The sequence below is a fragment of the Cuculus canorus genome, chromosome 22, assembly GCF_017976375.1.
Source record: "Cuculus canorus isolate bCucCan1 chromosome 22, bCucCan1.pri, whole genome shotgun sequence".
In the NCBI taxonomy this organism is placed as follows: domain Eukaryota; kingdom Metazoa; phylum Chordata; class Aves; order Cuculiformes; family Cuculidae; genus Cuculus; species Cuculus canorus.
This window is the reverse complement of record NC_071422.1, coordinates 7,423,810-7,479,208: the sequence shown is the minus strand read 5'-3', so window position 1 is coordinate 7,479,208 and position 55,399 is coordinate 7,423,810. Positions and strand designations below refer to the sequence as shown.

General features: G+C 55.7%; 3 protein-coding genes and 1 long non-coding RNA gene across 15 annotated transcripts; all 4 read left to right on the top strand.

Moving 5' to 3' along the window:
* The first annotated feature begins 4,514 nt into the window (after positions 1-4,514).
* LOC128854306 (uncharacterized) lies at positions 4,515-29,426 on the top strand. Of its 3 annotated transcripts, XR_008453334.1 has the most exons (5): positions 4,515-4,586; positions 17,978-18,094; positions 20,940-22,005; positions 23,482-23,627; positions 25,930-29,426. It is a non-coding gene; the product is annotated as an uncharacterized LOC128854306 (long non-coding RNA). The 3 variants fall into 3 exon arrangements; XR_008453332.1 differs by having other exon boundaries at positions 23,482-29,426; XR_008453333.1 differs by lacking the exon at positions 20,940-22,005 and having other exon boundaries at positions 23,482-29,426.
* Positions 29,427-34,787: 5,361 nt separating this feature from the next.
* On the top strand, positions 34,788-39,999 carry LOC104056167 (gap junction beta-5 protein). 4 transcript variants are annotated; one of them, XM_054086569.1, is made up of 4 exons: positions 34,789-35,126; positions 35,620-36,993; positions 38,521-38,592; positions 38,761-39,998. In XM_054086569.1, exon 4 carries the CDS (start codon positions 38,785-38,787, stop codon positions 39,613-39,615), a length of 831 nt encoding a protein of 276 aa, XP_053942544.1. In that variant the 5' UTR covers positions 34,789-35,126; positions 35,620-36,993; positions 38,521-38,592; positions 38,761-38,784; the 3' UTR covers positions 39,616-39,998. The 4 variants fall into 4 exon arrangements, with proteins under 4 accessions (XP_053942545.1, XP_053942544.1, XP_053942546.1 ...); XM_054086570.1 differs by lacking the exon at positions 38,521-38,592 and having other exon boundaries at positions 34,788-35,126; positions 38,761-39,999; XM_054086571.1 differs by lacking the exons at positions 34,789-35,126; positions 35,620-36,993 and adding an exon at positions 37,812-38,343.
* Positions 40,000-43,572: 3,573 nt separating this feature from the next.
* On the top strand, positions 43,573-49,054 carry GJB3 (gap junction protein beta 3). Of its 6 annotated transcripts, XM_054086708.1 has the most exons (5): positions 43,573-43,709; positions 44,067-44,476; positions 45,656-45,799; positions 46,588-47,375; positions 47,638-49,054. In XM_054086708.1, the coding sequence occupies exons 4-5, from the start codon at positions 46,618-46,620 to the stop codon at positions 47,651-47,653; spliced, it is 774 nt and encodes a 257-aa protein (XP_053942683.1). In that variant the 5' UTR covers positions 43,573-43,709; positions 44,067-44,476; positions 45,656-45,799; positions 46,588-46,617; the 3' UTR covers positions 47,654-49,054. The 6 variants fall into 6 exon arrangements, with proteins under 6 accessions (XP_053942683.1, XP_053942681.1, XP_053942677.1 ...); XM_054086706.1 differs by lacking the exon at positions 47,638-49,054 and having other exon boundaries at positions 46,613-47,424; XM_054086702.1 differs by lacking the exon at positions 47,638-49,054 and having other exon boundaries at positions 46,588-47,424.
* Positions 49,055-51,824: 2,770 nt separating this feature from the next.
* GJA4 (gap junction protein alpha 4) lies at positions 51,825-54,791 on the top strand. 2 transcript variants are annotated; one of them, XM_054086361.1, is made up of 2 exons: positions 51,825-51,886; positions 52,708-54,791. In XM_054086361.1, the coding sequence occupies exon 2, from the start codon at positions 52,729-52,731 to the stop codon at positions 53,758-53,760; it is 1,032 nt and encodes a 343-aa protein (XP_053942336.1). In that variant the 5' UTR covers positions 51,825-51,886; positions 52,708-52,728; the 3' UTR covers positions 53,761-54,791. The 2 variants fall into 2 exon arrangements, with proteins under 2 accessions (XP_053942336.1, XP_053942335.1); XM_054086360.1 differs by lacking the exon at positions 51,825-51,886 and adding an exon at positions 51,893-52,150.
* Positions 54,792-55,399: the final 608 nt, after the last annotated feature.

Below are 55,399 nucleotides of genomic sequence, written 5' to 3'. Positions count from 1 at the left end.
GAACAGCCCCTCTCCAGCTTTCCTGTAGCCCCTTCAGGTACTGGAAGGTCGCTATAAGCTCTCCTCGGAGCCCTCTCTTCTCCAGGCTGAATAACCCCAACTCTCAGCCTGTCCTCCTATGGAAGGTGCTCCAGCCCTCGGATCAGCTTTGTAGCCTCCTCTGGACCTGTTCCAACAGCTCCATTTCCTTCTTATGTTGAGGATTCCAGAACTGGACACAGTATTCCAGATGATGTCTCTCAAGAGAGGAACAGAGGGGCAGAATCCCCTCCCTCCCTGCTGCCCACGCTGCTTTGGATGCAGCCCTGGACACAGTTGGCTTTCCGGGCTGCGAGCACACGTTGCCGGCTCATGTTGAGCTTCTCATTGTTTGTGGGGAGGTAACCTTGGACCTCAGAGATCTCCTGCTGCTGCATCCCAGCTGTTGCATCCCATTTCTGCCCCTGTGTTGGATTGAGTTGCTCACGTCTGTCTGTGCCGGTCCTGCCTGCCACCCGCTGCCGGCCACATCCCGTGGGAAGGGCTCCTGGAGCCCTTGGGAGCTTTCACCCTTCGTGCTGTCCTGGGGAGAGGATGGCAGGTGCCCGGGAGAGGAAGGAGGAATCATTTAGGGAGTAGCAGCAGAACAAAGAAGGAAAAGAAAATCTCTTTTTCTCTGCTTAAAAAGAAATCTCAGCCTTCTCGGAGAGAAGAAAAGAAGGGGAGGGAGGTAGATGGACCACACAAAGAGAAGAAAATGGGCTGAGAAGCCACAAGGCGTTTTAAAAGCTCACACAGGAAACCAAACGCACTTTGATATCCCCTCTCATTGGAAACGTTTGAGGGTAGAATAATGCTGCCATGATTTATCACACAAAAGAATGAGAAAGTGAGTGGATCCGAGAGCTCCTTTCTGGTTCTTAGGACAAAAAAAAAAATCCTTTGTATCAAATTACAATGTATGCCCAAAAAAAACCCTTAATAAAGTGTCTATTTGCAGGCAAGTATTTGTTGAGCGGCGACACGTGTGCCCTTCTAGGAACAGGCAACTGTGAAAGCAGCGGCCGTCGTGCAGCAGAGGAGCCGCCTTCCTGGGCGTGCGAGAACATTTCTGCTCTGCTTGACCCTGTTCCTCACACCCAAGCCGAGAGCTGCTGAGTGTCGCAGAATCGCACAGTCGGTTAGGCTGGAAAACATCTAATTTAAGATCATTGAGTCCAACCATCATCAGCCTTTCAGGCTCAGGTTGGCAGTCAGTGATCTCGTGGCCAAGGGGAAACTGAGGCACACTAAGAAATCTGTGAGCACCCATCTTCCAGGCCAGAAACGCGTGCCCCAAAGTATTGGCTGTCTTAATTTCATCTGTCCTATTTGACCAGCAGTTCAGCCTCATAGCCTTCATTTTATGCTTCTTTAAGTTAATTAGCAGCCCGAAGAGGCGATTGGGCTGGCTGCTTGCTTGTAGCTGGGTACGATGAGCTGTGACCCGTGCCTGGTGACGCAGTGGTGTCGAGCCGCTCATGGCTGTTCGAAGGACAACGTTCCCTGCCAAAGGAGACATTTGCATAGAGGCAAATCACCCTGCTTCTTCCCTAAATCCTGAGTGGGTGATACCTGAGTCCTTCACAAGAGCAGAAAGTCTTAGCAAACTCTTTTTCCTTCCGTGTTCATCCAAACAGATGGCAGAGCAGGGACTGCTGAACAAATGAAATATGGAGCTGCATCACCATCAACTTCTTCAACAGAGAAATGTTTCTTAGGTGCTGCGGATTTTTTTTCCCTGCTGGGGAAAAAAAAAAAAAAGGCGTTTGAAACGAATATTTTTTAAAATGATGAAAAAATCAATAGTACGAAAATAAATGCTTAATTTTTTATTTAACATGCCCCCATTTTTTAACTTTCAGATTACATTTGCAGTAATTTGGCTTTTCTGCCTGTCATAAATGAGCTGTAGCGGAGCATCTCTCTGGCTGGGAAGCTGTGTTGGTATCTCAGTCTCTCACTGTGCTTTGCTTTTAAAAAGTTTGCTTTTCAAAGTCAGTGGAGTTGGGCTTCTAGAGGACGAGCTGCTGGTGCTTGAATGGGTGAGCGCATCACTTCAAAGCCACCATCCGCCGTCCGCGCCGTGGCCGCGGGTCTTTGTGGCACCTCTAGTTTGAGATCTAATGGTGGGGCGAGCGGGTTTGTGTCCTGGCGGGCAGTGGTTTGGGGAGGAACGCTGCCTCGGGCACAGCCAGGAATGGTCTCTTCCAGGAAGCAACGTGGAGCTGAGAGGCTGTGCACCAGCTCCGCTTGCCCCGTGACCTGAGTCTCGGCATCATTTATGCCACCACTAGAGAGACAGGACAGGCGAGTGGTCCCCTGTCGCCCACCAAAGGGCCAAAACCCTTGCTGAGGTCGCTCGGATGCTTGGGGCTGGCCAGGTCCACGTTGATGTTCTTCTAGGTCTAAGGTGCCTCCAGAGCGAATCCTCTCCTTGTAAAGAGCAGATCCTGCCTCTTCTCAGTCCCCCGCTCTGTGTGATGATCCAGTGTTGGCTGAACACATACACCGTGATCTCTTTTAAATGGATGCACTAATCCTGCCCTGGCAGCTTTGGCCAAGGCAGAGCCTAATTCTGCTCCCGGCTCCTGTGATTTATCTTTATTCTCTGCATATGCAATGAGGTGTAAAGCAGCCCCTGCCACCCTCAGCATCACCTGGGCTTGATTTGTTTCAGCAAGAGTGTGCTATTTTTTCTTTTATCCTGAGCAAAACGTGCATTTGAATGGGATTAAATCCAAACCCTTTCAAATGCTCCGTTCTGACCAGAATGCAAACAGTCCGTGTGGGTCCGGCGGTGGCTCCAGACGGTGGGATGAGGGTGGCAGCTGGGTTATGGCTCAAAAATATTTTCAATTGCAAAACAGAAGTGAGAAGAGAGGCCTTAAATGATGTGAAAATAATACTGTTTGAATTAATGTGTCAGCCCTGATGGATGCTTGTGCTACCCAGAGTTTTGAGAGGGCTGTGACGGCTGAGGTATTACCAGGTGAGATTTACCTACAGCCCATGACTTCTAGTCAGCAAAATCTTAGATGAAAACCCATCCTTCACTCTACACTGACTTCCAAAGAATATTGAATCAAGATAAAGACCTAGAGGGCCACATGCACAAAGGTGTTTTGGCATCTAAGTGCCATTAATTTCAATGCAAGTTTTGGCATTTTCAGCTATTATCTTTGATTTAGTCAGGTAAAGGAGGGTCAGTCCTTACCCCCAGCTCGCTCCGTGCTTGAATGCAGCCACGGTGAATGTCTGGGCTGTGCACAAAGCTGCTCTGCCCTTGGCCCCGGGGCTGGTGGGGAGCAGAGCCCCCTCCTGGGGCTGGCGGCTGCAGGGGCTCAGTGAACTAGAGACTGATCCAGGGAAGAAGAGTAGGTCTCGTCATACCACCAGCCCAAGGTCACACCACCCATCCTCTTAGTCCAGTCACTGCAGACTCACGGGGAGCACCGAGACCTGCGGTGGTTACATGGAGCAGTTGTGAGTGGCCAACAAATGAAGTTGCTCTCGCTTTTGTTTCTCCAGGTCTGAGGGATCACAGATTCTGGCCACGCTGCCCAGCGTTCTGCCTCATCACGGCCCGGCCGACTCTGCCGCAGGGCTTCCCCAGCCCCAGATGGCTCCGAAAGGTCAAAGCCTTGGCTCTGGCACAGCTGCAGAAGGGAGGGAAAGAGGAAAACATGTGCACATTAAAGAAAGAAAACCCTAAAAGAGTATTAGTATTGATGGAGGATGCTTTTTATTGCCGGGGAGGAAAAACACCCGAAGAAAAAATGAGGCTGTGTTCTGTGTAAAGCTCTTCAGAGGCCAGACGAATATTTTGTGTTTGAACATGTAGCATTTAAAAGCCAGCGCTTTCTCCCCAGCAAGATAAGTAAGGTTTTTATTTGAGACTGGCAGTATCTCGGCTCGGGCAGCTGCGAGGAGCGGGGTCCCTCGGAGCCTGGGCGGTGGAGGGGAGCTCTGCGGCAGCCTCGCAGCTTCTCCTCTGCCTCTTCCCCCCTCGCCAGCTGCAAAAAAAAAAAAACCTAAGAAGCGAAGAAAATATGGGAAGGAGCACCCTGGGTTTTGGCTTGTTTGAGAGCGGGATGGATTTCAAAATCACTCCCGCTCTGCTTGCTTCTGCTGAGCGTTCGTGAGACGTGGAAGGCCGCGGGGTCACGATCTCTGCTCTGTCTCCGTGTCTCATCCCGCTGCCCATCCGCGGTGCATCAGAGCAGTTCTTCCATGTAAATCAATAGCAAGAGAGATCTTCGTAGTCTTTGTGGCATCGAGGTTAACACTCAGCTCTGTTCTTTGGGATTTGTCTTTATTTTTTCAGGATTTTTTTTTTTAGCAGGTTTTTGATCATTTATATTTAAGATTTGAGGATTTGGCTTTCTTATTGGCTAGATATTTTGCTGCTGATATCTTTAAAGGCCTTACTGAGTAAGTGCTATTTTCTTTTTACAGGAAAGAGGAGCAGGCATGGGCAGAAGCTGGTTGCACCAAGGAGCTGGTTGCACCAAGGAGCCGGTGCCGGCGGTGAAGCTGCAGCCCCGTGCCGTGTTTTACACCAAGGGGTAGGTCAGCTCAGACCTTTCTTTTTGCCAAGAGCTTGCGAGCCTGCAGGCTCCTTGTTGCTGTTTTTCTTTCTTAATTGGCTTCAAGTGCGGATGTGTGGATGTGCATGTGCCTGCCTCCCTCATCAGCAGCACCCCTGGTATTCAGCGGAGTAATTAGAACATCTAAATCTTCCCTATATGTCACGCAGACTTTGTAAAATGAACTGTGATTACTAGCACCAGCCTGCAGACGTGCCGGATCCCACCCCGGCTCCCGATAAGCATAATTGCTCCTCATTGTTCCTCTGGAAAGTCTTGTGCTCGCTGCCATGCGCGAGCTCCTTCCTGCTCGCTTTTATATTAGCGAGGAGTTAAATGACTTTGGCTTTTGTTGACTCTGGGAGGATTTATGAGGAGTTGCGCACAACTGAAATCAGAAGTGCTTCTTGATTGCTGAGCAAACAAAAGCCCTGGTTTCGGTGATGGCTCTTGAAATGAAGCCTTCGTTCTCTCCTCCTCCCCTGACCCCTGGCGGGATTCGGCAGCGGGTCGAGCTGGTTGGGGTGTGCGGTGGAGACCTGAGTGCAGCCCGTGGTGGAGCAGTGTCCTCTCACATGGAGCCTGGAGCCTCCCCAAGGCCATAAATATAGAATCATAGAATCGCTAAGGTTGGAAAAGACCTCTAAGCTCATCCAGTCCAATCATCAGCCCAACTCCAGGAGATGACTTGGGAGAGGCGGCTCCACTGTACCTGCGAAACCATGTCCCAAAGTGCCACGTCTACACAGTTTTTTAACCCCTCCAGGGGTGGAGACTCCACCACTGCCCTGGGCAGCCTCTGCCAGGGCTTCACCACTCTGTTAGAAATTTTTTCTAGTATCCAATCTAAACCTCTCCTGGCACAACTTGAGGCCATATATATATGTGTATATAAATATATCTATTTACTATAGTAAATATAAAAATAAAATACTATATATAAAAATGTAAGAGTCCAGGCTGTTTAGAGGAGCAGGTTTTATGCCCTGCCCCACGGGAGAGCATTATTTCTGCAGTCTGAATTTGCACGTTCGAGCACAAGTGGCCGTCGCTCCGGCTGGCCTTGCCGCGCCGTGTCGCCGAGCGGCCGTGGGATGGTGCCAATTCCAGTAACGAACTGAGGGTGAGGGAGGCCAAGGAGCGGGTATTGATCACTATTAGTTTCTTGTTAAATGAGGTGCGGTATTGACCACAGCCATTTCCTTACCGCATGGGTAAGCGGAGCAAAGAAATAGTGAATTTTTCTTTCTGAGGTTTCCTTGTTCTCCCTTTCCCTCTCCCAGCCCAGCTGGCATGCAGAGATTGACCCCGTATCTGATCTTGCCAGCTGTCTTTTACGTTCCTCCCTTTCCCTGAGGATTCTGGATCTCTTGCACCATTCCCAATTAAAACAAAAAAGCCAGGGAACTAACTTTGTTAATGACTGCTGACTGGAATCATTAAGGGCATCTCAGCCTCGTGGCTGCTCTTCTTTCCGCTTTCAGGAGCGATATTGATTGCTCTTTTAATTTAAATCTTGGACCACATCCTTCATTTCTCTTCCCAGCTCTCCATCGTGGCTGGCCGCGAGGAGGATTGCTGGGATTTAGGGATGTAGAGGGATGAGGAGCCGCGGGCAGCATCTGGGCACAGCCCCGGCCTCCGAGCAGGGAGGGTGATTCCCTCCCGGCTCCCAACAGAGGGTATCAAGGATCTGATCTGCCCTGGAAATCTGGTAATGGTGGGAAAAATGCTTCAAAATTCTCCCAAGAGGAGGCAAAGGTGGCATTTTCAGCAGGGAACTGTAGTGCTCTGGTGTCTCTTGGCTCTCATTATATATTTCCCGATTGCTCTTATATATGCTTCAAAGGTTAATGTATGTTTGTGATGAGTGCACTTTGTATAAATGTTAATTAGCTCGGGTGCAATTTAAGGGATTCTTCCCTCAATAATAAATGCCTTTTCTGTATTTTTAGCAACCATTTCTATCAGTGCTTGCTCCGCTCTTTCTCCAGGAGATGACTTGGGAGAGGCGGCTCGAGGGGGCTGCAGTTTGCCCTCCATCAGCCGCAGAGGCGCGGGGGCTCTGGGGAAGGTGCCCGGCTGGTGCCAGGGCAGCTGCACCCCCAAAAAGGGCCACCCCGAAACTGGGACCAGCCCGGGCAGCAGCTGGTGGTGGGATGGGACAGTTGAGTGTCACTGGGTGATTTGAGGACAGGGCATGGAAACCAGGGCACCTCACCCAGGGCTGGAGCAGCCGGTTCTTGTGCCGGCACTCTGCTCTGTTGGTGCAGGAGAGATGGACCTGTGCTCCCCAAAAGCACAAAATGAAGTTCTCAGGTTGCAGATCTGAGGTCCTTCGATCCTCAAGTGATACAACGACCAAAGTCCCTCTGGTTCCACTTTTGTGTGGTCTTATGATGCATCCAAAGTGCTCAGTGATGGGGAGACTCGAGACCTAATCTCTGATTTTCCTGGGTTACTAATGGATGCCCTTCCATTTTGCAACATAGGGGAACAAAGTGGGATTTCAATCAGTGGGAAGGGAGAGGCGATTTCCCAGCTCACATTAGCTGGTAATAATTGCTTTGAGAGCAGAGGTTTAATGTCGGGATTTCACGCAGAAGCATCCCTCTCCGAGTGCGATCCCAGTGATGTGCGTGGTGGCCGGCCCCTGCCTCAAGTGCTACATCTGAAGTCTCCTTAAAGACTCCTTAAATCCACAGTAGGGCTGCAGCTCCCGTGGTTGCAAGGAGCATCTCGTCTGTCCGGCCCCGCTGCCCGAGGGGGACTGCAGCACCCACAGGGATAAAACGCGTCTCAGAGCAGACTCCCCCTTTGCCTCCACCAGAGAGTCTTTGCAACAGAGGTCAACTGAAGTCATTACAGTGTAAAAATGAAGTTCTTTTGATTGATTGAAGGTTCCTCTTTAACGCTTCAAATAAATGTGTTGGTTTTACTTGATGGAATGCTTTAAGGGTCCATTATAGAATACCCTTTTATATGAGAAATCATTTCTTTACATCATTTTTCTTTTCCTTAATTTTTGTGGAACATAATTATCCTCTTCCCCCCTCACCTCCTTTTCTTTTTAATCGATTTTTTCTTCCTTCTTCTCCCTCACGAGTGGAAAGCAAGCAGCATCATTTAAAAGAATGCAGAGATAAAATACAATGGTATGATGGATACAAGGGATGGAAGATGAGATGGGTCCATCCATCTCAGACTGACAATGACTCCCATTACTCACTTGATTTCAACCTCCCATTTTCAGGATGAGCAAAGCAGGAGGACGTCAGGATGCTCAGATTCCTACAGGGCATGGGAGGTTCAACACCCCTTCCTCCTGCTTGTGCTGGGAAAGGGGGGTGTTGTGGAGGTCCCTGGGGCCACCAGATCCCCTTTCCCTGCCAGCGTGGTTGTGTCCTGCTAAAGGGCAATGGAATAACTCCTCAGGGCACGGTTGTGGCACCCACCCGAATGCTAAGTAATCATCCTTACAATTAATTCCTCTGCCCTGATTTCTTGCAGAAGACCCCAAGTGAACTGAAGAGGTGTTTGCTATTTGCACAGCACTGCCAAGAAGGGAAAATGGGGACAAAAGGGAGAATGATCCCATTTGAGACTGGGTGAGTAACGGCTCCCGGCTCCGGGGGAGGCTGCGGCAGTCATTATAACTCATGAGGAAGTCATGGTAATGAATGAGTACATCCAGCTAAATCGAGACTAAATAGGACTGAATTACTGATGCTTGAGGCACAGCCTAATGCAAACCCAGGACTAAGCAGGAGCTCGGTGCCGGGAGCGCTGCTCTTGCCTTTCAGAGCAGGTTATGGTGACGTTGTCCACATCTCGGAGTATCTTGCTGCTGATTCCCAGGTAGTGACCAGGATATGCCAGTTGTAGAATCACAGAATGGTTTGTGATGAAGGGACCTCAAAGCCCATCCAGTTCCACCCTGTGCCAGGGACACCTCCCACTGGATCAGGGGCTCCAAGCCCCATCCAACCTGGCCTGGAACCCCTCCAGGGATGGGGCAGCCACCACTGCTCTGGAAAACCTGTTCCAGGGCCTTCCCACCTGCACAGCAAAACATTTCCCCCTAAGATCTCATCTCAATCTCTCCTCTTCCACCTGAAAACCATTCCCCTTGTCCTATCCCAGTCTCCCCTGAACAGGAGCCCTTCCCCAGCTTTCCTGGACCTCCTTGCAGTACTGGAAGCTGCTCCCAGCAGCCTTCTCTTCTCCAGGCTGAACAACCCCGAGTCTCTCAGCCTGGCCTCGTACGGGGGAAGGAAACGCTCACCTGGGGAGACGGCAGCTCCTTCGGTTGGCTTTGGCTTGGGCGTTTCCATGGGGAGTTTCACACTAAAGCCCTGGGTTCCTCTTCTCCTCGCTCTGCAGTTCTTCCTCTCTGACATCTGGGTTGCAGTGACCTTTCAAGCCATAGTTTGGAGGGCCTGTCACTGCACAGGGCTGAAATGCACCCGAGACCGCCCCCCCCTTGTAAGCAATCAATGGTTTTAGTAGATGGCTTCGAGTAACCGCTAAATGGGGGGAAGCAGATGGACGGCAAACATTGGCTGCACAGGGAAAGCAGAAGTTGATGTGTGCGGGTGGCTCACGGGAAGCGATGGTCTTTAAAGCTGGGCTTAAGAGATCAAACTGGACAAGCTCAATTAGTTTATTAATTGACTATAACCTTAATCAACAAGAGCTGCACGGCTCCGCTCGGAAGGCAGCAGGGTGGTGGCAGCTGGGCAGAGGGTGCAGGATGTGCAGAACCCGCTGTGTCCAGACAGGCGATGCAGCAGGAGCACCGCATCCCTCCTGCTCAGCTCATACGTAGGGATGGGCATCGCTGGTTGGGGAGATGGATGCAGCCTCAGCTGCTTTGCGAGGGAGCCTTGTTGATGTGGCCGGGGACAACAGCGGGAGACGGGATCCTGAAGTTCATTGCATTGGCCCCAAAGTGTGGTCAGGCTGCCGTGGCAGGCGCTGCCCCCAACCTGGGCGCCGTAGTCAGGTGTGGGGGGTTACTCTGTGTTAGAAAAGCTCATCTGCTCTTTATGAAGGTCACTTGTGTCTCCTTCTGGAGCGGGGCTGGGTGTTTTCCTGCTGCGCAGCTCCTGCTCCCGAGCAGGAGGAGGTGGCCCCTTGTGCCACACAGTCTGAGCAGGGGACAGTGTGCCAGGGCCAGGCTCGCTGCTCAGCAGAGCCAAGAGAACTGAACCAGACAACGTGTTTAATTCCCATATTAAGAAAAAAACATCCCGGTGTCTGCTGGTGCCCCTGAGGATGGTCACCACGGACCTCTGTGTCTGACGATGTGCCAGTTCTCGTGCTGCACGAGTAATGCTCCTTGTCAGCTCCGATAAAACCTGAAATCTATCACCAGCTCTTTCCTCCAAAGGTTTTGTTACCAAGGAAAGTAATTACAATTTGTCCTTAATTCCAGGAGTGTGGCTAGAAAACCGGCTGGGAGGAGGCTGGGGAGGAGGGGGCTGGTGCTGGGCAGGGTGTAGCTCTGCCACCTCTCAGGGCCCTGAGCAGCCGCTTTGGTGGCTGTTGTAGCTGCAAATCCTGTAGGGAGGGTGACAGAAAGTAGGGAGGTGGCTGCCCTCGAGCAGGGTCTGCAGTGCTGCTGCTGCGGGCGCTGGTCTTTCAGCAGTTGCTGGTCCTTCAGCAGTTGCTGGTCCTTTGGCAGTTGCTGGTCCTTCAGCAGTTCTGGTCGTTCAGCAGTTCTGGTCCTTTGGCAGTTGCTGGTCCTTCAGCAGTTGCTGCTCCTTCAGCAGTTGCTGCTCCTTCGGCAGTTGCTGGTCCTTCGGCAGTTGCTGGTCCTTCAGCAGTTCCTGGTCCTTCAGCAGTTGCTGGTCCTTCAGCAGTTCCTGGTCCTTCAGCAGTTGCTGGTCCTTCAGCAGTTGCTGCTCCTTCGGCAGTTGCTGGTCCTTCAGCAGTTCCTGGTCCTTCAGCAGTTGGTGGTCCTTCAGCAGTTCCTGGTCCTTCAGCAGTTCCTGGTCCTTCGGCAGTTCCTGGTCCTTCAGCAGTTCCTGGTCCTTCAGCAGTTCCTGGTCCTTCAGCAGTTGGTGGTCCTTCAGCAGTTCCTGGTCCTTCAGCAGTTCCTGGTCCTTCGGCAGTTCCTGGTCCTTCAGCAGTTCCTGGTCATTCAGCAGTTCTGGTCCTTCAGCAGTTGGTGGTCCTTCGGCAGTTCCTGGTCCTTCAGCAGTTGGTGGTCCTTCAGCAGTTGCTGGTGCTTCGGCATTTGCTGGCCATGGTGGGAGGGTGAGTTTCCCCTGTGAGCATCTCCACAAAGTCCCTGCCCTGGGCTGGTCCTCTCAGTTGATGGAACATATTTTCAACCCCAGTTGTTGAGCAGAAGGGGAAAGGCCCTCCCTCTGCCTCTGGATCTGATGTGATGAGACACCTGACACAGAAGATGAATTGAGAGCTGCATCTGAAGTGCCAGATACATAATCCATCCTAAATAGGCTTCATTAGTGGTAACAATTAAAGTTACCATTGTGGATTGGATATGTTTTTTATTAACTTTGCCCTTGTCTGCATCTCGGACTCACCTCATAATAATGAGCTGTGTCACTTCTGATCTATTTCTCATAATAGCTCCTTTCTCCTCTAAACTGGGCAAAATATGATTTATAGGCAGGGTTATCATCTCGGTGTCAGCCACCCGGCTCTGCCAGCGGGAAGGGGGTAGGTGTTGACCAGAGTTTACAGCCTTTTCTGGCTCCCTGGGTGGGGCAAAAGCCATCCCGGGACTGCGATTTGGGGTGATGTCTGTGGGCTCGGGTGTTCACAGGACAGCTGTGAGCAAGAGGACAGTTGGAAACGTGCCCCTGCAAACCTGCTCCCATCCCCTCCGTGTCTGAATCTCCTCCGTCTCAGATGAGCTCCTACAGCAGTGGCCAAAGCCCTCTTGACAAATATGTGTGTGTCCCCCTCGCGAAGCTGGCTGTCATCTCATTATATCAATAGTGATTAAGAGAGGAAACTGGCAGTTAATCCCCTGGAAGGTATTTTGATGATTAAATTGAGAGTGCCTGGTATGAAGCTGTAGAGTGTTAAAGTTGGCTCTGGGCGGAATGAAAGGGAGGTGGCAGTGATGTGACCCTCCTCTCCAGGGCACCACGTTGCAGAGGAGCACTCAGCTCAGGCATCTTTGAGTTTCAATAATTCTTTTTTTTTAATATGAATCCTGTGTTTCTCCAGGCAGAGCCAGGAGAGGTTCCCACTTCATGTTTTTAAATCACCGAATCATAGAATCACTTGGGTGGAAAAGACCTTTGAGATCATTGAGGTCAACCATACCTGCCCACTACTAAACCATCCCTGAGCACCTTGTCTGCCTGGCTTTTAAATTCCTTCAGGGATGGGGACTCCACCGCCTCCCTGGGCAGCCGTTCCGGTGACTGAGAACCCTTTCAGTGAAGAAATTTTTCCTGAACCTCTTCTGGCACAACCTGAGGCCGTAATTTTGTCACGTTCCCCAGCACAGAGCCTGCCTGAGTCCCGGCTCGGCAGTGGGACACGATGGGCAGAGGTGCAGCCTGCCTACAGGTTATTTGTCCAGGATTAGCGTATCCTGTCCTCTTCCCCTCGGTCCCGTGTGGGTTCCTCTCTCCAGCTGGCTCCTTCTAAGCAAAAACAAACAGCAGGAAAAAAAAATAATGGAGCTGTGACAAATCTGTTTCCATCAGCCCAAGTTAAACAGGCTGTGATGCTTCAGGACCTTTCCTGATAATTAAAAGCAACGTGATGGCTCTTTGGTGGTGGGGCTTTATGCTCCCTCTTGGCCTCACAGAACCCTCCTTGCCAGGCTGGGTCACACGGTGGTGTCGCGGCTGTGCTCGCCAGAGCTCTGGCGTGGCTGGTTGTGATCCCCCGCTCTGCAGGACACCTGCGTGGGCAGTCAGGGCTCTCTCCTGTCCCTGCCACCACCTCTCCTCGTCCCCTGCCCCCCTGTGCTGGCCTTTTCCCCGAGCAGTGTCATGCTGCGCCGGCATCACGTTGGAGGGATTCGCAGCTGTCCCAAGAAAACACTTCCCATCAGAAGGTAACTTCAGTGCCGGCAAGCGGTTGCCGTGGCAACGCGGTTCCGTAACGGCCCGAGCAGGCGATTATTGTTATTTATTATTTTAATCTCGCCCTGGTCCCTGCTGCGGTGCCGCTGCTCCCTCGGAGCGTGGGAGCTGCCCGTGGGCGCCGGGTGGAGATGGGCAGAGAGGTGGGGATCTGGGAGCAGGAGGAGCAGAGCTGCCTTTGGGCAGGGCAGGTGGGGATTGATGTCTTCTGGTCAGTGAGGACCAGTGGTGGCAGAAGGCAGGATGGGACCAGCCTGTCCTTGGGATGTTCTACCACAGCAGAGAGGACGCTCGCCCCACGGGGGATGCCAGGGCCGTTTGAAGGCAGGTGCAACTCCCTCCATCTGGATTGTTGAAGTCATTTGTCTCTGTGCATGACACGAGTGTGGCTGCTGCTCGCTCTGTCAGCTCATGAGATGTTCACAGCTCATCATACACACTTCTCCTGTTGTTGTTCGTTGTCCCTCTGTTCCTCTCTTGTGAGACCTCATCTGGAGGATTGTGACCAGTTCTGGAATCCTCAACATAAGAAGGAGCTGCTGGAATGGGTCCAGAGGAAGCTACAAAGATGATCTGAGGGCTGGAGCACCTTCCCTATGAGGACAGGCTGAGAGAGTTGGGGTTGTTCAGCCTGGAGAAGAGAAGGCTCTGAGGAGAGCTTATAGTGACCTTCCAGTACCTGAAGGAGCTCCAGGAAAGCTGGAGAGGGGCTGTTTACAAAGGCTTGTGGGGATAGGATGAGGGGGAATGGGGATAAACTGGAGAGGGACAGATTTAGGCTGGACATAAGGAGGAATTTCTTCACCATGAGAGTGGTGAGACCCTGGCCCAGGTTGCCCAGGGAAGTTGTGGCTGCCCCATCCCTGGAGGGGTTCCAGGCCAGGTTGGATGGGCCTTGGGCAGCCTGATCCAGTGGGAGGTGTCCCTGCCCATGGCAGGGGGGGTTGGAACTGGATGATCTTTGAGGTCCCTTCCAACCCAAACTATTCTCTGATTCTCTGATTCTCTGATTCATTTGCTGATCCCGGCACAGCCGTGGGCAGCCCGGTGTGTCCAGAGGTGCAGGCAGAGGAGCTTGGGATGCTTAAGAGACGTTGTACGCATCGGTGCTGTTCGTGTTGCAAGCAAAGGGACAAATCGGTGCTGAATGCCATGAATGGCATTATAGGATCTTAGAGTTCATCGAGTCCAACCATACCTGAACAATACTGAACCAGATCCCTGAGCACCTCGTCTGCTTGGATTTTAAATCCCTCCAGGGACAGGGACTCTGCACCAACCTGGGCAGCCTCTGCCAGCATCCAGTAACCCTTTTGGTGGAGAAATTTTTCTTAATATCCAATCTAAACCTCCCCTGGCACAACTTGAGGCTGTTTTGTCTCTTTCTGTCTCTTGTTACTTGGGAGAAGGACCTCCTCATTCACAGGGGAACAGAGAGAAGGGACTTGCATTTTGCTTGGCTTGAACTGCATTTAAAGATCATCGTGTCACCTCTGTGCAGAGCAGCTCATCAGGTTGTGCTCCAATGCTCCGCGGGGCAGTGGTGGACATCACGTAGCTGAGCACATCACCCCCAGGTTTGTCGTTGCTCCGCAGAGATGGGGTCCTAAAGCCTTGCCAGGGTCTGTTCCCCTGCAGGGAGGTTTCAGCAATGCCATGGGACCGCTCTCCTGCTGAAAGCTCAGCACATCCTGCACTTCACGGAAACCCCGGGGGCCGCCCAAGGTCGCAGGGATGTCACAGCAGACTTGGAATTGAGATTTCATCTTCTTGAGCTGTTCAGTGCTTTGCACTCAAAGCCATCCTTCATCCTTCCTGAGGGAAGGGGCTGCCTCGCTCAGAGGCACACGGAGCTTTTCATATACGCGGTATCAATCTCCGTAAGGAAGCGCTTTTATATTGAAGATCTGATGGAGGAATAAATTCCAATAGAAATAGAAAGCAGAAGCTAATAGGCTTTTTCACAACGAAAGAATGGATCTGCTGACAAAGGCATTTCCAGGGCATCAAAATAAACCTTATTTTCTGCAAAGACCAAGGCTCCTTCACCTCTGCAGCCAGACCAGCCGTCCCGGGAGACCCAGACCTGACTTCTGGGTCTGATTGGGATTTATCAGGTCAAGGGAGGTGATTCTGCCCCTCTATTCCTCTCTTTTGGGACCTTATTGGAATCCTGTGTCCAGTTCTGGAATCCTCAACGTAAGAAGGAGATGGAGCTGCCTTGTCAGAGCCCATCTGCTCCTGGTCCTCTTCTTCACGGGATTCCTGAGCCTTGGTCTGGTTTTGTTTTGCTTTTTCATGCTGCTGTGTTCCTCCGATTCCCCTCGCTGGCTCTGACCATGCTCTTTTAGCGGGCTCGCCTCTGCCCTGGGTCCTGCTCTGTCTGGAGGCATCGTGCTGCAGTGGTGGTCCCAGCCTGTCTCCTGCTCTGTCACGGAGCCCCCCCTTGCTGGGCCATCTCCAGTAGGGTTGTCTGGACCATCTCTTGTCCAGGGAATGCTCCAGGTCCCAGCACTGCTGGATTTTGATGTTGTCTTTGGCAGTTCTAGGATGGGGAGGATCGTGCTGCCCAGATAATCCTGCCGTTTAAGCTTCTTATCTGCAAGTGTCTCTTTGGAAACCACCAGCAGAATTAGCCCCCTCACTGCCTCTCCCGGGCACTGCAGGCAGAGTTCCCAGCTGGGATAACCTTGCACATCAACGCGTGTTCTTCGTGCCTTTCTCCTGGAAAGCCCTCACCCACAGCCCTTCCTCTCCCTCTTCCCCATCGCTGCTCCAGGGCATCAGCAGGAATGCTCCAGGGCATCAGCAGGAATGCTCCAGCGTCGCAGCAGGAAGCCAAGACCCTCTCCAGCTCTCACCACCCTAGTCCCACCTGGCCTTCCCACCGCTGTGGCGCTCCAAAAATTCAGGGACAATTTTCCTGAGCGGCAGAGTGGTGGTTCCTGCACACACAGTAGAGGTTCCTGCACGCGGCGGTGCTGCCAAAACCAACGCAGCCGTCTCCCGCGGGCAGCAGGGAGGGCAGGCTCCGAGTGCCCAGCTCTCCCTTTCATTTCCCCTTTTGAAAAAATACGCCTTGATTTGTCTTTCCTATCAATTGATTTTCCAGTTAAAACTGCTCTCTGCCTGCCCTTGATTCCCACCCTGCAGGAAAATAAGCCCCATAAAAGAAATGGATCCCCCCGTAGCTTAAGAGACTAAAATTTACTGAAGACGTAAGCGCCGCAGTCCCCAAAGGGGGTGAGAGGAAATGATTTGTTCAATTAATTATAAATGTTTTAATTTTAATGGCTAATGTAGGAGATAGTCAGATATAAAACAGCAAACTACTGAAGTGTTTTATGGGTCCTTAAAGACCACTAAATGCTTGTTCTGATTCTGTTAAGATCACTCAAATGACTTTTCCTCTTGCGTTCGGGGTAGGGTGCAGTGGGAGGCGAGGGGAAGAGGTTTCCTCTTGTATTTTACATACCTCCAGGCAAGCAGTGCTAGAAATGTTTAGTGCTTCCTTTCTTTGGAGCTGGAATTTGCCTTTGAGAAACAGAAAAAGGAAAAACAAAGAAGAAGAAATCGTCTGGGTCAAGGTCACCTCTTGCTGTAGGGTTACTGCTACCGCATCGCTGACCTCCTCCGTGGGATGTCAGCCAGCCCCCATTGCACGGGACAATGCTGCCTTTAATTCCGACGCTGCCTTTAATTCCGCTGTGACAGATATTTCACATACGTTTGTCTGCAGTTTCCCGGCTGGAGGAAGGCAGCGGAGCCCCTCGTATCACGGCATTAATGAGCTGATTTACACAGGGAGCGTCCCCAGCCTGCCCTTTATCTTGTCAAAAAAAATACTGACTTCAGAAATGCAGAATTATGAGACGTTGTAGAAAGACATATTGCATGAAAAGAAGGAATCCCCAAATCAAAGTTTCCTGAGTGAATGACATGGAGAAGGAGCCTGTGTGTCCGTGTGGGGCTTGGAGCAGAGCAGGGCTCCCAAGCCAGGAACTCACTGCCACCAAGATTTTTCCATCCAATTTCTGCTCTCAACCCTTCTTTTTGCCCCTTCTTGCAGTTCAAACTCCCTGCTGCTGTTGCATTCTCCTGGTTTCACTTTTCCTCTCCCTACAATACCCCTGTGCATTGTCGATGCCACTGCTAATTCCTCTCCATGGCTCATATTTTGTTGCTGAAAAGGAGCATAAACCAGGAGGAGGTACATTGGCCGTTTAATAAATGCATTGTCTCCATTTCTTTTTCCTCTCAGACCATCCTGCCCTGAAAGGCATTTTCCTGCCTTCTCAGTTTGTTGACCCCTAAAGCTCCAGAGCTGCTACCTACACTAAATGGCTTCTCTTTTCATGCTTCAGCAAAATATCTCTTGCTTCCAGCACAACCCATCTCCTTCCAGGCCACACAGAAACAATTACAGCAGCAAAACGCTTCTATAGTCATAATTATAGTTCCTCGCAGTGCACTGTCAGGCTGCGCTCGGGAAGGCGGATGGGTTTGGGTGGTGGTTAGAAATCCCTGCGGAGGCTCAGCCCGGAGGAGCGGCTGCAGCCACTTCATGGGTCCAGGTGGGCCACCCAGCGTGTGCTCCATGGGCGCACAGAGCCGTGGGAAGCATGGAATCGTGCTCTGTGTGTCTCCTAAAGCAATATTTTGCATAGTAATAGCTATCGCACTGCTTGGAATAACATCAACCACTGCACTGAGGACCGTGATTCCGAGCTGGGGAACTGCAGCCGGCGCAGAGGCTCTGTCCTGTGCCACCAGGGGAGGGTCACACTGGACATCGGGAAGAAACGTTTCACAGAAGGATCATGGGGCTCTGGCAGAGGCTGCCCAGGGAGGGCGTGGAGTCACCATCCCCGGAGGTATTTCAAAGGCGAGTGGACGAGGTGCTCAGGGACATGGTTTAGTGGCAGATAGGAATGGTTGGACTGTGATCCAAGAGGTCTTTTCCAAGCTGGTGATTCTATGATCCACAGGAGAGCTGTGGAAATACAGGGCTGGGACCACCGGGGCAACACTGCATCGTTCTCCTCACGTGCAGGCACGGAGGGTTGGGAGCGAGAGCTTGTGGCTGCTGTGAACCGGGGAGAGCTGTGACCTGTCTTGTTAGAAAGCAGAAAGTCTCTCACAAATGGATTTCCAATTTCCCATCCACCTGCTTAGCCGAGACAGATTTCTTACTTTATAATTACTTTTTGGGTACTTACAGGATCTGGTATCCAGGCAACTTGATGCTTCTCAAATCCTCTTGCAAATCTGTTTTTTTCTGTTGTTTTTTAGGTGTTGGAGAAACATCAGCCGAGGTCTTAAGGCAGAGCCTGCCTCCTTCGTGGCTATTTCTCTTCCCCAAAGTCTTCTGGGTAGATGCGATGCCACCTTAGCGTTGCAGGCCTTCAGGTATGTGATGCGGCAGCTCCCGCAGCTGCTGCCTGCCTGACCTGGCAGGACACCGGCCCCTCACACGGTGTCTGTGGCTCTGGGCAGCAGCTCTTGGTCTTGTTTTAGAGGAGATGCTGCCCAAAGTCAGCTCCTCTTGGCAAGGCACCGTCTCCCAAAGGCAGTGACGTCCTCCCTTGGCTGTGGTCTGTCCCTGCCCCACGAGCCGTTAGGGCACACGTTCAGGACCTCTTGATTTCAGAGAGTTTGTGCTTCTCCAGGTCAAGGCCAGGGTGTAGATGCTTTAATTAAAGCAGAGTCACAGCTAATCATGCCGATGAGCTCTCTGTGGACCTGCTGGCACAGGGCTGGCACAGGAGTGGGGCTGAAGGTCACCCCCACACGGCTCCCAGCCATCACAGAGCTGCACAGGGACCAAGCTCTGACCTTCCCCTCCTCCTCTTTATTGACATTTTCACAACCCACCAAAGCCGGGAGGGAAGGAAGGACAGAACAGGCTGCTGTCAGTGGCCCCAACAGGCTCTTCGTTACCGTGCAAAGGGCACGGGCAGGTCATTGCGCCCTGCAAAGGTTACACATCAACACACCCTCAAAGGCTTTGACCTCTGTTGGGTCAAGTGTGATTTAATTAACATTTGTTTAATTGTTCGCATGCTGGAATAATTTGGAAAAGGCAGCCACCGCAGCGTTTTCCCATTCTTCCTCTCCCTCGGCAGCCTGGGTATCCTTCAGCACGGAGCACTTGGGCTTAAAGCTATCGCTTGTGGTCACAGTGGCAACAATTAGGCCATCAATCAATAAACTAATACTCTCATTTACAGTCATCAGGGACTGCAGATCTAAGCATCTGCTTTTGCTAATGAGTTTCAAACTTGGCTAACTATGGGAGCCCTGCTCTCGTGCAGAAGGAAGCAACAGGAGTTCAGCGCGGAATCGGACTCTGGTGAGCACAACATCAATTTTAATTAGCAAGTTTCTACGGTTTCCCAACTAAACCATAATAAACGAGGAAAGGGAGGGTGCTGCCAGGGCGGAGGCACCACCGCAGGTTGCTCGGGGCTTGTTCTGGGAGCTCGGCATCCTGGTCCTTCGCCGGGGCTTGCGGTCCTGGGTGGTTCTGAGGCACCAGCAGTCCACAGCCCAGCTTGAGCTCAGCGTTGCCTCGGGTGTGGCCCAGCTACAGCACTTCTTGGCTGCCACATCTGTCTTTTAGTCTGGTCAGGAGTCACTTTATTGACACCTCCAGGCCTAGCTGCCGTAGGGTTGCTGAAGTTTGAAAAGCCCTATCATAGATCCGTTGTAGCTTAGAGGGAGGGGAAAAAGCTTATCTTCTACCTGCCCCTAAATGACTATAAATGTTTCTTTGTCGGAGATCATGATTCACGGGGGGCTTGGCAACTGATGAGCCGGTGCTTGACCTGATTGATGGAGCCCCCTGCACCACACGGCACAGTTTGGAGGGGGAGCAGCAGCCTTCTCCCTCGCTGTGGTTGTGGCCATTGGCAGAGCCCAAAACCCACCCCTGGATAGAATCATGGAATCGTAAAATAGTTAGGGTTGGAAGGGACCTTAAAGATCATCCAGTTCCAACCCCTGCCATGGGCAGGGACACCTCCCACTGGCTCAGGCTGCCCAAGGGCCATCCAACCTGGCCTGGAACACCTCCAGGGATGGGGCAGCCACAACCTCCCTGGGCAACCTGGGCCAGGGCCTCCCCTACCTCATGGTGAAGAAATTCCTCTTTATATCCAGTCTAAATCTGCCCCTCTCCAGTTTATCCCCGTTCCCCCTCGTCCTATCCCCACAAGCCTTTGTGAACAGCCCCTCTCCAGCTTTCCTGTAGCCCCTTCAGGTACTGGAAGGTCACTATAAGATCTCCTCAGAGCCTTCTCTTCTCCAGGCTGAACAACCCCAACTCTCTCAGCCTGTCTTCCTATGGAAGGTGCTCCAGCCCTTGGATCATCTTTGTAGGCTCCTCTGGATGCCACACAGGACACCCCTGGGTACCAACCACCCATCGCACATCCTGGCAGCACCATCACAGAATCACAGCTCACAGGGTCAGGGCTGGGAACCCACTGCCAGCTGGAGAAATCCTGCCCCGACTCCGGCCCCGCAGCCCAACCAGTGCCCCGCGGGCAGTGCTGCTGCTCGGTGACAGTGGCTTTTTAAGGAAGACGGAGAAAAGACTGAAAAAGAGAAGCACAAAGCCATACATCTAAATCTTTTCACTGATGACTTATATTCCTAACTTTGACAAGTCCTTATATAACTGAAATTAAGCTCCAGATGCATTAAATCTTCCGCAAGTTAAGCCTGCAGTGTTCGTATTCCCTTGGAGGCGAAGGAGAGCCCAACGTGCACCCGAAGCGCGAGCATCCCAGACCCCCAGCAGACCCCCCCAGCACTGGTTTCACAACGAGTCAGGGCATGAAGTCCAACTGCAATTTTTCAGGTCAGCTCTGCTGAGAAGGCAGCAAAAAGCTAAGCTGAAATTCCCTCTACAGCCCAATTCCCAAAAAACACCTCCAAACCGGCACGGCCGCGCTCGGTTTGTACCTGTTGTGTAACACTTGCTGGCTGCTGAAATGTCCCCGGGCAGCACAGCTGGAATTTCACCACTGCCTGTTGCGAGATGCTTTCTGTTTTTCCCAAAGAGCGTTTTCAGGTGAGGAGAAGCCGATGGCCTCCCCGCGGCAGCAGGAGAGCCCTGGTGGCTCCGTGCCGAGCAGCACCTGGTCCTGGTGCAGCCAGGAGCCCCATCCTGGGCCGTGTGGATGTGTTCCGAGTCAAAACATCTCTGTTTAATTTGCCTAAATCAATATTCTTTTTTTTTCTTTTCTAGGCAGGCTAACGGAATCTGTAATGAAAGGAAAAATATCATTTGGGAAGGCAATTATGCAAAGACAAATGTATTTTTAAGGGAACGCAGAAGGGTTTGAGCAGCAGCCTGGCGGATCCGTGGTTTGCAGCCACGTGTCTCTCCGGGGTTGGATGATGGCAGTTACTCCGTGTCCTGCCACCAAAGCGCCCTGCCCAGCGCCCCACTTTAGACCTGTCCGTGTTCTCCGGAGTCTCGCTGAGCACGGGATGTAACCACACCTCGCGGAGCCCAGCCGTTGTCCTCTCAAAGCAGCACCGTTATTTTCCCAATAGATCTATTTCTGAGAATATCAGACATGGTGTTTTTTCAGGAATCTCAGCACAGGCTAAAACAGCAGATAAAAGGAACCGTGTGAAAAGCCCTTTCTCCTTTTCTTGTTTCTCTTGAGTGAGTCAGATTGAGGTATTACCGCCTGTCAGGGATGCTTTAAGGCACGGCCATCGCTGGATTAAAGCAAAGTCCAGAGACAGGATTTGGCCTTTGGTGAAGATCTCTTTTCCTGAGCCATTCCTCCCAGGCTGCCCCAGCATGTCCAGCATCCCTGCCGCATCTTACGCCCACACAGCCGTCTGATCCGGACAAGGCTACAGACAGCCCAGTTCTGAGGGTATTATTTTAGCTCCTCTGAGGAAGTTCTGATGAATTTAAAGAAGAGAAAATCAGCGTTGTTTTATGAAGTGCTTTTTTTTTTTTATCAATACATATAGAAATCCTGAAAGGTCTTTGCATGACTGAGAACGGCTGTTGTGCACACAGGAGGTGCTGCTCGATGAGGTCAGGTTTGATGAGTTCTTGGAGCTTTCCAGACCAAGACCCCCAAACGGCATCCTTGAAAGTGTGGATAACCAAGAACTGGCTTAGGGAGGATGGGGAAAAGCAATTTCTCTCCAATAAGAGGCTGGTGCTTAAGGAGCCGGGGAGCATTTGGCAGTGTTTTGTGGAGAGGGAGATGACTCCAAGGCTGCTGAGCATCTGCCCAGGGGGACCAAACAAGATGCTGCACCAAGCGCCCATCAACAGCCCAAGGGTGGGTGTACTCTAACCGAGATGCTTCCCGAGGGCTGGGCTTTCGTGGGACTGTTGGTCATCAGAGCCTCTCTGAGTCCTGGCAGGGGCAGCCTCGGTCCGGGGAGGGAAATCAAGTCTGGGGGGTTGGGGCGCAGCAGCCCAGGCCCTGCCGTTTGCTGGAGGAAGGCTGAGCGCTGGGTAGAGCTGCTGCAAGGCTCCAGAGCCGACGCTCTTGATGCTTTTTTTAATACATATATTAAAAGGGTGATAATAAGCAAATCCGTCAGTTATGCAAATGAGTGGCAATTGCATCTTGAAGAGCATCCCACAGTTTAATTACATCATAATTGCAATGTAACACTTTAATTACCATATGCATCACAAAATCATGAGCACTGTTTTTAATCTCTTCACTAATATTTCAAATCAAACAGATTGCACAGGGCCTGGTATCGCACCGCAATCCTGCGGACCAAAATCCTGCCCGTGTCCCACTGCAGCGGCGATATGGAGGGCTGCGGGTCGGGAAGATGCTCTCGGCATCCTCGCATGTCTGTGCTATTGGCAGGTGGTTGGATGAGTGTCATAGAATCACTGGCTTGGAGAAGACCTCTTGGATCATTGAGTCCAACCGTTCCTATCACCACTAAACCATGTCCCTGAGCACCTCGTCTGCCCGTCTTTTAACCCCTCCAGGGATGGGGACTCCACCCCCTCCCTGGGCAGCTTCTGTCAGGGCCCCATCACCCTTGCTGGGAAACATTTCTTCCTGATATCCAGTCTGAGCCTCCTCTGGCGCAGCTTGAGGCCATTCCCCCGTGTCCTGTCCTCTGTCACTGGGAGAAGAGCCCAGCTCCCTCCTCTCCACACCCTCCTTTCAGGCAGTTGTAGAGAGCAATAAGGTCTCCCCTCAGCCGCCTCTTCTCCAGGCTGAACAACCCCAGGTCCCTCAGCCGCTCCTCATAACCCTTGTTCTCCAGCCCCTCACCAGCTTCATTGCTCTCCTCTGGATGCTCCAGAGCCTCAACATCCTTCTTGGAGCGAAGGGCCCAGAACTGAACTCAGGATTCGAGGTGTGCTCTCCCCAGCGCCGAGTCCAGGGGCAGAATCCCCTCCCTGGCCCTGCTGGCCACGCCGTGTCTGACCCGAGCCGAGATGCCATTGGCCTCTTTGCCCACCTGGGTGAGCTCGGGGGGCTGCACAGCCCCCAGCAATGCCGAGGGGTGAACCCAGGGCTGTGCAGCCCCAGATTCCATCACCTCACACCGATCTCAACCCACAGCAGTGCAGGACCCCGAGCAGCTGGTTTGATGCTGGATTGCATCATGCCGGATAAACACACCCCACGCGGCACGGAGCTGCAGCCAAGCGGGACTCCCAGGGCTGTGTTTGACACAAACTCTCCTTTATCATTTTACCTATCCAGTTTATTCTGCAGATCTTCCCAGTTTGCTTTTATTGTTCCTCCCATCCAGCTTCTTTCTTTCCCCCACAGAGAGACACCTAATAAGTGACTGAAGAAAAATAACTTATGGGTGTAACAACGGCCTGAAATTCCTGACTGGAGACTCAGAGAGGAATGCTCTCAAGCAGCAAAGTGTGTGATGCGGTGATGGACCAGGAGAGAAGCGTGCTGGGGAGGTAAAACCAGTCCCGTCTCTGCAGCAGTGCCTGTGCTGCACTGGCACGAGCCGGTGGTGCTGGGATGGCACTCACGGCTCTCGGCATTTCCCCGTGCTCGACTTTCCCCTCCCCAAGGCGCAGCGGGTCTGGCCGGCACACGGAGCGGGGATGGGGCTGCCACCCAGCCCCGTCCTTCAGCGGTGCTCCTGCCGTGTGCCGCAGGTTGCTGGTTTGCTTTGCCGAGCACTGGCAGTGATTTAAAACCATCCCGTGCTAATCCATATAAATTCTTTTAATCGTATATTTAATCTTTTAAGCACGTGGTAATTAAATTACGTGCCACTCAGAGGCACATCAACATAACGGGTGAGATGCGCAGCCCCGTGGGCAGCGGAGCAGAGCTGCAGGACAGCCGGAGCCGTGGCCAGGGTTCAGTCGTCGGCTTCCTGGGGCTTCTGCTGTTTCCTTGTGCTTATTTTTTCCCCTTCTCTTTTTTTTTCCAACACCTCTGATACCCAGGGAGGCGATAAGCTTCTAGAAAGTCCAAGATGGGTATCACCTCAGCAGAGCAGACTGAGGAACATCCCCAGGAGAGAAACAGAACTAGTGTTCTTTCTTCTCCCGAGTAACAAATTATAGGACGAGAGGAAATGGCCTCAAGCTGTGCCAGGGGAGGTTCAGGTTAGACACCAGGAAAAATTGCTTTACCGAAAGAGTGATGAAGCCCTGGCAGAGGCTGCCCAGGGCGGGGGTGGTGTGTCTGTCCCTGGAGGGGTTCAAAAAACATGTAAGTGTGGTGCCTGGGGACGTGGTTGGGCAGGCAGGGGGGGTTGGGCTGGCAGTTGGACTTGATGAGCTTAGAGGGCTTTTCCAACTTTAATGATTCTGTGGTATTTCTGGAGCTCCTCTAACCCGTCCCCTGCGTCCCTCGGGAACCGCGTTGCTCTGACAGCATCACCGCGGGCAGGAGCATGGGCTGGCTTAGCCCGGGTGGTGGAGACACCTCTCCTGCTTCGGTGTTCGATGATGCTGAAAGAAGGAAAAGGAGAAACAGGGGAGAGAGACATAAAGCCCTGGCACAAGCGAATGGGGCAGGGCCTGGAGGAGGAGACGTAGAGGAGAATGCTCCAGAGCTCCTTGTACAATTGGTGATCATTTATTCTTCTCCTTCACAGCCGGATGGCACGGGATGCTTTGATGGGCTGGAGTCAATGGAGGAAAATACATGACATGAGAAGCACATTAACAGATTAAACTTTGTGATGGGAAGGGGAGAGTGGAGATGAACTGCTAGGTAGAGAGATGACTGGCTTTGGGAATGTGACAATTACTGCACTTAATATTTTTTTTAACATTAAGAGCCAAATAGGAGCATATATTTAATTCATTAAAACAGTATGAAGTAGCTCCCTCCATCCCAATGCCGTTAATTGGTGCTCTATAGAGAAGTATCAGGAAATAAGTGTCTCCTAATGAAAGGGTCCCCGTAAGGTCAGCCTGCCGCTTGTAAGCTAATCGGAGTCTTATTTGTTTTGCAAATTGCTCTCCCATTTTGAACCGCTGTGCAGTAATTTCCATGGTGGGAAGCAGGAGAGAGTTCACGGGGCTGTTTTTGAAGCCCTCAATCTGTCATTGGGAGGAGGATAAAAATAGCCTGGGAAAGACGAGGACCGGGCTGCTGGGTTTGTTCCAGGCAATCCAGCCGCATCTCTGCCAGCGGGGATGGGGCAGTCAGACAACCGCGTAGGCAGTGGCACCGTCCCATGCGTGCTGGGGACCGGGAGGCTGGGGGACAGCGGGGACCCCTCACCGTGCCTGGGCGAGCATCGTTCTCCTGCCCTGCGCTTTCCAGCTCTCCCACTGGCCTCCCCGGCGGGGCGCGTGGTCCATGGGGGTGCTGCTGCCACTGCCTGTGTCTTCTGCATCGTTAGATGCACAGAAATGAGGTGCCAGTGCACAGAAACACATTGCCTGAGGTCACAGCGTGCCTGGTACGTCGGGCAGAAGCGGGTTGTTGAGGGCAGGGATGCAGAGCACGATGGGGTTGTGAGATGTTTTGGGCAGAGAGGGAGCAGCGTCGGTACCTCATCCACACGCAGAGGGCCTGAGGCAAATGCAAAGCCTGAATTAGCTGTTTAAACCCTTTTCCTTCTCTCTCTGAGGCTGCTGCAGGTCTGGCTGCTGTTCTGAAGCACAACAGGTCCATATCCCGGGGTTCATTTTTATCTCTGCACGCTCACTTGTAGAGGAGGCATCTCCCTCCAGGCCAGTGTGGGTGATGACCCTTCTCCCTTGCTTGACTCGATTATTTATTTTACAGATGCACACGTGGGAAGAGGCTTGTTGAGTCCCTTTGCATCCCCTGAGACACTCGGGGCGCAGCAGCGGCTCTGCACTTTCCCCCCATCACCTTCCTTCCACCCTGCAGCCCCTGTCCCCAGGGCACAGCCCCGAGCAGGAGGAGACGAGAAGGGCCTGGGAAAGCAGGAAGAAACCCTCCTTCTAAAATTTGAAGTGAAAAAGTAGAGTGACGTGTAAATTGGCCCTGTCGTCCTTTCCTTACCAATTCACCGGCTCGGGTTCAGCAGCGCTCCCTGGTCCAGGCTGCAGGTGATGGAGAGCCCGACAGCGTCGCTGCCGATTTGACTCAGAGATTTAGAAACCAGAAGCTGCCTCAGCTCTGCAATAACCACCCTGGGATGCAGCTCTCCCACCATCAACTCCTGGCAGTGCTTTTCCCCCTGTTTCAAAGCAGGATGATTGGGAGCAGCCCCTGGCTGTCCTGACGGCTCTGCTCTTTCTGCTTGGCAGTTGCTCGCACATGCAGCAGTGCAGTGAGTACGGGCGAGAAAGAACCTTTATTTCCCAGTGTCATAGAAAAAAAAAGAAATAGCCTTTATTTTAATTTCGCCCTAAAGTAATAAAACCTACAATGCAAAGAAGTAGAATTTTTTCCCCAAATGTCATGGAAATGGCAAAATTGCAGCAACTGTATTTGTGTGCAAAAGAGAGATTAATTTTAAAAGGTTATATTGATTGCAGTCAGGCATGAACCTGCAGCAAGGAGCCCTCTGTGCAGCCCCGGGAGCCAGTGGCTCTCCTCTCCACGGGGCTTCAGCATCTCCCCAGGACACGGAGGCAGCCCTGGTGCAACACACCATAAATCCAGAGCTGCGAGGGGTGAGCTGAGCACGTGTGATCCCCGGAGCAGCCCTGGCTCCTGAAACCAAAGGTTTTCATCCATCAGCGTGTGAATCGCTGGCAAGCTCAGCGTCCAAGTGGAGAAGTTCTCTGGGAGTAAAGAGGGAGCCCTGAGGGGTGCTTCTGCATTTGACCGCTAGGAAGGACTCCTGGATCCTCCAGGATAACAAAGCTGATTTCCTGCAGCTGTATTGAACCAGCACAAAGAACGTGCTAGGGAGGAACCTGGGAATGACGTGCCCTTCTCAGCCAACTGATAGCACATGCCCAGCGACAGAGGGCTGGGCCGCCTGCGGTGCAGACCAGAAGTGGGATTGTGCTCCACCTGAAGCGATGGGAGGTTGGCGGGGAGCGGGCGGGTTGTCCTTCTCGCCAGCACTGGTGGTTCCAGTCATGAGAGCTTTGTAACAGGAGTTCAGGGGGAGGGAGGGCTGCCCGGAGCACCGCAGCCAGCCAGGCACGGGGAGAGGTGAGGGCCTGGTGTGGTGGTGGACAGGTTGGCTTCAGCCCGGGATCTGTTTGGGGCCGCAGTCCTGGCTTGGCTGTGCTCCGGAGGGCCGTGGGCAGCTGGGTGTGTTTAGACCCTCCTCTTGGAACTTCCTCAGGGAACTGCCCAGTGTTCCCTGTTGCATCCTTCCAGCATCTCCAGAAACCTTGGGTTTAGTTAATTCCTGGATTGATTTCTAAGACCTGGAGACAGCCAAGTTAGAGTTAAATGGCAGTCTGGAAGCATCAGCGGCACGAGGAAAGTCCTCTGGTAGCAGGTGGAACCTGTGAGCATCATAAGGCGAGTTTGACATCTCCTTGGTTGCTCCTCCCGTGTTCTTGGTCTCTGGGGTAGCTCTGCTTGGCTTCACGTCAGCACAGATGGACACGGTTGCTTTCTTCAAGCACTTGCTGAACTTGCATTACATTGTCTGCCCTGGCCATCAGCTTTTGCAGTGGGGGCTGAATGGACCCAGATCCTTGGGGACTCTTTTTCCCCTTGCCACCAAGGCAGCTCTGCTTTCTCCTCAAAGATGTGCTAGTAGCAAGTTCCATCTTCTCCCAGGGCAGCGGGGCAGAAGCTGGCAGCCTCCCAGCAGCCCCGAGTTGTCACTTGCCATCATAACTCATGGGATCTTGTTTTTCTTATGAGGACTAGAGTCTGCGGCAAAGTTGCCCAAGCAGAGAACAAGAGTCATAGTCTCTCCCATGAGAATATGAGGGGACTTTTAAATCCCAATGGCCAAAGTTTGCTCCCAGAACCCATTTTCTCCTCTTCCTTAGGGCACCACCTCTGTTTGGCACCAATGCAGGTGCGTGAATGGTCCCTCCCCTGCCCGCCATCATCTGAGCTACGGCGTTTCCCACATCAAGCGTGAACCAAGGCTGACCTTCCTCCGCGTGCGAGAAGCTGTACTTGGATATATACATAAATCTCTGCCTCTGTGAGGCAGTCTCGGAGCTTGAAAGCTGCATTCGTGGGGTCGTGCCCCGCAGCATGGGACCAGGAGTGGCTCCATCCTTCGCTCGGCGCAACCAGCTGGTTCTCCGTGCCGCCCGCGCGATGCCGGGGCTCCGGACTTCAATGGCAGGAGGAGGAAACGCTTCGCCTTGATCAGGAGGGATAAGAATAGTGAGCGGCAGGCGGCAGATGGTGGGGTGCGGATGAAAGGCGGCTGGCTCTCATTCTTCCCACGCCCAGGGCGATCTGCCCCTTCTTTTCTCCGAGCCGTAATTGCATGCCATGCCGCAGATGAGTGTCGCACTCCACCAAAGCCGGAGCACCGCGAGGCCAGGACTCCAGGCTCTCCATCAATGAGCGGGGAGGCAGGGAGGATGCTTTTGATCCCTCTCTTCTTCCTCTGACGTTCTGAAGAATGATTAGGCTCTGAAGAAGGTATTTGTCTGGCTGGAGCTTCCCCTTTCTCGGTAAAGGGGACCAAGCACTGCTCTGCCGCTCTGAGAGATGCAAACCACTCTCATGGAAGATGCTCGCTGGGCTCTGGGCCAAGATCAGACCCAAGCCAACGTCCCCGGGCCCTCCACAGTGCCCAGTCATTGAGATGATGGATGCTAGCATGGTTTCCTGGCAGCAGTCCCTGCCTTTTGGTGGCTTCTGCTCTTAGATGTCCTACTGGAGACAGCCTTGTCTGGGGCTCCAGAGCCCTTGGAGGTGTTGAGCCACCTCAGCACCCAGTTTTCCAAACCTAGCAGCTGTGGTGGGACATTGTGACCTCCCACTTCCCTGTGTTTTTTCAGGTGCTTCCTCTGGGTTTGATTCCATTAATTTACCACACGCACAGAGAACATAAATGGGTTCGAACCTCCATCTCCAACAGCTGAAATCCAATAATCACCCAGCGTAACCCACCTGGAGAAGCGTTCTCGGCTGGTCAGCAAATTGTGAAGAAATTCACTGTATCCTTTAGAGCAAGAAATTATCCGGGAGTATAAATTATGGCTCTGGCAGCCTTTCAGGTACAAAAAAATAAAATTAAAAGAGTGAGTGAGACAGGAGATTTAAATGATGCACTGGGAAACTTAGAGCAGGTGGCACCTTGATCTGAGGTAACTTTAGCTGAGGTTTTCACTTTAAATGAAGGGCACCTGGTGGCAGTGTCAGGAGAGGAAAGGGAAAGCCCTGACGCTGGTGGTAACAGCAAACGGGGTTGGAGGTAGGAGAATGGGGGAAGTTTTCGTTCCTTGGGAAGTTGCTTGCAGAGTGCAATGCCCTGCGGCTCCATCCCCTTTGGCAGCAAGCTGGGGACTGCTGTGGGGCTGCGAAATGGTTCTGATCACCTCCGTGTTATCCCTGCACCCAGGTCTGGCTTAGAGAGGTGCCAGGAGAGCCTGAGGACAGGTCTAGTGGGTGATGGCAGGGACCATCTTCCCCTCAAAAGCTCCCTGCCTCCTCCAGACCTCATCCTACTTGCTTGGTTTGCCGTGCCAGCCTGTCCCTGCCCCTCTGGGGACAGTGGTGAGGACCACAGTTGAGCAATGTCCGCTCGTCCAGGCACCGGCAGCCCATTCGGAGGCTGATGGAGTGACCCACTCTCCAGCTCGTTGTGTCCTGTTGTGTTTGCTGTGCATCGCAGACCAGCACTTAATGAATGTCATCGAGCCCTCCGGGTTAATGAAGAGGTGACGAGACATGGTGGGAGCCCTGGAGAGAAATGAGGAGGATGTGCCGGCACACGTGACGATGCCAGGAGCCCAGGAGCATCACCTCGTCTTTCCCAGGGCCGGAATCTCAGCGCTGAAGAATGGGAGGCTCTTCCCTGCGTTGGGGTGATGCGGTTTAGCTGAGCACATCATCGCTACAGCTGGTTGGTATTTTGGGGCTGTTTCATCCCATTTTTAGGAAATGCCAGTGTGGATTGGGAACTCTTTTTTTGGGTCTGGGAGGGAAAAGGTCAGCTTGAACAAATTTCTCAACCTGAACTGAAAACAGAAAGGGGCAAACCAGTTTGTTAGCTGTTTCCCAGGCAGACCTACTCCAGCTTCAGAGGGCAGCTAATTAAAGTGCTGACATTTTAAGACACAATGATGAGAAATCTCTTGCTTTGAGCCAAGTCTGGGCCCTTTTCAGAGTTCGGTTCAGACATTTGCTGCCCAGAGTCCCCGGGAGCGGCGCAAGCGAACTAAGGGGGAGGCGATGGATTAGTTTTAATGTAATACTTTTCCTTAGGGCGTGAGCAAGTTTTTAGCCTTTGGAAGAGAGTTGTAGCATCAGCCTGCATGGGCAGAGATCTCCAAAACAAGCTGAACTCTGTGGCAGAGGTGGCTGTGAGGGTGGTTGAGTTTTGGCTCTGCTGGATGATCTTTAAGGTCCCTTCCAACCCAAACTATTCTATGATCTTAGCCCTCGCTGCTGCTCTGCCTTCTCCTGCGTGAGCAAACCTGCCCAACCCCTGCCCTCTCCAGGGTTAATCCGCATCCCCTTCCCATGCAGACCCTAAGCCCTCATGTCAGATGTCTCCCTGCTCTCCCATGGACCCCTCTGCTGATGCCAGGGAGCAGCGAGCAGACGTGCAGGGTCCAGCCCCAGCTCCTCATTAAATATATATATATAGAGAGAGGGAGAAACGATTGTATTAGCTCAGCAAAGAGGCCAAATGCCGTGAGCTCTGCCACGCCACTGCGCTGGTCCCCTGCCCTGCTGCAAGGCTGAGGGTGAGCTGGCAGCCTCTCCCCGGCAGAGACATTTTCTGCTCCGTCATCCTGAGTTTTCTGCTTTGCTTTGCTAGACTCTTCCAGGGAAGGTGGCTGGTGCCACAGCGCATTCTCCCAATGCCATCTAGTGTCTGCTCCGCTAGCCCCGGACACTTATTTTAAGGCATTGGAGTTTTATTTATTACAAAATGATCTTGGAGGGCCAACAAGCTGCTCAGGTTGATTATTAACAGCACTGATAACTATCAGGGGAGTGCACATGTTGGGCTTGATTATTTTTAATATCGTTCCCATTTCACAACAAAACCCATCCCGGTAGGATGGGGTGTGAGGAGGTGATGACATGTCCAGGGTGATTAAAGTCTTTCAGCCTTCAGCCACTTGTCTTGTGGCCCTCACATCACCTGAGGCTTAATCACTCAGAAAAGTGCTGTCATGTCCTATTGTCGCCGTATTGGGAGCTCGACCTCTTTCCCATTTAGCTGCCATCTCAAAATAATATAACTCGCTGGGGACAGGCATGACTCAGGAGGCTGGTAATAGGATATAAAGACTTTGACCTGTGTGTCGCCCGTCTGAATGCCACCAAGGTCTGTGGCAAGGGCAAAGATGTCATTGCACGATGATTATTTGGCCAAACCACCCATACAGACGTAACGCATCCCCTTTGGCACAGCCAGCAGGGGCTGAGGGCTGGATTGGGCTCTGCTCCCGCTTTGAGAGCCTCCTGGGACCCCGAATTTTTAGGTTTTAGGACCAGGGTGACTGCCCAGGGTCCCTCCAATTTATGAGTTTGCCCTCCACGTTCTTCCCTTGCTGTCATTGCATGGACATGGTCTGCACAGACTGGAAATGCTCCTTTTTCTCTCCTCTTAGGGGCAAAGTGCCACAGCATCATCTCCTCTCTGTGACCCCTCACTCGCTTCCCAGCACAGAGAAAGGTTTTGCAGGACAGGCGTGCCCTGTCCCTTTGCTCACCCCCGTCCCCTTCTTTGCTCACCCCCATCATCTGCCGTGATTTAGGACCCTGTCAACCTCATCCCCATCCTCAGCCACCACTGACCATGCGAATTTACCTCCTCAGGAGCAAACCATCTTATTGAGTCAGTCTGATTCCATGATTAATTGAGCTCTCCCTAGAAATGAGGTTACTCCCTGCGGTCTCACTTATGAATATTAGGGGATTAATGGGTCCTGGCCATGTTAGATGGCCACTGTCGGGCTGGGGAGGGTTTGCCTGCTCTCATCTGGACACTCCCTGAATATGGGCTCGCTGTAGGAGCTCTTCTGATCACACCCAGCGTATGTGCAAGCCACCGTCCCAGCAGCGGCTCTTAGGGCGCTTCGGGGTTGATGCTGACACAAGGCAGCAGAAGATCCATTGGGTGCCTCGGTGGTGGGGGTACAGCCCTCGGCTGCAGCTCCCCTCGCCCCGCAGACCCCCCTGCAGCAGAACCACGGCCCCTGCAGCGTCTGCTCAGTGACCCCAGACCCAGGCCAAGCATCCCCCTCCTCATTAGCACATGGCCCTGAGTGCCAACAGGATGGTTTAATTGCTGTCGGGCTCGTTAGCAGTGCTGCCTTCTCACCATCATCCCTTTAACTGTAGGTTGCTCCTTCCCCAGCAGCGCTGCAGGAAGCGCTCTGGGTGAGAACCTCCCTGTGGGACCTCTTCAAAACAGAGTCTGAAGCTGTCTCGCCCCTCTCCCTTCTTGCTGAGGCTCTGGGGCTGTGTTTTCTCTTCCCGTGTCCACTGGGAGACTGAAGGTCAGTCCCACAGCGTACATCCCAGAGCCACCAGCATCTGCAGGGCCTTCCACCACCCTTTGCTGGTGCCTCCTGCCAGAGGCCAAAAAGGAGTGGGAGCCCCGCTAGGAAATGAGAGAATAGTTTGGGTTGGAGAAACCTTAAAGATCATCCAGTTCCACCCCCTGCCATGGGCAGGGACACCTCCCACTGGCTCAGGCTGCCCAAGGCCCATCCAACCTGGCCTGGAACCCCTCCAGGGATGGGGCAGCCACCACTGCTCTGGGCAACCTGGGCCAGGGCCTCCCCACCCTCATGGTGAAGAAATTCTTCCTAATGTTCAGTCTAAATCTGCCCCTCTCCAGTTTATACCCATTGTCCCTCGTCCTATCCCCACAAGCCTTTGTGAACCCTCCAGCTTTCCTGCAGCCCCTTCAGGTACTGGAAGGTCACTATAAGGTGTCCTCAGAGCCTTCTCTTCTCCAGGCTGAACAACACCAACTCTCCCAGCCTGTCCTCAGATGGGAGATGCTTCAGATCATCTTTGGAGTATCCTCTGGGCCCATTCCAGCAGCTCCATCACCTTACATTGAGGATTCCAGAACTGGACCCAACCTTCCAGATGAGGTCTCCCCAGGGAGGAGCAGAGGGGCAGAATCCCCTCCCTCCCTGCTGCCCACGCTGCTTTGGATGCAGCGTGGGACACGGTTGGTTTCTGGGCTGCGAGCGGACATTGCTGGCTCATGTCAAGCTTCTCATCAGCTGTCACCCCAAGTCCTTCTCCTCGGGGCTGCTCTCAATCACATCATCCCCCATCGTGTACTGAAAACGGGGATTGCCCCCACCCAGGTGTAGGACCTTGCCCTTGGCCTGGTTGAACCTCATGAGGTTCTCACAGCCCCACTTCTCCAGCCTGTCCAGGTCCCTCCAATAAAACCCTCGGGTTTTTGCCAGGCTCCCAAGGCGTTGGCAGCACAGGGAGGTGGTGCCCACCCGTGTGACCCTGGGGTGGAGGAATGCGGGTTGCAGCGCGGTGAGGAGCTGGTGGATGGGGCAAGGGACGCGAAGGCACCAGGGCTGAGCCAGGCACGAAGCGTTCGGTTTGGCTGCAGCAGTGCCGGATGCTCGCACAGCCTTTCCCAGTGGTTTAGCAGCATCCAGCCTGCTCCTCCGTGTGTTTAGTTTGCACTAATCTGTTTGGGTATTTTTATTTTAATTATCTACAAACAAGGTGCCGCCTTCTTTGAATAACAACAGTGCTGGATCTGTGCAAACAGCGCTTCCCTGCTGCTCCCCACCCACTCTGTAACTTCACCCAGGACCTATTTTTCTGTATTTATCCAGCATCAATAATGGGATTCCGCCTTGCCAACCGGCATCTGCATGCAGCAGCACCAAAAGAGAAGCAACTCCTGCTGAGTTAGTGCGTAAAAGCCTTTGCAATCATCTTGTGCTACAGACCCGAAGGAGGGTTTAAATATGAGGCTCTTTAATAAGATGAAGATAACCCTTTCCCATTGGTTTTGTGCTTGTTTTTTCATGCCGCGGGAGCCCTTGGGTTGTGTCAGGGCATGGCTGGCGTGGGCTGACGGGTTTCTTAACTGCACCGAACGACTCCCCTCCCTGCACCATCAGCACAATATTGGGGACGCGGCAGCAGCCGGAGGAGGCAGTGGCTCAGCGCCAGCCGGTGCCACTCGGGAGCAGCTGCTGGCCAAGGCTCTTCGGGCTGTGTCCCCCCACACTGCCTCACTGGCCTTATTCTTTAAAAAAAGTCACACTTTTCAGCAGAAAAGCCGGCTGTCACTGGTGATTTCACCTGTCCTAGGTCATTGCAGTGCTTAGGAGTGGAGTTTGCTGGGACCCTGCGAATCCCTGGAGCTGGTGAAGCTCAGCAGGTGGTCCTGGAGAAGAGCTGTGTGCTCGTGGGGCCCTTCCCCAAAGAGAGGACCCAGACAGCTCCCTCTTCACAAATGTAGAACACGTTCCTTCCTTGACTATTAATTTTAATCCAAGCCAATAACCCCCAGATGCTTTCTGGCCACCCAGCACAGCCCAGCCTGGTGCTGGCATCCTCAGCGAAGGCACTTGATCCTGGAGGTGGGATGGAGAAAGCAAGAACACATCACCCGTGTGGTGTTAGGAAGCTAAACCCATGGGTAGAGGGACAGGAGGTGCTTTGAAATATCACCCAGCAATGCCCTGGGCTTCCCAGGGAGCAGAGCAGCCTCCAGCTGTGCTGAGGGAGTGAATCATAGAATCGTTTGGTTGGAAAAGACCTTTGACATCATCAAATCCAAGCGTACCTGTCCGCTACTGAACCAGATCCCACAGCACCTTGTTGGCCAAGCTTTTAGATACCTTCAGGGATGGAGGAAACCCTGTGCCTCAGTGTGTGCAGCAGGAAAACAGGTATAATCCCATTTACCTGCTTCCTCCGGAGCCGGCTGTGGTGTTTGATTCATGTCAGGAGCTTGGCTGGTGACTCCTGGATGAATGACGCTATATAAATGCAAAGTGTTATTAATATTTCATGTTGTAGTGAAAATCTACTAATGGGGTTTGTTCTTGGAAGATAAAGCGCTGCCGTTGATGCGTGCCCAGCGCTGGGGGATCCTATGGGCTGGCTGGTGGAGGGTGCAGCCTTTGGCAACTCCCTTCCTGCCTCTGGCAAACTGGTATCTCCAGCAAATTGAGGTGGTGGGAGGGCAGCGCTGGCTGTGGGAGCTCAGCGCCCTCCAGCTCAGGGGCAGAGGATGCACCACGAGGCGCTGGTGCAGAGCGATGCTCCGTTACCCGCCCTGGCTCTCGCTGCTCGGGAGCCAGAGAGGCAGCAGAGCAGCTCCTGCTTCACCTCACTCTGTGTTTTTCTCTCTCCCTTTCGTTTGTTTTGTGCCTCCACCAGGTATTTGTCAAGCAGATGGGGTTGATCTCCACTTTGGCTCAGCTAGACAGTCCTGACCAGCAGGACTTGGAGGAAAGCTGCGTGGCCATCAAAGCAGGACAGATGGGTAATGAGGTCGTGGTGACCATGCCCTCACTCCCAGGAGGGCTGTGGGTGCTGTGGAGGGCTGGGGGGGTGCTCTGCCTGGTGCCCAGCGCCAGCAGAAACTGCCCATTATGTCTACCAGCTCCCCAAAAGAGATTTTAACCCAGAAAGCAGAGAGCCCCTTGGGATACCCACAAGCTTGAGGGCACCTGGAGCAGAACATCCCCTACATCCCTGGCTGCTGGTGGGATGGGTGCTGCTCTGTGTCCTCCCTGCCTGCCTGCAGGGGACACAGCCCCCGGGACCCCCATTCCTGGCACAGCCACCGCACAGGCATGGCAAAAAAGATCGAAAAAGGGCTTGTTTGATTTCCAGCTGCAGAACTCTTCCCTGGAGCCATCGACAAACAGAGGTAATTTACTTTACAGCTGTTTAGATTTGTTTCTCTACATATTTTTTTTTTTCTTCAAAACCCAGCGGAATTGCCAATGAAACGTGTGTTGGCTCCTTAGATGACTCCAGACCTACCTGAGCTCTCGCACCTCGTGCAGCAGCTCCTGCTCCTTGGACCCCCACCCTTGCTCTGTGCTCCCTGCTGCACCCCAGAGCTGTGAGCTGGGGGGTCAGGGCTCAAAGACGGGGTTCTCTGCGTTGGAGACTCATCTCAGGAGGGTCCCAGGCTCTGGTGACAGGGAGGGGGTGATGGGGAAGAGGCTTGTGCCAGCTCGCAGGTGAAGGGAGCCCAGGAAAAGTGGTTAATGAATTCCCAGTGAAATAATCAACACATCGGAAGGTGGGGAGGGATAAAGGCTCTTCTGGAGTTGTTGCTAGGGTGTGAAGTTTGATTAAAAAAGGATGATAAAGGGAGTTGGTTGGTTGAACAGGTCCCGCTGCCTCAGGTGGGTGCTCCTGGGGCTTTGCCCATGCCACCCTTGCAGGTCTGAGCAAGCCAAGGTGGACACTCATGGGATGGAAGGCCTCCAGGCCATGCTGGGCACCCCAGCATTCCTGCAGGAGCTCTTCCCTGTGCTTGGGCGGCTGATGCAGCCCCGCACGGCAGCAGGATTGAGCCCCAGCATGTTGCAGGACAGCCCTTCGCCCCAGGACATCTGGGCAGCCTATGGGACACGTGGGGATCTGCCTCGAACCCCGTCCCTTCCCTCTGGGAATCTCCTCCTCGCTCCCAGTGACTCACGGGGTGCCGGCGCCTCTCGCACTGGGAGATGTGCTCCTGCCCGGGCAAGCACCGACTGGCAGCGGCAGCGGCCTCGGCAGAGGGACGCTCTGCAGGTAAGCGGCATGGAAATGCTTCTCTGCTGCAGCCCCAGCCCTGACGAGGCAGCGCCGGGGATGGGAAACCTGCGACTGCCCCACGCCAGGCGTGATGCCAGGCGTGATGCCAGGGTGATGGGCGCATCCCGGGCTGCAGCCGAAAGTGTGCATGGGGAAGGAGGAATGTGAGCTTTGCATTGTGGGTCCCGGGAATCATCCTGGCAAGACGGGAGCTCCTGGCTCTCATGAGGGATCTGGTCACGGGGAGCATCTGTGGCCACCACGCGTTGCACAGGCTGCGCTGTGTGGAGTGGTGGGATGCATTCACCCCCAAGAGCTCGCCCGCAAGGAGAATCCTGTTATTTTACTGATAGGTAAATGATAAAGGAGAGTTTGTGTCAAACACAGCCCTGGGAGTCCCGCTTGGCTGCAGCTCCGTGCCGCGTGGGGTGTGTTTATCCGGCATGATGCAATCCAGCATCAAACCAGCTGCTCGGGGTCCTGCACTGCTGTGGGTTGAGATTGGTGTGAGGTGATGGAATCTGGGGCTGCACAGCCCTGGGTTCACCCCTCGGCATTGCTGGGGGCTGTGCACCCCCCGAGCTCACCCGGGTGGGCAAAGAGGCCAATGGCATCTCAGCTCGGGTCAGACACGGCGTGGCCAGCAGGGCCAGGGAGGGGATTCTGCCCCTGGGCTCGGCGCTGGTGAGACCACACCTCGAATCCTGAGTTCAGTTCTGGGCCCTTCAGTCCAAGAAGGATGTTGAGGCTCTGGAGCATCCAGAGAAGAGCAACAAAGCTGGGGAAGGGGCTGGAGAACAAGGGTTATGAGGAGCGGCTGAGGGCCCTGGGGTTGTTCAGCCTGGAGAAGAGGAGGCTGAGGGGAGACCTTATTGCTCTCTACAACTGCCTGAAAGGAGGTTGTGGAGAGGAGGGAGCTGGGCTCTTCTCCCAGTGACAGAGGACAGGACACGGGGGAATGGCCTCAAGCTGTGCCAGGGGAGGGTCAGACTGGATATCAGGAAGAAATATTTCCCAGCAAGGGTCATTGAGCCCTGGCAGAGGCTGCCCGGGGAGGGGGTGGAGTCCCCATCCCTGGAGGGGTTTAAAAGACGGGCAGACGAGGTGCTCAGGGACGTGGTTTAGCGGCAGACAGGAATGGTTGGCCTCTGATCCAGGAGATCTTTCCCATCCTGGTGATTCTATGATTCTATGCCCACTTGCCATGCCCGACATGGCCACCCCGGCGGGTGGGCACAGCGTGGGTCGGCGTTGGGCTCCTCCTGTGCTGCCCAGGTCGGGGAGCAGAGGCAACGGCAGATTCCAGCGATGGGAGAGGACGTGGTGGTGCAGCCGCAGAGCTGCCGGGTGAGTCACGCCCCAGCTGCTCCGAGTTGTTGTCTGCCTTGGGCCAGGCCTGGCAACGTAAGGAAAATTAATAACAAATACCTGGGTAACGAGGTGAGCAACGAGGTGGGTGGTGGAGGGCTGAATAGAGCGTGGAACATAGCTCACAGTGGTTGAAGGATGCTTTTGCTGTGGCAGAACCAGCAAGCTTTGCCGGGTCCCCACGACCCCACGGAGGGGGACGGTGCTCTGCAGGGACGCGTTGCCCAGGTCAGTGTTGGGATGTGTGTTGGGGTACATTCCTGTGTGTGAGCAAAGGCCAGAGATGGTCCTTGAGGTCCCCAGGCAGGAGCACAGCTCGGTGCTTCAGGGCACACAGGTGTGATGGGGGTCTCTCACTGCTTCTTTGGTGTCACCGTGTCTTCTCTCTCCTCCCAGGCTAGCTAACGTGATCGGGGGACCATGAACTGGGGGGTGTTCGAAGGGCTCCTCAGTGGGGTCAACAAGTATTCCACAGCCTTTGGCCGAATCTGGCTTTCTCTCGTCTTCATTTTCCGCCTGCTGGTCTACGTGGTGGCAGCCGAGCGAGTCTGGAGCGATGACCACAAGGACTTTGACTGCAACACGCGGCAGCCGGGCTGCACCAACGTCTGCTTCGACCACTTCTTCCCCGTCTCCCACATCCGTCTCTGGGCCCTGCAGCTCATCTTGGTGACCTGTCCATCCCTCCTGGTCATCATGCACGTGGCCTACCGGGAGGCCAAGGAGCAGAGGCACCGCATCACCCACGGGGATGACTGCCACTGTGTCTACCCCAACCCCGGCAAGAAGCGAGGGGGGCTCTGGTGGACCTACCTGCTCAGCCTTGTCTTCAAAGCTGGTGTGGACGTGGTCTTCCTCTACATCTTCTACCGCTTCTACAGGAACTACACCCTGCCCCGAGTGGTGAAATGTGAGCTGACCCCTTGCCCCAATGTGGTGGATTGCTTCATCTCCCGCCCCACCGAGAAGAACATCTTCACCCTCTTCATGGTGGTCACCACCTGCATCTGCATCATGCTGAGCCTCGTCGAGGCTGCCTACCTGATCGGCAAGCGGTGCCGCGAGTGCCTCCGGACCAGGGGTGGGGAGAAGGGCTGGCACAGACGGAACGGCACGCACTCCTGTGCCGAGCCCTTGGGTGCAGGAGGGCAGGTTTTCCATGGGACGGACTACAAACCCCCCACAGCCTCCATCCCCCCGCCGGCCTCCAACCCCGGCACGCTGACTGAGGAGGAGGAGGCTCTTTCCTAGAGCTGCCGGAGGGAAGACAGGAGCCACTCGCCTGTCCTGCACCCTCCTCCGTCCCCCTAGTGCAGGAGCACTGGGGATGGCAGCACCCCGGAGCCGGGCTGTGCCCGAGGGCTCTCTGCCTCTCCCACCCTGGGGAAGGCACCTTACGTTGCTCTGCTGAGTTTGGGGTAAAGCCAGTGTTGTGGGACACGTGTGGTCCTTGAGAGCTGATGGGGACAAGCGGCTCTGCAGCGGCTGTGAACCAGGAGCAGTGCCTGGAGGACGAGCCCGTCCCAGCCAGGCTGGCTTAGCTGGCACCGGGTGTATCCTTGCAATGAATAAAAGTTTCTGTCCTTAAGAATCATAGGATGGTTTGAGTTGGAAGGGACCTTAAAGATCACCTGATTCCGACCGCCCTGCCATGGGCAGGGACACCTCCCACTGGATCAGCGATGGACAGAGTGGTTGTTCTGCTCCCTGGGCACTGCCAAGAAGGGCATAAAGGCTGCATCGCCCCTGGGAAGGCATCGCTCCCATGGGCAGCTCTGGGTTGGGTTTGGGAATGGGAGCAGCCCTGGAGCTGGGCACAAGCGATGGCTTTGGCCGGGGGCAGCCGGGCGGGTGGGTTTGGGGATGCGTGGGGTGGTACGAGCTCTGCGCTGCCTGGGAAGGACTTGACCTTGCATCCATCGAGCCAACAGCAGAACTCTTGCTGCGTTCACCAGGCACTGGATGCAGGCGGGCAAGGAGGACGGCTTGATTTTCCTCCCTGTAATCCCTGACTTTAAAAGAACGCAATGAATTCTTGATTTAAGATGAGCCGCTGGGCACAAGCAGGCACACCCAGCAGGCACCAGAGCCCTTTGCGGCCACCGAACGCCAGAGCCAGGCTGGAGCTATTTAAACATATTGTGAGTTTTCCAACCACCGCAGAGGTTGTGGAGGTGCCAGGGGAGAGGGGCTGGCCGGGATGGGTGCCTCGAGAGCCCCTTTCTGCGTCCCATACCCTACATAAGCTGCACCCCAAGAGCCAGGGCCATTTCAGAGGGCTGCGGCTGTCATTAACAACACTCATTAGCGGAGTGGGGACAGAAGCACGTGCTTGGTGCGGCAGTGAAGCGCAGGGGTGAGGATCCGTCTGGGCAGGCAGAGCCCATCGTGGGCTGCTGGCTGTTCCTGCCCAGCCGGAGGAAAACACCCGAGCAAAACATCTGAATAAAGGAGAGGAAAAAACACCCCAACCATTGATTAAACAATAACATTAAATGGCAGGATATCATCCCGTTTATTGCTGTAATATGTCGCGTTCTGCCATGACTCAGGCAGCGCTGCGATTTCTAAGGCCATCAACAGTAACTGAGCATTAGCCGGGATGAATAATTAACAATAATTTCATGGCAAGTGCACTCGTAAGTAACATTAACACAGAACACGCAGCTCGATCTGTTACTGGTTTCGCTTTATTTAGAGGGTGCGATTATTATTTTTTCCATGAGCCCTGGCACTCACTGGCTCTGCTGCAAAGGAAGCAGCGGGGTGGGGGATACTGTCACTGTGTCCTTTCAGGGCCGTTCTTTGTGCCCGCTCGTTCAGCTTCTGCCACCTTGCAGCTCGTCTGACCCGAGGAACCAGCTTGAGACTCTCGCTGGGCAAAGCTGAGCTCCTTCCCAGAGCCCATCCCAGGGAAAAGGGAGCAGCAGGGCTGAAGGAGGAGGCAGAGGCACCGCTGCGGCCGGGGTGATGCTGAGGGCAGGCGGGGCTGGAGGGCAGGCACAAGGGACCACCAGCCCTGGACCCTCTGGGCACACTGTGACTCCTGGAAAAGACACTGGGGAGCTTGGAGACCCGTGGGGTGAGAGGGGCAGATGATGAAATGCAGGTGGAATTCTTCCATCTCCTTTAAACGAAGCCATTCTGATCTCTACCTTCCTTCTCTCTGCTCTCATTGCTGGGATACACACCTGAAAATTTTCTTTACTGAAGCCTTTAATGTCAGAGGATAGAAGTTGTCCTTTGCGTGCAAGCCATTGTCCCTGATTTACAGAGCCAGGGCTGGGCTGTTTGTTTTCACCCAAGGTTGGCTGCTGTTGATCAAGGCTGTCCTCAATTAACACAATCCAGAGGTGTTCCCCAGCTGCAAGCACTAATCACTGTGGAGGTGAGACCCAGAGCAACCACCCTGCCGCCCACCTCGCTTCCGGCACCTCGAAGCAGCAGCTGGAGCCGCTGCCCATGGCAAAAGACCTGAAGATCCAGTTGTTGTTGTGCTGCTTTATCTCGCTCTGGGAAAGCGTTCCAGCTGCTCCACAAAGCTCTGGGTGTCTTGCACCATCAGGGCTTGGGTCAGCAGCTCCTGGAGGGACAAACAGGAGCATTTGTCATCTCGTTTCTGCGCTCGGCACCCGAGGGGAGCTGCGGTTGCCCCGGCTGGTGCTGCAGGAGCAGGGATGGAGTCCACGCCACGTCCTGGGACGCGGAGCTCTGGGTTCAGAGGCAGGACCGGTGTCAGTGGTAAAGCAAATAAGTGGGGGGGATGTCCCAATAATACCTGAGTGTTTCCATCATCGCACGAGGGATTGCACGTGCTTGTGGGGGCACCCTGGATTTGGGGGTGAGGGGATTAAAACAAACCCATCACTAATTCCACCCTAGCCAGGGATGTGGAAGGGCTTGTGTGTGCAGCACGAAGGTTGGGGCAGCCTCTCCTTCCTGGTGGGAGCTTGTTTATTCCCTACCCAAAACCCACCCTTTGCTGGGAATTGAAGGGAATTTCTCTGGCTCCCGTCCGGCTGCCCTGGCTCCCAGGATCCCCATGACTCCTGCGCCCTCACGCTTGCGAGAAAGGTCTCCTGCGTGGGGACAGAGCCTGGAGAGGGGCAACTGGGACAGCCGGAGTGCTGTTGGCAGGCAGGGAGTTGGAGATCAAAGGCAGGATTGGGTCCCAGTCCTGAGTGGTGGCCGAGTGCTGCCTCTGCGATGCCTCATTTAAGACCCTTTTATAGAGACTTTGAGGTTTTCTTGCTGGTTTGGCAGCCGCTGCTCTGCTGCTCAGACTTTTGCTTTATGGAGGACTCCAGGTTGGGCCATTGGAAGTCACTGGGTGTTTCTAGAGTTGACAACTGGAACTGAAGCCCTTCACGGATCACCCCCTCCTCCGCGAGCGGAGCGGCGTGGCAGCAGGGTATCGCCCTGGGCACAAAACAAAGCTCCTCCACGGGCTCCCCGGGGCCAAGAGCTGCCGAACCGCATTGGCACCTTGTCCCTGTGCCGGATCAGTTTGGCTGAGGGTGCTGGAGGGGTTGCTGGGGCTTTCCCTTTGCTGGAGGCCCAAATGCCCATCTCAGCACTGCAAAATATGGGATGTTTCCATTCCCCACCCAACTGCCTTAGGGGAAATCTTCTGTCTCTGCCAAAAGGCACCTGAACTTTCTCGCCATGGCTGTGTATCCTCTCTTGAAGTGCCGAGATTGCAGGTGAGAGGCTGCTGGGGTGGCTCTCCCCCACTCCTCACCCGGCTCTTGCAGGGCTTCACCCCGGGGTGGGGAGCTGCCGCTCCCCAAGAAATCAGACGCCGTCATCCCTCTCTCCTGGGCTTTTCATCTCCAAGGCCACAGCCCCCAGATTCCTGCCAGGGCTCCTGCCACGCCAGCTCTCTGTAACATAGCTCAAATTCCTGATCTCGCCGATAGGACGGTGCAAAGGCAGCTCCTGGGTGAGGGGTGGCTCCTGGCTGCTCCCTTTGCTCCCGTCTGGAATCGGGGTGTCTGTGTTCGGCTCACCCCGCTCTGCCTCCCCAGGCTCCGATGAGGCTTTGCTTTGGGTCTCCTTGGTCCCCGTTCCCGAGGCCTCTCCCTGCCGTGTCCCCGGCCCAGCAAACCCACACGCTCCCGTTGACCTCTTGGAGCCCAAGAGCTGCTGGATGAGCGGCTCCTCGACTGCCACGAGCGCAGGGAGCAAAGCTCTCGCCGCGTCAAGCACCCAGCAGGGCTCTTCAAACGTGTCCCCACAGGAGGGGTGGCCTTGGCAGGACACCGCAGGCCAGGGAGTGCCTGGGAAAATGCCCTGGGGCGTGCCGGAGCGATGCCGGGAAAGCCTGAAGGCAGCCAAGAGGTCAGGTAAACCAGGGGTGAGCGGAAACGTGTTCCTGTCCAGGGTACGTCTGCAGAAATGGGGCTCTCCTGGGGGAGAGGGCACCCAGCGGTCTGCCTCGGGCTCCTGGGAGAGGGATGGTCACCTTAGGGACAATTCCCTGCTCCCATGAGGACAGGACTGGAGGGAGTCGGGGTCCCTGCCGTCACACGCTGCCACCCAGTCTGTGCCCCTCCTTGGGAAAGGTCTGATCCGGGACGCGCTGGCGGAGCGGTGGCCGTGGGTTGCTCTAGATGGGAGAGATCAATGTGCTCTTGCGGAACTCTTATTAAGAAAAAATCATTTAAAAAGCGGGCTGTAATTGCATCCTTTGTGATTCTTAGGAACGGTTGCTGGCTGACCCGTGCCTGGGACAGGGTGTGAGCCCAGTGCCAGCCCCTCGTTGCCCTGGTCTCGCTGCTGGGTTTGCAGTGCCCGAAGCCACCCGTGCAGGGGACAAAGCATCACCTGGCATTGCTCGCAGAGGGATCCGTTGATGTCGGTGCAGGATTTGACCCACCTTTATTGTTCAAGCCGAGCGTGTGTGTGCCTGTTCGCAGACAAGAGCCTCTACGGGACGTGTTTGCCAGACTCGCCCAGTCACTGAGCACTGAACAAACTACCCTTCCCCTCCCCAAACACACTCGGCACTGCGGACAAAACCTGGCCAGGCAGGAGGGCTGCGACGACACAGCTGGGGAAGAGCTGCCCTGCACCCAAAGCTGCCCGGATCCAGCAGCTTCCCACCGGGCAGGTACCGCCAGCGCGCTGGGATGGAGGCGTGGGAGCTCACTGGGCTGCTGGGGGCCGGCAGGTTGGGGTGGACCGTCCCTGCGGTGCTAACGGGGTGCAATTGGGACCTGTGTTACCGCTGGGGCTGCTGCGGATGGAGGTGGGGACCCCAACATCACGCAGTGCCATGTCAGGACCCCACAGGGTTGGGCAAAAAGAGGGTGACAGAGGGTGGAAGGAGCAAGAACGACCACCCCAGACCCTGCTTTTCTGTCCCACCGCCCTCCCTGGGGATGAAGGAGGCTGAACCCCCCAAAAGAAAGCGCACAGCCCCAATTTGCCGCGTTTGCGTGAGCCAGGAGCTTTCAGGCACAACGCCCCGCACCCACGCCGGGGAGGACCCAGTGGTGACACAGCGAGCTGGCACGCTGGGGGCTGGCGAGGGTGCCCGGGCTTCGCAGGAGGCAAACCGGTGCTGCAGGGAGAGCTGAGCACACCTGGAGCGTTGCCCCTGCTCCGCCTGGATTGCAGCCAGCGCTGCTTGGGTTGCGCAGCTCCCACGGCACCGCGCACCACACCCTGGCACGGCGATCGGCACCGAGCTCGTGCTCCCCTTCTCGTCCCACTGTGGATTCGTGGCTGGAGCTGGCGCTGGGCTGAGCCGGGCAGGTGGGTGTTGGGATGGTGGGTGCTGGGAAGCATCGTCCCCGGGGTCCTGGAGATGGGGACACGGGTGAATTGGTGCTGGTGAGGGGTCTCTGGCCCTGGAGCACGGGCAAATTGGAGCTGGTGAGGGGTCTTCTGGGGAAGAGAAGACTCTGGGGCACACAGGGGCTACGGGCACTGCTGTTGGCACCAGGTTTCAGCCAAGCAGCAGCTCTGCTCTCCCAGTTTTGAAGCGAAGGGCTGGATAGGAGCTCTGCAGCTGCTCCCCACCCCAGCGAGCTGCCGTGGGTTTTCCCGGGAGGAGGATCTCCCAGTTTCAGAGGAGGTGTGCAGGGCTGGGCAGAGGTGCTGCCCTGGCATTCGGCACATGCTGGTACAGGACCTCAGCTCAGCTCCGCTCTGCTCAGCCGTGCTGCTTATTGCGTCTCTGGGACAGCAGTGTGGGAGCGTGGCGGTGGATTCGGGGCTCGCTGTGGGGTGACACCAGCCAGGACGGCCTCCGGGCAGTGCTTCAGGCTCTTTTCCTTCCCTGCAGCCCCAGGACACCTCACCTTGCCACACAGCCTTCCCGGATGAGCAGACCCTGAATGCCCATGTGCCGTCTCCTCTGCAGCCGTGCCCTGCGCTTGGCATTTCCCACCCTGCCGGTGAGCAGGGAAGGAACCTGAGCCGCCTCCAGGTACGTCTTGGAGGGTGTTGGGTCAGCAACGAGCAGTGGCTCCTCGGGAGTGGGAATGCGGATTGACCTGAGTAGCTGGGAAGGAAGGAATTAGCACTTGGGGTTGAAGGAAGCTTTTGATCTGATCTGAAATTGGAGCTGCCCATCAGCTCCTGGGCTGTCCTGTATTCCTGCTGGGCAAGTCCTGGCTCCCTGCTCGCCCTGGGGTCACGGCATGCTTCGCTCTGATCTTCACCGCTCCCGCTGCACTCTATGCTCACGTCAGCGCTGGTGTGGGTGACCCAGAGCAACTCCTTAAGAGCCAGCAGGGCAGGGACCGGCACATCCCACCATCCCATGAAACCCTCTGTTAGGGTATGGACCATTGCAGCTGCCAACTCACCTTGGGGTGAAAATCACCCGGGGTTTGTAGATGCAGGTGGCACTAACGCTCTGTGTTGGGTTTAGTGCACTGATCTCGGCTCGCTGTTGATCCTGGCTCGCTCCAGGGGATTGCACTGCCAGTTTACACCAAATTTCGCCGTCAAGCTGGGGATTTGGTGGCAGGGACTTGGCTGGGTGGCTCAGCCCTCACGGCAGAGCCTCCGTCAGAAGGACGTGCAGAGGGATTGAGTCACCCCTGCCACCAGGAGAGCACAGGGATTTACTGTCCGTGAGTGGGATGGTTTCCTTACCTCAAGTAACTGCTACAAGGTGGGGGAGTCTGGGAGGTCAATGAGATGGAGTGCAGCAAGAGATGAGCTGCTCTTTCATCGCTCTTCACCTGCTGCTTCTGCTGGTTTCTCCAGGTTGAGTGATTTTGGCCTCCGACAGGTGCCATGGATTGGAAAACATTGCAGGCGCTGCTCAGTGGGGTCAACAAGTATTCCACAGCCTTCGGACGAATCTGGCTCTCCGTGGTCTTCGTCTTCCGTGTGCTCGTTTACGTGGTGGCAGCCGAGCGCGTGTGGGGAGATGAGCAGAAGGACTTTGACTGCAACACGCGGCAGCCGGGCTGCACCAATGTTTGCTACGACCACTTCTTCCCCATCTCTCACATCCGCCTGTGGGCTCTGCAGCTCATCTTTGTCACTTGCCCTTCCCTCCTGGTCATCATGCACGTGGCCTACCGGGAGGACCGTGAGAAGAAGAATCGGGAGAAGAATGGGGAGGATTGCCCCAAGCTCTATAGCAACACGGGCAAGAAGCATGGTGGGCTCTGGTGGACCTACTTGCTCAGCCTCTTCTTCAAGCTTATCATAGAGATCCTGTTCCTCTACCTCCTCCACAAGATGTGGGACAGCTTCGACTTGCCACGGCTTGTCAAGTGCTCCAATGTGGAGCCCTGCCCCAACACGGTGGACTGCTACATCGCTCGGCCAACCGAGAAAAGAGTCTTCACCTATTTCATGGTCGGAGCCTCCTCCATCTGCATCGTCCTCACAGTCTGTGAGATTTTTTACCTTATCTTCAAGAGGGTTGTGCGGACTGCACGGAAGTGGAGGAAGTCCACCAAGCGCTCTGTCAGCTACAACAAGGCTTCCACCTGCCGGTGCCACCTCAAGACGGAGGAGAAGGACAACAAGTCCCAGACTAGGTGTGTGGCAGCTCCCAACCTCACCGCTGTCTGATGGGGTGCTGGGAGGGGATGAGGAAGGGAGATGCACTCGGGGATGGATGCCACCACCGGGATCTTCAGTCAGGACCTTGATGGCTTTAAGGGGGAGGGGGACACATCCGTGGGAACGCTTGTGCTTGGGGCTGTGGGTGCATCCCTGGGTGTCCCGGCAGCACGGGATGGGAGCAGGTGGGTGCCAGCTGCCTGTGGACATGTCTGAGGGTGTCTGTTCTTTCCACAGAGGAGAGGAGCTGTGAGCTTGCCTGCCCCGGCTGGCTCACCCTCCCCTTGGCCCAGCAGCCCAGCCAAGAGTCAGACCCATCTGAAAAAGGCACTGGGGCTGGCAGGAGGGAGCCTGGGGGCTCCTGTGTCCCAACAGCTTCTCTTGGATCCTCCTTTGCTCACACAAGCGCCGTGCCCACATCCTGCCCAAATGGCTCTGCTTCCCTCGGTACCCTTTGTGTCCTCCCCCACCTCAGATGGAGGCGTCACCTATGGATCCAGAGGACACAGTGTGGTTTGGAGACACTGGGATCTGCTCTTCGCATTCAATCAAAGGGATTGCTGAGGGCAGAAGAAATGGATCCACAGAAGTTCCCCAGGTGCTCCTCAACCCCACTGGAGCCGCAGCCTCAGACCGGTGTGCCCAGCATCTGCCCACTCCACCGCCTCCCGGCTTGTCACGCGTCGTTAGACTTTAATTCACCGGAACCGCATGCTGGCCCCCAAGGAAATCAAGGAGGGATCAGCATCAATTATTTACTAAACCTTGATAAATATTACAGTAAATAGAAATTATTTCCATTTAATCTCCCCTTAAGCAGCGCTCTGCGGAGGGGCTGCTGCTCCCTCCAGCCACGTTCCCGCTCTGCTTGGCCCACCCAGGCTCTCCCAAACCCGTGAGCGTGTCAGGGTGTGCACTGACACCACCAGGGCTTGTGCTGCTGTGAGAGACCACGACGGCTATGCCCACGCTGCCAGGATGGTGCTGCATCTCTGCGCCAGGACGTAGAAGAAGGGCTTCCACCATGGGCTGCTCCATAGCTACCCCAGTACCGTGTCAGCTGGAGTGCCAGCGCTGGGCACAGGGCAGCCTGCTCCAGGAAAAGATGCTCCAGGAGGCTGAAGACCACAAGGTGTCCAACTGGGAAGTGGCTCTGGCACCAGCATGGAGCTGGTTTGGGACACTGGAGACCTGGGGTTGGTGTGGGTGAAGCCTGGTGGGGGTAAAGCGATCCACATATGCACAGGTGAGGGCGGCTCCAGCTCCTTTCTGGCTTTGGAGCAGCTCCCTCGAGGTGATCGTTTCCACCCGTGGGGAGCTGGTGGGGTGCAGAGCATCCCTGCGGGGGCTGTGGCGCAGCCACGATGCAGGGGCAGGGGGAAGCATCATTCCCAGTGGGCCAACTGGGAGACAGGCACTGGGCTCGGCAGCACCCTGGTGCCGCGGTGCTGGGCAGCGAGTGCGTGTTAACTGAAGCACAGCAGTTATTTGATATTAAATATAACGATGCTTTTCCGGCTCTGCCCTCCGCTCGGCCCTGGCACTGTCTGTGAGGAGGAAATGCCAAGTCTTGGTGTGGGAAAGGCAGCAGCTCCCAGTTGTGTGTGCGAACTGGCCCAGTTTCTGGTTTCCGTAGCCCGAGTCCATCTCCCCACACAGCCCCACATCTGCCAACCCTTCACGGGCACTGCGGGACAGCGCGGGGGAACACAGGGATTAAAGGGGGGTGCACACAGGGAGTGAGGGGGGGAACACAGGGATTGGGGGAAACACAGGGGTTGGGGGGGGACACGCACAGCGGGTTAGGGGTGTCACACAGAGGGTGTTGGGGGGCTCACACAGAGGTTGGGGGGCAACACACTGGTTGGGGGCACAGACAGTGTTGGGGGGGGGGGACACAGGGGGGTTGGGGGCAGACATAGGGATTGGGGGGAGCATGCACAGGGGTTTAGGGGTGGCGTGCAGAGGGTGTTGGGGGGCACACAGAGGGGTTGGGACCACACAGAGGGGTTGGAAAGGGGGAACAGAGGGGTTGAGGGTCGCACACAGGGGCTGGGGAGTCATGCATAAGGGTTAGGAGGGGGGCACACACAGGGATTAAAGTGGGGCACACACACAGGGTGTTGAGGGTGTACACAAGTTTTAGGATGGGGCACACACAGGGGATGGGGAGTCACGCACAGAGAGGCTGGGAGGGCACACAGGGATGTTCCCTCTCAAAGCCAGCAGGATTTAAGCCTATGCTTCAAATATCCGCCCTGTTCGCCGTTCAGAGCCCGGTGCAGGGTCCCAATCCCGGGATCCTGGGCTTAGCAGCCGGCAGGGAACGCGGCGCTAGGGCAGCGCCGGGCTTCGGTGTGACTGCAGCACCACCCAGCGCCCGCCGAGCCGCACGGAGCCGAGCCGGGGTGGGCAGGGCGTGGAGCATCCCCCGGGACACCCCCGGGCATCACCTCCCTGATCCTGCCCTGGCACAGCATCCCCAGGACATCTCGGGCATCACCTCCCTGATCCTGCCTTGGTGGAGCATCCCCGGGACATCCCGGACATCATCTCCCCGGTCCTGCCCTGGCACAGCATCCCCAGGACATCTCGGGCATCATCTCCCTGGTCCTGCCTTCCCCCGGGCAGGCAGGTCATGAAGTATTCCTGGGATGTTCCGGGCATCATCTCCCCGGTCCTGCCCTGGCACAGCATCCCCAGGACATCTCGGGCATCATCTCCCTGGTCCTGCCTTCCCCCGGGCAGGCAGGTCATGAAGTATTCCTGGGATGTCCCGGGCATCATCTCCCCGGTCCTGCTCTGGCACAGCATCCCCAGGATACCCCAGGCATCATCTCCCTGGTCCTGCCTTGGCGAAGCATCCCTGGGATATCCTGGGCATCATCTCCCTGATCCTGCCTTGGTGGAGCATCCCCGGGACATCCCGGGCATCATCTCCCTGGTCCTGCCCTGGCAGAGCATCCTCGGGACATCCCGGGCATCATCTCCCTGGTCCTGCCTTGATGAGGCATCCCCTGGAACACCCCGGTCCTGCTTTGATGGAGCATCCCCGGTCCATCCCGGGCATCACCTCCCCGGTCCTGCCCTCTCCCTGCAGGCCCCAAAGCGCAGCAGCTTTAGGGGTGCACAGCAGGGCGTCCCGGGGCTCGGGGAGCATCCTCCATGGGCAGGATCCAGCTCCCAGTTTTATAGAATCCTAGAATGTCCAGAGTTGGAAGGGAACCACAAGGATCATCGAGTCCAGCTCCTGTCCCTGCCCAGGACACCCCAAGGTTCACCCCGTGGGGCTGAGGGCATCGGCCAATCGGATAGTAGGAAAAACTTCTGTACTGAAAGAGTGGCCGAGGCTGCCCGGGGGGTGGGGGTCCCCATCCCTGGGAGGGGGGTCAAAAAGCGTGTAGGCGTGGCACTTTGGACACGGTGGGGTTGGGCTGATGACTGGATGAGCTTAGGGGTCTTTTCCAACCTTAACAACCCACATTTTCCCCTTCCCCGCAGCCCGGCGGGTCCCTGGGGGGTCCCCTCTGTCCCCGGGGGTCCCGGGCTGTCCCTAGAGATCCCCTCTATCCCTGGGGATCCCTCCTGTCCCTGGGGGTCCCCGGGGGTCCCCGCTAGCCCTGAGGGTCCCTGCTGTCCCCAAGGGTCTCCTCTCTCCTCAGAGGTCCCCTCTGTCCCCAGGGATCCTCTCTGTCCCTGGGGATCCCTCCTGTTCCTAGGGGTCCCTGGGGGTCCCCGCTCTCCATAGGGGTTCCCTCTCTCCTCGGGGGTCCCTGCCATCCTCTCTCCTCAGGGGTCCCTGACATCCTGGGGGGGGGGTCCCCTCTGTCTCTGTGGGTCCCCTCTCTTCTCGGGGGTCCCTGCGGTCCCTAGGGATCCCCTCTGTCCCTGGGAATTCTGCCTGTCCCTAAGGGTCCCCGGGGGTGCCGGGCTGTCCCTAGGGGTCCCCTCTGTCCTCCGAGGGTCCCCTCTCTCCTCGGGGGTCCCCTCTGTCCCCAGGGATCCTCTCTGTCCCTGGGGATCCCTCCTGTTCCTAGGGGTCCCTGGGGGTCCCCGCTTTCCATAGGGGTCCCTTCTCTTCTCGGGGGTCCCCACCGTCCCTGTGGATCCCGCCTGTCCCTGTGGATCCCCTCTCTTCTCGGGGATCCCGGGCTGTCCCCGGGGGTCCTCTCTCCTCTCGGGGGTCCTGGGCTGTCCCCGGGGGTCCCCCCTCTTCTCGGGGGTCCCTGGCTGTCCTTGGGGGTCCCCTCTGCCCCCGGGGATTCCGCCAGTCCCCTCTGTCCCCGGGGGTCTCTGCCGCCCTTGCAGGTCCCCTCTATCCGCGGGGGTCCCCGCCACCCCCTCCTCCCCCCGGTGCCGCCCCCGCTCCTCACCTGCCGCCCCTGGCGGAGCCCCGGTTTCCTGCCCTCGCTCCTCCCCCGTCCCCGGCACAACCTCCCCACCCGTGGCAGCCCGAGCCCGGCGGGACGCGCCCGAGGCGGCGGAGGTGAGTGCGGGGCTGCCGGGACCCCCTGCCCCGCGCCGAGCATCCGCCGCAGCCTCCGCGCCCCCCGCCGCGGGGTATCCCTTTAACAGCCCGCCTGGCACCTCTGCCTGCTTAATTGGCAGAGGTTAATTAAGAGCCAGGGCTGTGGCCGCTTCCTCTCTCCCAGCTGGCTGCAGGGCTGCGCTCCTGCGGGGGGATGCGGGCTGGGTTTCTTGCAGCTTGGGGTGAAGCCGAGGCACCCCGGGGTCCCCGGAGAGGCAGCGGGTACGTGCGGGGGGGGGGGCGAAGGTTGGGGACAGCCCTGGGGATGGGGTGTCATCGTCCCACAACACGGGAGATGGTTGGGGGCACTTTGGGGTGAGCCCCTCCATAGGCATTTGGGGTGGCTGCTGTGCCCCAGAGGGTTTTGCCTCCCCTCCTGCAACCCTGCTGCTCTCTGCCCTTCGGTAAAGCCGGGGAAGCGGGAGAGAGAAATTGGGGATGCTCCTGCGAGCCCCCTCTCTGGGTGCCGTGGTGTCCCAGGGTAACCCCACAGCAGCCGGACGGCGAGCCCTTCGCTGCGGGACGCGGGTGTCGTGGGCTGGGTGCTGCTGGAGGAGGCGAATCCCTGGGATAACTCTTCTTCCCCATCCCTGTGTTTCTGCGCCGGGCGCTTCTGGGCTCAGAGATCCTGCCTGGCTCCCTCCCCCAGGTGTGGGATGCTCCTCGGTGGGTTTGTTGGGACACCTCTGCAGAGCAGCCTGAGGTTTAGGTACCCCACCTGCCCTTTGCTCTCCGTCGTAGAAACAGAGAATTGACTTGGCTCCCCTCTCTCCTGGCAGAGGCAGAAGGTTCCCTAGAAGATGGGCGACTGGGGTTTCCTGGAGAAACTGCTGGACCAAGTCCAGGAGCACTCGACTGTGATCGGGAAGATCTGGCTCACCGTGCTCTTCATCTTCCGCATCCTCATCCTGGGCTTGGCGGGGGAGTCCGTCTGGGGGGACGAGCAGTCGGATTTTGTGTGCAACACCAAGCAGCCGGGCTGCACCAACGTCTGCTACGACAAAGCCTTCCCCATCTCCCACATCCGCTACTGGGTGCTCCAGTTCCTTTTTGTCAGCACCCCAACCCTCATTTACCTCGGCCACGTTGTCTATCTCTCCCGGAGGGAGGAGAAGCTCAAGCAGCAGGAGAGCGAGCTTCGGGCTATCCACAGCAAGGACCCGAAGATCGAGCAGGCTCTGGCTGCTGTGGAGAAGAAGATGTCCAAGATCTATGTGGCAGAGGATGGACGGCTCAAGATTCGAGGGGCGCTGATGTGGACGTACATCATCAGCGTGATCTGCAAGAGCATCTTTGAGGCTGGCTTCCTCATTGGTCAGTGGTACCTGTACGGCTTCTCCATGGTGCCCCGCTACGTGTGCAAGAGGGACCCCTGCCCCCATCAGGTGGACTGCTTCATCTCCCGCCCCACCGAGAAGAGCATCTTCATCATCTTCATGCTGGTGATGGGCCTGATCTCCTTAATCCTGAACCTCCTGGAGCTTTTCCACCTCTGCTGCAAACACATGCTTAGCAGCATCAAGAAGGTGTCGGTGCCGGCCGGCCCGAGCCGGGACACCTTTGCAGACGACATGGCCTCGGCTCCCTACCCACCCAAGCACTACCCCTTCCTGCCCATGGCCGAGAGCCACATGTCGCCCTACCAGGCCTACAACAAGCTCTCCACCGAGCAGAACTGGGCCAACTTCCACAACGAGGAGAACCTGGCGCTGGGCAGCGACACCCGGCCGCTGTCGGACCCCTACGCTCCCAAAGCTGCCGAAGCCGCTGCCCCGGCCGAGAAGCTGTGCAGCCGGCCCGGGAGCTCAGCCTCCAAAAAGCAGTATGTTTAGTGCCGGGCTGACCCTGGCCAGCCGAGAGGACCTTCTTTGGTCCCTCGTGCGTGCAAAGGTGCTGCCTCCCGCCTGGTGCTGTGCCGTATGGACGAGCCCCGCTCCGGACACTGCCCGCCGCATGTGATGCTCAGGAGCGGGGCTGAGCGCTGCCCTGGAGCAGAGCCTCCGCTCTCTCCTGGTTTTTTTTCCCCACAGACCCTGCAAGGAAGGAAACTGCAGAATGTTCCTCGGGACGACGTGTCCCGCGTGCCTCGCCGTGGGAAAGGGAGAAATCCCTGGAGCCACGTGGCTGGGAACAGGCTGTCCCTGCTGCCCCTTGGGTGCGGGGGCTCGGCCGGACCCGGGGTCTTGCCGGAGCCCCCACTGACATGAGATTCATGGGAAGCCGCTCACCTCCAGCCTCGGCACGGAGTGGGCTGAGCCCAGAACGTCCGGGGACAGCGCTGCTCGATGGGTCCTGGCCACCAGCCCCATCCTGTCCCTCTGACCCGGGTAGGGGGACAGTGGTTCCTGCCAGGGTTTGCTGCAGGAGCTGCCCCTTTCCATGGGATCCGGGGGGGTTCAGCTCGCAGCTGGGGTGACCCGCTGATCCCAATAGCTGCAGGGTCACGGCTTGGGTGACCCAGGAGCGTGAGCCGCCTCCGAGCCCTGGACCCTTTTCCCTGGGATGTGTGCCTCTAAGTTATTTTTAACCTGTTATCCTGAGAATGGAGCTTTCTGCCTTAAAGGTGCCTTTGGGGAGCTGTGTCCAGCCTGGCCGTGCACTCCTGCGGTTTCTGAGGGGAGGAATTACCCTGCCAGCTGCTGGTTTTGGGGGGGTTATCGGTTTTATGACTTTGCACAACTCGTCATCTGCTGGGGGGAGGTGGAAGAACCAACGGCTGCCACACGCTCACCCCAACTCCTCCAGCCCCACCATGCTGGGGAAGGTCCTGCCGCGACCAAGGCATGAGCGTGGCACTGCCCTCGGCGCTGTTTCCTTTCCGCCTCAGCAGACTCAGTGTTGCCTCTTCTTGAATAAAGTTGGATGAACGAAAAAGGTGGAGCGTGATGTGACCGTGCTTCCTACGGCGCTCAGCCGTCTCGCAGAGGCTTTGGGGTGGAGGGAGAGGGAAATCACTGTCCTGTGGGCGATGGGAATGGGGTAACGGGGAGCGGGGGCAGCCGGTTGTGCTGCTGGGGATGCCCACGGCACAACCCTCCCGGCTCTGGTGTTGTGTCCTCTTAGCCCAGCTGTCATGGGACCATTGTGGCACAGGGTCCTGGTGGCCCAAAGCAGAGCTCTGCCCCTCTCTCATGGCCTGGCTCGGCTGCAGATAAACCCAGCCGAGGCCGTGGAGCCGCTCACGGCTGCATAATAGGTGGAAGTGAGCCGCAGATAAAGGCACACAATGCGGCTGGGGCTGTTGTTTAGTTTCTCCAGCCAAGCCAGCCCAGGGCAGAGCTTGCTCCCGGCTGAGGGCCTCTTCAGTGAGGGTGGAACGGGCTAAAAATACCCTGGAGCAAATGAAATATGGGTGATACTGGGTGATATCGCTGCCATCGACCACTGGAGGAAGTGGAGAGGGAGGCACCCGCTGTGCTGCCCTTGGTGCAGAGCCCGGGCTGGCAGCCGAGCCTTTGGCTCCCATCCCTC

Bases quoted from the DNA above. Each gene is read 5' to 3' on its own strand.
- GJB3 (XM_054086706.1), top strand. From the start codon at position 46,618: ATGGATTGGAAAACATTGCAGGCGCTGCTCAGTGGGGTCAACAAGTAT.
- LOC104056167 (XM_054086570.1), top strand. From the start codon at position 38,785: ATGAACTGGGGGGTGTTCGAAGGGCTCCTCAGTGGGGTCAACAAGTAT.
- GJA4 (XM_054086361.1), top strand. From the start codon at position 52,729: ATGGGCGACTGGGGTTTCCTGGAGAAACTGCTGGACCAAGTCCAGGAG.